Here is a 72089-nt window from a genome sequence, read left to right as displayed (position 1 = left end):
CCATCACTAGACACGAGATCGAATCAGTTATGCTGAAAAATTCCAGCACAAGCTCGTTAAGGGAGCGTTTTCTTGGTATAGTCTTTTACCCAAAAATTCTATTAACTCTTTTGCTGCTTTTGCAGATACGGTTGTAAAAGCTCATGCTGGGGCTCGAAGAGTCGAAACATACACGAAGGACATCTTTGCTATAAAGTAGAGGAATGATGAGATGCTCTGCAACTACGTGGAAAGATTCCAATGGGAGAGGATGTTATTGCCCGCCATACCAGAAGACTGGGCTGCTGCAGCGTTCCATCCTGTTTGAACATCAATGGTTCAGAGCCGTCGAGAAACTTAAAGGAAGAAATCTTGAGGGAGTTCCCGGCCAAGTCTTGGAATGAGGTGAATAAAAGTTACACAGCTAAGATGAGAATAGAGGACAACCTCAGAACTGGTCCCCGGGTTAAAATGAGAAATAAGCCGCATAAGAGGTCCGTGAATGTCCTTCCCGTCAGACAAAAGAACCCGAGGAACAGGTACGAACCGTACGCAACTCGTCCCCCTCAAAGGGGAGACGCAGGAACTCGAAAACAACGGTATGATCAAGGCCAACCTAGGAAAGTAAGGGAGATGCCGCTAAGAAAGCCATCAAGTGATTCGGGCCCCCCAAGTGTAGCGTCATATAATTTTAATGTGAAAGTTAGGGAACTAGTCATGGCTATGAAAAATATAAAGGAAGCAAGGTTTCCGGTAGCGACACGGTCTAACCCTAATAGACGCGGCGTGGAGTTATGGTGTGAGTTCCACAGCCTCCCAGGACACTCAATCGAAGATTGTAAGTACCTGCGTTATAAGGTAGCAGACTTATTGCGAAGGGAACACTTGAAGGAGTTCTGAGGCAATCGATCTAAATACGCTCGGGAGAAAGAGACTGGACTTCACACGAACAACGGATGCCCCCGGGCACGATTAATATGATTTTCGAGGGAATGATTGTCGAAGCGATAACCCAAGAGCCTCATGACAAGAGACCCTCCTCTTCCAGAAAAGAAAGGAGGAACCCTCCACAGGACCGCGTTACGTTCGACGCCGCGGAAAAGAGAAATGTAGGTGGTCAACACACACTGGTGATATCCGTTCAAATTTTTAATTTTAATATTAAGCGTGTGCTTGTCGATCCCGGTAGCGTTGTGAACGTGGTGCAACTCCAAGTTCTCAAATATATGCAGCTAATGGAGCAAGCAGTCCGGGTGGTCAAGATCCTGACCGGATTTAATTTGTCAAGTGAGACCACACAAGGGCAGATCGAGCTAGTTACACACATAGAGGGGCTCTCTTCAAAGGCTTTGTTTGATGTCTTAGAGGGAGACATTCCTTACAATCTAGTGATAGAGAGACCATGGTTGCATAGCATGAAGGCAGTCCCCTCCACCTTCCATTAAGTCATGAAATTTCCCACCCCTTAAGGGGTAGCTGACGTCTGGGGGGGGGGATCCAAAGCCTAGCTAAAAAAACGCCACCCTGACGACTAGTAAGGATGACCAAGGGGACGACGATTGTTAGCTGTTATATCCCGTAATTTTGTACATTGGATTACTCGTGAGCTAATGGACATAAAATTCAAGGACAAAATTATTTTGGGATATGAGACAAGGACTTTTAATCCCCGATTTTAATAAGTGCACGACTTGTTAATTAATTGCAGTTAGTGTGGAAATATTGGTGGAGATTAGGGATTAATTAACCATGATTAGATTATTCGTGGGGATTAAGGATTAATTAGGCTAATTAGTGTATTAAGTGGGCTCCACCAAGCATTATAACAAAAAAAAAATCCGATCTTGAAGACATTCTATAGTGGGCACGTGTTGGAGCATTATGCTGCCCATAAACAACACTTTGATGACTAAAATAATTCATTCATCACATTGTCATCTTCCACACTTCATTCCCAAATCTGAAAAATTTAGAGAGATGAGACAACATGTGAGGTCTTAGTGGATGACTCACACTTCCACACTTCATTCCCAAATCTGAAAATTTAGAGAGATGAGACAACATGTGAGGTCTTAGTGGATGACTCACACTTCCAATACTCATTAAATTCGAAATTTAGAGAGAGAGAGAGAGGGATTTCCTCTTCAACCACAAATCTGAAAATCTAGAGAGAGGCACTCATCTTCTCCACAAAGTGAACTAAAGAAAGAGGGAGAGAGCTACACGGCCATGGACATGGCAGTAGCTTCATGAAGCTCACGGCCAGCTCCTCTTCTCCCCCCCCCCCCCCCCTTCTACACAATTAAGTTGATGATTTCCAAGTCCAATTAGAGGAAGAAAACAAGGATTACAACAACCATGGCAACTCACGGCCATGGCAGATTTTTTTTGGAACAACTTAAGCTTCTAAAGTGTCCTAATTTAATTTGAGGTAAGATTTCATTTTTTTTGTTATAAGTTTGGAGTTAATGATGTTGTAATGGATCTATTAAGTTGGTTCTATGTAAAGTTGGAAGTAAGAAAATTGTTTGATTAAAGTTAGCATTAAAAGTGGGCAGATTTGGAGTTGTTTTAATTGGGTTGAGTTTGATTAGTGTTGTCATTATTATAGTATGATATTTGTTGATAATTTATTTATGTTGAAGGGCTGGAAATATGGTTATTGACATGTATAAGGGTTGTTGTCAATGGTAAAATTATACTTGTTTCTATGTGTTTGTGATTTTGTGGAATAAAGGTCGAAAATTGTATTTCGATGTTGTAGTGTTGATGGATTGTTTTGGGTTTGCTATTGAAACGAAATTGAAGTAATTTCTTGTGCATGGATGGTTGTTGTTATTAATGTTATGGATTATGTGTAAAAGGTGAAAGGAAAGTTTAAATCATGTTAGAACTTGTTGTGAAATTAGAGCAGTTCCTTGCATATAATAGTTGATGTTGTTGTTGTGTGCTGTTTTGATAAGGTTTTTGGTGGAAAATATCATGTGATTATATGTCTATTTGAGGTTGTCATTGTTATGGTTAAATTGTAGTTAGGGGCTGTTCTTGAGGAATTGGAGAACTAAGGATAGTTAAGATTTGTATTGTGACGTTATAATGGATGGGGCTGTTTTAGAACTTGTTGTAATGTTACGATAGTTTTCTTGCATATAGAGGTTGATGTTGTTATTGGTGTTGTTGACCTTGTGTGTGAGTTGTGGATGTGTGCAAGTAGTGGAAGTGTTGCCCACTTGTTTTATATAAAAATGAGTTATCGTTTGAGATAGAACGTATACTAGTAACCACAGATTTGACGGACATGCTGCTATTGTTATAGGTTAAAGTGCCAATCGAGACGAGTTTAAATTATTGAATTGGTACAGACGACAAGCGGTATGTAAAGCTGTCCCTTCTTTCTTTTGGCATGTCTTAGATCTAAGTGATGAATGATATGAATTTTGGGGTAATCCTATTCATAAGTTTCGAGTGTGATTTATGATTCTTATTCACTTCTTGATGTTAGAACTCTCCAGTGATTGAGCCTCCCCCTTCAGTCTTTTGTACGTTGGATAATAGTCGATATATATCAGCTTCTATTTGTAGGAACTCTATGATGACTCATGTCTTGACTTCTATAAAATGTTTCATACTATATTGACAAGCAACGTTTTGTGACTTCACTACATATTCATACTGTATATCATATGTATTGTTATTGTTCCACCTGATTAGCTGGATTATGATATTCTTAAGCTGGAAGCGGCTGCCCGAAGGGGCCATTATTATTAAGCCGGAAGCGGCTGCCCGAAGGGGCCATCATTAATATGCCGGAAGTGGCCGTCCGAAGGGACTATTGTGTTATTAGCCGGAAGCGGCCGTCCGAAGGGACTATTGTATTATTAGCCGGAAGCGGCTACGAATAGGATATTCTATATTTATATTGTGTATGCTAGAATTTGTGTAAGGGACCATATGGCATGGTTCAAAATGCTATTCCAGGTTACTCCCGGGTTGCTTTCTAAACTTGCTTACTGTTACGCTTTTCCTTGTTTTATGATTCAGTACTACCTTACATATTCCGTACTGACCCCCTTTCTTCGGGGGGCTGCGTTTCATGCCCGCAGGTACAGATATTCGACTTGGTGACCCTCCAGCTTAAGACTTTTGCTTAGCAGTTTGGAGAGCTCCATTGTTTCGGAGCCCAGATTAACTTAGTATATGTATGCAGGGGTACGGCGGGGCCCTGTCCCTTCATATTTCACTCTTGTACTCTTAGAGGTCTGTAGACATGTGTGGGTTGTTTATAAGTTTGGTTCAGCTGTGTCTATACGATATGCTATGGATATGCCCGTATGAAATGGTAGTCTTGTCGGCTTGCGTACTGTATTGGTATATGTAATGGCAGCGTTATCGGCTTGCGTATCATATGATGATTTGGTTAGTTGTGACTCCTCAGGGGACAGGTTCATGATATGTATCGTTATGAATCCTTAGTTGCGTATTAAGCCCCTACAGTTCCAGCTTCAGTTTGACTATATGTAACAGGTTTGTATACGAGTGTCCGGGTCGGGCACTAGTCACGACCCATGGGGTTGGGTCGTGACATTAGCTATTACAGAACACCGACTTCGGGGCCTAGCCTATGGCTGACATGACGAAGGAGTAGGACAGGTAAAAGACCCACCTAGTGAGGGTTCCCAGGAAAAAACATTGAGAGGGTTTGTTATGTCAGAAGAAGCAGATGTGGGAAAGTCACGCCAGAAGAATTCAAATTCACCGCATGCTGTCCAGACCTGCCAAAGGAACAGGTATACATAGGCTCGTGCCTAGAGCCTGAGTTCTGGGGGAAACTGCTTAAGTTTTTGACACATAACATGAATAGCTTCACTTGGTCGGGTTTAGATAGTGCAGGCATCCCTCTGGAGTCTGTAATCCATAAACTAAGCATGAATCTGGACTGTCAGTCGATTTAACAGAAAAGTCGTTTGATGTCGGCAGTGCGTAGTCAATTTGCTGAGGAAGAGGTAGCTTGCTCATTGAGCGAGGAGTGGTCAGAAAGGTGAAATACCCAGATTGGTTGGCTAATGTCGTGGTACTCCCTAAAATCCTGATGGTTTTCAAATGTATTTAGATTTGAAAGATTTAAATAAAGCGTGTTTGAGAAACTCACACCCTATACCCCGCCTAGATCAAGTGGTCGATTCGGTGGCTGGGCACGAGTTGCTCAGTATTCTAGACGTATTCTCAGGGTTTGACCAAATTCAGTTAGACCCGGCGGATCAGGAAAATACTTCGTTTATCACAGAGACGGGACCTACTGGTATAATGTCATTTCTTTTGGCTTAAAATATGCGGGGGTCACCTTTCACCGGTTGACCCGTCAAATGTTTCAACATTAGATAGGTCGGAGTTTTAAAATTTATTTGGATGACATAATTGTTAAATCCCTGGGAACAGAGGAACATATAAGACATTTTCAGGAAGCATTCGATATCCTTCGCGCCCATAACCTGAAGCTGAACCCAGAAAAATGTGTCTTCAGGGTGGGCTCGGGTACATTCTTGGGGTTCATCGTGTTTAACAGAGGTATCGAGGTCAACCGGATCACATTTGGGCCATTGAACAAATACCGCACGTCCTTGATAGCGCCAGAAATGTGCAACAGTTAACTGGGAGAGTGGCTTCGCTAGGAAGATTCATATCACGATCGTCTGACCGTTGCCAGAAGTTCTTAAGTGTGCTAAAAAAGAAAAGGATTTTGAATGGACCTCGGAATGTCAGCAGGCTTTGAGAGATTAGAAAAAATACCTATCAAACCCGCCCTTGCTAGCGAGACTGGAGGATGGAGAACCCCTGCTAATCTATTTGGCTATTTCAGAAATCGCAGTATGTGTTGTGCTCGTTCGGGAAGAGAAAGGTACGCAATCCCCTGTTTATTATATTTGTAAGGCTATAACCGAGGCCGAACTACGTTACCCGCACCTCGAAAATCTAGCCCTAGCTTTGGTTGCCGCGACCTGAAAAATGAGGTCGTACTTCCAATGTCATCCGATCTGTGTGGTAACTACTTTTCTTTTAAGGAGCATCTTGCACAAACCCGAGCTTTCGGGCAGGTTAGCAAGTTGGTCAATCAAAGTATGCACATATGATTTCACTTATCGACCCCGGATTGCTATCAAGTCACAAGCCTTAGTGGATTTTGCCACTAACTATAGTCTGGGCATGATGCCTTGTGCTCCAAAGGAAGCGATTCGGGAATCTGAGGCCGCTTCCGGGGAATGGGTCCTATATACGGATGGGGTCATAAAGAAAAAAGAGACAGGGTTAGGAATTGCCTTGACAGCTCCGTCAGGGGCCACGGTCAGGCAGGCCATTAAATGTTTACCTTTAACTAACAATGAGATCAAGTATGAGTCCGCGATTGCAGGATTGGAATTGGCTCAAGGGCTAGGGGCCGAAAATGGGGAATTAAAAAATAGTTCTCAGCTAATTAGAAACCAGATCCTCAACATTACGAGGCCAAAAATGAGGGACTGCGAGAATATTTGAACAGAGTTGTGATGTTGTTGTCTCGCTTTCGACAGTGGAAAGCCACTCAAATCCCTCGAGAGATACACGCAAAAACAGATGCCTTGGAAAACCTGGGGTCTTCAGCCGATACAGCGGAGGCAGGGTCAGATTCCATAGTTCACCTACTGCACCCCATTCCGGATCCGAGCTTGCACAAGGTAAACTCCACTAGCTTGACATGGGACTGGCGGAATGATATCGTGAATTACTTGCAGAATGGGACTCTCCCTGAAGATGGCAAGGCTGCACGAGCTATAAGAGTCAAGGTTCCATGATACTGCATGGATAAGGGGGAGTTATACCATAGGTCGTACCTCGGCTATTGGCCAAATATCTAGGGTCGACGGGAGCAGAATATGTGATGAGAGAAATACACGAGGGAAGCTGTGGAAATCATTCCGGGTCAAGTCACTTGTTCGGAAGATAGTAAGGGTTGGCTACTACTGGTCACGAATGGATGAAGATGCTAAAGCTTTCATTCAAAAATGTGACAGGTGTCAGCGACACTCTCCTATGATACACAGGCCTGTAGAATTGCTTCATTCAGTAACTGCCCCGTGGTTCTTCTTGAAGTGGGGGATAGATATCGTAAGGCCAATATCGGGGGCTATGGGAAATGTCAAATTCCTGCTAGTGATGACCAATTATTTTTCGAAATGGGTAGAGGCGAAGGCGTATAAAAAGATCCAAGAAAAGAAGGTGATAGATTTCATCTGGATCATATCATATGCAGGTTCGGGCGCCGAAGAAAACCACGTGCGATAATGGCCCTCAGTTCGTAGGGAGCAAAGATCACTAAGTTTCTAGAAGTGTTGACGATCAAGCGAATAACTTTCTCCCCATATCACCCGTACGCGAATGGGCAGCCAGAGTCCACCAACAAAACCTTGGTCTAAAACATCAAGAAGAAATTAGAAGATGCCAAAGGAAGGTGGCCAGTGAAATTGCTAGGGGTATTATTGGCATACAGGACCACAGATAAAACCAGCAGTGGGGAAACTCTGTTCTCCCTGGTGTATGAGGCAGAAGCCCTGATACCAGTAGAAATCAAAAAACCCAGCATCAAGTACACCCAAATCACGGAGGAGTCCAACAGGGAGGCAATGACAATTAATCTGGACCTATTAGAAGTGCGCAGGGAGATGGCGCGCATAAGAATGGTGGCACAGAAACAAAGGGTCGAAAGATATTTCAACAGAAAGAAGAACTTGAGACACTTCAAGGTCTGGGATTATGTCCTCCGGAAGGTCACGCTCGCAACCCAAGACGTCAATACAGGAAAATTAGGACCTAACAGGGAAGGCTTGTACCAGATTATAGGGATTGTAGGCAAGGGATCCTATCGTATCAAGGACGAGCACGGAAAACAATTGAAAAACAGGCGGAACGTTAGCCATATCAAGAGAATTTATCTCTAAAGAGGGCTTCAGGTATGTTCTCGAAATATTTATCTTGCATTAACTTACTTCTTCTCCTTGACAGGGGCTGTCCCTAGAAGAACATGTTGCGATCGAACCTGGATGCGTGTTGCACTCTTTTTCTTGACTAAGGTTTTTTCCCAAATGAGTTTTACTGGCAAGGTTTTTAAGGAGGTAACTGTCCAAAAGCGCATTGTACTTAGCTGATGACGGGATCCTTGGAAAGTTGGCCAGATACTGAAAACCTGATACTCAAATCCTCGGTGTCGTGCATTCAAGTACCGGGGGAGATGAGGGGACACAACCGGATGAATGATCTAGACATCCAAAATAGATTTTCCCGAAAACACACGCACAAGAGCAGGGACTTCCCCATCTTCGTTCTTTTTGAATGACTTACGGGAACTCTGTAAAAGCCCTAAATAGGCTCATATATTGATAGGATGACCAGCTCATCCCAGTTTAGGAATGGAATAAGGATCCCTACTTATTTCTCGGTTATTGTTATCAAAAGCTTCATAAAAAACGTTCGGGCAAAACCGAACTCGGAAGAATCACGGCCCTGCAAAACTGCTTCGAACACACAACGCGGCCTTACAGCCTCAGAGCGTGCAAGTTCCATGAACCTTTGTGCCATTAAATGAGGTCAAAATGTCCTCCTCATCAGCACCGAAATTAAAGAGCCCTCCTTTATTGCGACTCAGATGATTAATTCCCGATCGCAAAAAGTGTTTTCGAAATGACATTCTCGGATTGAGTTAAGAATGTTGACCTCAAACACTAAACGCGGAAAGAAAAAAGTGTACATCGATCAATATTTCCTAACTTAAACACTAACACCCTAATATGAACATAGTTCCGGTAAAGGGGCATAGCGGTCACGCCTTGACGGTTAAGTGTTAAAAATAAAAAGCCAACAAGTCATTCATGACCATGATTGTTGCAAAAAAACCGCATGTCAAAGCGAAAAAATGAAAATAAGGTTGATAAACAAAGCGGCCGGCCTTCATTCGTCAAAAAAGTTTTAAAAGGGAAATGGTGAATGAGCCCAAAACATAAACATTCAAAGAAGGCATGAGGGCCCCAACATCTGACAAAAACAAGACAAAACGAAACATAATCAAATTGATACACAGGACAGAAATATCCAACAAAGGAACTGAAGCCTACAAAACATGAACAAAATATTTAAATGGCTCGCAGGCCGTAATATCCAACAAAGGCACAAGGGCCTGAAAAACATGTCCATGGGTGAAGTGAGGGGAAGAATATCCTCGCCACCTGAATAACTGGTAGAAGCATCCGAGCATGAGAGCAGGTCATCCAACGCTATTTCTGCAGCCGCCACGTCCACCTCCGCATTCGTCAGGGTAGAGGAGATATCTGCAATACGACCCTCATTGATCTCGTAGAGAACATCAGCTCGGGTCTTCAAGACAGCAGCCCGGCGAAGTTGTAACCTGTTGAGACGACCTTGAAGGCGTGCCTGGGAAGCCTCTAACACCTGCACTCGATCCCGAGCGGCTGCTCCTTCTGCTTCGACCTATTTCACCCTGCCTTGAAGCTCCCGATGAGGGTGGTAAGGTCTAAAGGACATCGTCACGATAGGCCAAAGCCCTCCTAACTTTCCGCCTCTCTGTTGAGGTAGTGGTATGGCGAGTCGCGAGCCCCGACAGTTCCTTGTGCCTCTCCAGCTCTCCAGATGAGGAAAGGGGCATACCTTTGACCCACTCGAGGGTGGAAGCAGCACTAGCATGGCCCTGTTCGGAAAAAAGAAGGGTAACGAACATACTCTAATGAAACGCAAGAAAGAGCCTTGTGAAAAGTAACCAGAGACGCACCTGAAGGAATAACTCGGCTAGATGAGAGAGGGACGCTTCCAAGTCTGGGTGAAACCTATTAGTAGAGGGTGGCGGGGCTGAAGGAACATCACCCTGATTACCGGAAGTGCCCTCAACGCGTCCGTGAGCAACGCTGTTACACCTTGAAAATTTTCACGACAAGTGTGTCGTGAGTAAATTAACGTAAGATCGGAGATCTCATGGAACCCTCGTAAGGTTAATGAATATTCTTAACAAGTGTTAAGCAAGCATCTAAAGGTTCCGGGATCAAGCAAATCGAAGAAAATAAGTTTGTCGAAAATTTGGAAAAAATTTAATAGAATTTTGGTTCAACTTTGAAGGGGTATATATCCTAGTATATTAGGAGTTTTAAGGTGTTTCAAAAGCCTAAAATGAATCTCGTTGAGTCTAGTTTCCAACGCAATGAACCGCTCGTTGATACGACATCGGAGTAGAGAATTATGGACGTTACAATTTAGGCTGACGAAGCAGAAACACGCGCTACAGTAACCGACGTGCTACAGTAGCCGCGCTACTACAGTACTGCTACAGTGCCCGAACCGACTTTATCCACCTATAAAAGGGTCAAAACCCCATTTGTTTCACCCAAAATTAGATCTTAAATCTCAGCAACATATAGGGTCATTTTTTCCATAAAAAGTTGAGGGATTTGAGTGATTTTAACTAATCAAGGCTCAGGTGGTGCATAATTATGATTATAGTATCGTTTTGCGGTGGATTTGGCTTGGACTCAAGGTGAATATTGAGGATATTATTGTTTTAACAAGAATAAGGTATGGATCTTTCCTTATTAATGTTGTTTTTAGTTTAATTACACAGGTAGAGCGATTAGATGGTCGTGTAATGAAGTTGTTGGTTGAGAAATCGGATAAAACATCATGTGGGATGTCTTATGGAATATTTTTTATTGATGATGATGTTGTTGATGTTATTATTGTTGTTGGTATTGTGATTCTGGGCTAGGGATATAAACAGGAGAGATGCTGCCCGAATTTTGGCAGACTTTAAGGGATTTAGTTTGAAAGCTTAAGGCAAGCGTATGAAGATAAGCCTAATAATAGTATGAATGATTTTATATGTAGATTACGAGTTGACGAATGATCTTATATAGAGTGCAAGAAAAGAAGTAAGTCGGAAAGTCGAGAATTAAGTTTCTAGGTATGTTAAGGCTTTCCCTTTCTTTCATTTTGGCATGATCCTATGATATGAGCAAACAACGGGTAATCGAGCCTCCATATTACTCTACTCTTAGATGTACTAGGAGTATATCAGCTCTTGATGATCCTATACCCCTTGTTATGATGGTCCCTTCTGTTCATGGGTCCTGAGATTTTGTATGATAATAATGTTAGTTCATACTTATGCGTTGCTATCACGACCCGACTAGGGGCCATGACGGGCACCCGGGGCTAACCACCGAGCACCACTCATTCTATTACTCATCATACTCATCCTGTGTTCATTCATTATTCACATACTCAAAATCATAGGAAAAACATTTCCATTTTGAAACATATTTACCTTTATATACATAAGCCCTTCGGCTATCAAAATAATATATATACAATGAGGAAATCGTGAGACCATACTACCCACACATACGTATCTACGAGCCTCTACTGGAGTACTAGACATATGGACGGGACAGGACCCCGTCGTGCCCAAAATATATATATACAAAATCATAAGCAATGGCACCTCCGGAACAATGGAGTGCTCTCAAGTCTGCTGATCGCTCCTATGAATCTGGATCACCTCCCTGTCTACCTGTTGGCATGAACATAGCGTCCAAAGAAAGAGGACGTCAGTGCGAGCATTGTACTGAGTATGTAAGGCATAAACAATAATAATACATCAATGAAATAGGGAGATATCAAATGAAGAACAACCTGTAACTGACTGTCAATTTTGATAGAAATAAAACATGCTAACTCACTTCATAAACATCATCATATCATTTATGCATATCTATATAAGCTGCCCGACCATATAGGTATGGTGTGATCATCATTAGCTTGCGTCCAGGCCTCCTATGTCCGGGGTAACCATCTCATGCCGCCCACTAGTGGTGTCTGCCCATGCCATCTAGACATGGTGTATACGCTGCCCGCTTTAGCGGTGTCTGCCCGGCCATATAGGCGCGGTGTAATATAATCATCATGTATATCTCATAGGCTTATCATAATCTTGTCATACTCCTATCATAATACATGCATAGGAACTCAAAGACAACTATACTTTATCGGAGTGACACAAGGTCGTGAACCCCCGATTCCATTATGGAGCATTCATAAGCATTCTGCCTCACCTTGAAGGAATTAGCATATAAGGTGAGTGTATACAATAAGCATCATCATTATCATTTTCATAACGTATCTCTTATCTTTATCTCATATGGCTCTTCATGAATATAGACTCATAATTTTTGGAATTTAAGAGGGTCATGGAGAGTAAGGGAAAATCATGCCATGGGAGTCCTGCCTTAGAAATAAGGGACTAGCCTTACATACCTTTTCGTTTAGCTATTCTATCGCTTGATCGTTCTCCTTCAATGCTCACGTTTCTACCTTCAAGAGAGTTCGTATTAACATTAGCTAATCGATTATATGAACGTGCTTACTAAAGCTAGAGAAAATTGGGCAGCATTTTTTTTTGTTTATAAAACGTTCCTCATATCATATATCAACTCCCAAACGTCTATAATAACATTCACAACATTATAACCAACAATCTTCATTCATCTACATTACCCACATTTCACAATTTCACTTCAATTCATCCATAATCATGGTCGTAGTACACTAGTACATTTTCTCACATATAATGCTTGTCCCATGTTCTTAATGTCATTTATAACATAATCATAATCACAATATATCAAGAATCATGACTCATCCCAAGCTACTACTCAAAATCTCATTATTCTCATCTTTGTAACCCATTTTTTATCTCCTTTCATAATCTAAGTCTTTCAACCTCTCAATATCTTAAACAACATGGAATGATCATAAAACTTACCTTAGATAGTGTAGGAATGAGCTTTGAGTGGAAATACTTCACTTGAGCCAAAACCCTAATTCACTTCCCATGGAATTTCTTGACTTGGATGAACTCTAATGAGTTTCTTACACTTGATTCCCTTGGTTTGATGAAATTGATTACAAATCTCTCTTGAGTTCTTGTGGAAGAAGTGTGGAGATCTTTATAGAGAGTTCTTGAAGTGTGGAGAGAAAGAATGAAATGAATTAAATGAGATTGGGTCCTTATATCAAATTTTAAAATCTGTCCCGACACCATTCTACGGACCAACATACGGTCTGTATCTTTTATACTAGCCGTATGTCTGGCCGTACATTTGGTCCAGTGGAAGTACCATTCTGGGCAGAACATACGGCCTAACATACGACCAGTATGTTAGGCCGTATAATGCCCAGCTTTCCGAAGTTCGTTCTCGTTGACTCGTTTGATCTCCAATCCTTATGGAACCTTCTTAACACTTCTTTAACACCTCATTACCAATCTAAGGGACATTATAACTCATATCCAAGATATAATTAAGCCATCATTAACTTGGTATTCGTAAATATCTCCCGATACACAACGTATACCTTGCCTTTCTTGGCAAACTTTCTTCTCTTGCCTCGAACGTCTTTGAAATCTCAATTATAATCATCAAATAGCATTTCTCACTTATCGCAATATCGTATACTTCATGCCCTTCGTTAGTCTATTCACTGTGCATGAACAAAAAAAATTTTGAGGTGTAACATTGCATTCATTTATATATATGCACATTGACCCGTGACCAGAAGGCGTTATATACGCGTATATTATATGTATGTGGGGTGTGGGGTATAGGGAAAGGGCGAGGCATTATATACGCATTACCAACTAATCAGCTGGTACACAGTGATGATGATTATGATGCCCGCAAGGGCTGCCCGAAGGGACCTTGATGATATATGGATCGGGCCGTACGTTCCTCGACACTATTATATGATATATGAATCGGACCGTACGTTCCTTAGCACTATTATATGGGATATAGATCGGGCCGTACGTTTCTCGGCACTATGACCTATGCATATCATACGCCCTCAGAGGCATTTTCAGTAAGCAGAGATATACAGATATGTTTAGATAGTCAGACATATAAATGCATTCATACAGATGTATTCAGTCAGTCAGTTTAGCTTTTGATTTTCAGAGTTTTTTCATGACTCCTATGTGCATATTACTCTTCTGCCTTACATACTCAACACATTATCTGTACTGACTCCCCTATTGTTCGGGGGGCTGCGTTCATGCCCGCAGGTTCAGATAGCCAGGAAGACAGGTCACATCCTTAGGTTGCTTCTCCAGCTGGATAGCAGAGCACTCCTCTCTTGCTGGAGTTGTCATCTAGACCGGGTATATGTTTTGATGTATATAGGTAGGGCCCCGTCCATAGCATGCCCAGTATGTCAGTAGAGGCTCATAGACGCTTATATTCAGTCAGACAGTGTGGCCCGCTCAGCACATAATTGGTTACATAGTTTTATCGGGTAGCTTGTCGGCTTGTACCCCAGTTCAGTTTAGTGATGCATGTATATGTATCTTTTGATGGCTGTGACCCTCCAGTTTATGATATCTATCAGTCAGCAGATCATGTTGTGAGCGCCCTCAGGTGGCCCAGAATGAGCATGAGCAGGTATGTTATGTATGTTTTGTGGAATCTAGGAGGTCAGCTTCTGGATGTCCGTCATAGCCCTCCGGTTAGGCTGTGACAAACGCTCTCTGGGTAGGCTACCTCGGCAGCCATAGGCAGTTCCCTAATGCCTTTCTCATTCGTTGTTCCCACCTCACCTTAGTCCACATTGATTACCCCTGCATAGCTTCTTGCTAATCTTGGACAAGTTTACGACGAGTCCTCGCTTGGGAGCCTATCGGCCCTGAGGTAAAAGCGCCCGGATCACCTGAGGGCCTACGTTGCCGAGAACCAGAGGTTGCGGCCGCAGCCAGCGCAATGTTTTTTCGGGATTCTTCTCAAGAAGGGGCTCTCCGAGACGATGATCCCCGGGCAGTAAGGCCTGAAAGAGAAATATTTATCGTAATATGGGAAGAGTAAGCGAGGGCGGAAAAGAGGTGAAAGTTATTTTTAACATACCATGGTTCTTGCCCCTCCAGCAGTTGGCTGAGATGCTCCTCCAAGTCCTCTCAACCCCGGGATATGCGCATAAAATAGCCATCACCCATCCTAAGAGGTCGGGTGTGTAATCTTGTTCTACCAGGGGTAAAAGTAAAGTCGGGGCCGGTTATGAGATTGAATCCCCACTATGACCACAAGGACTATCCAGTTGGCTTCCATTCCCACCAACTCACGTCACGTCAATAGTCCTCGATCAGGTGTCTGTTACATCCCGAATTTTCGTAAGTTAAAGTCGCATCATGAGTTAGTCGATGCAAGTTCAACTTGAGGTTAAAAGGGATTGATCTTATTAATATAAATGGTTATAAGAGTCTATAAATAATATTAGTAAGTGACGGAAGGTTTGAAGGGTGAATGAATCAAAGAAGGATGAGTTTCGTCAACAAAAGTCGGCTAGTTGGGAATACGATAACTTGTACTTTTTGGTGAGATTAGGAGTGTTTCACACGATAAGCAAGTAATTATATGAAGTATTTGAATCGTATAATGGTTTCTTGTTAAGTTTGGAAGTCAAACGAGTTGCAATACGAAAGCCGACAAAGGGCGCCACAAGTTAAGTTTGTAAATTTCACTAAAATTTGGGTCAGATGTCTCGGAGCTTTTCTCTCAATCTACTTGGATTTCTAGGGTGATCCACCTATAAAATTGAAGGCCTACGATTCTAGTTTCCAGCGCATTTTACCGTTTGTCGATATGACGTTGGAGTAGAGAGATATTGCATTTCCGCCCAAGGGTGCAAACTACTGCAGGAACAGTGAGCATAGTCGGTGGCTTAATTTTTTCCCTTGTATATATATCACTTTTTCCACAATTTTATCCCCATTTATTCATCTTCAAAGACCAAGGAAACCCTAATATACTCTCCAAACAAATCCTCTAGGAATCCTAACCAATCCAAGTGCAAATCAATTAACTCTAACGCTAGGAACAACGTGGCAATCATAGAATCGTGATTTTTTTGCTATTTCGCTTCTCGGAAGAATTCTTCGACTTAAAGTAATTTTTGTTTTGGAGTCTTCTTCATCAATTAAGGTATTTTTCATCATCTTAATGATCCTCCTAAGCTATCAGAATTGTTTTACATAGAAATTGGAAGGAGAATTCCCAGAACAAGTCCTTATGAATTTTTATGAACTCTTATGGAGGAACTAGATTGTTTGGGCTGTTTCTTGTGGTTTAAATGTATTATTTGGAGCTATGAAGTTATGTATGGATTGATAAGGAAGAGTAGTAGTAAATTAGAAGAAAAATGGTAGTGTTAAATAAAGAAATTAAACTACAAATGACCCTACGAATTTATGCCTGCAAGTTGTTCGACGAAATGCCTCAATGAGTATTTCCATAAGCTATGAACTTGGAATTGATCCCAAATTGGTCGTGTGATGTAGATGATCGTTTGTAAAGCATCCGAGGACTCAGAAACCTATATAACTTCATTGTTAAGGTATGTAGGGCTTTTCTCTTCTTTTCTTGGCATGACTAGAATTCAAATGCGTTTTTTTTAAACGTTATCCCGTTGACTTGTGTCGATCATATCCAAGAATGAACGAGCTAATATCTACTTCCTATATGACTTGTATAGAAGAACTCTCCATGATTCCATATTCCGTTTGGTTATCATTTGAAAGGTCTTCCGTTAAACATGAATCGAGGGTGTTCCAAAATGATTAACCTTGCTTCTTCTCATGAATAGTTCACATTGAAATATTTTCTCACATTCCTTATCCTTCTTGTTTACCGAGAGAAGTACAATGTTCATCGGGGTACTTTTCCCATTAAAGTTGAGTTAATTCCACTCCCCAATGGTGAAGCTTGTTTCCTTGATTTAAATATGGCTTGTGTAGTAGTACTTTCTCTCATCTCGTATATTTCTTGTCGATTGGAAAAAGGTTGTTCACTATGTTATTCTTCATGTTGAGGTTGAGCTAATGGTATTTTATTCAGTTGAGCCGATCTTTATCATTTATATAATCGTTATTGAAGTATATGTCCTATTCTCCACGTGTTGTTTCTTGAATTGAAAAGATAAAGAACGTAGCGACAATAACGATAGTCCGAGTGTAACGACGATAGGTCACTCCGAATCTTCTTATGTATACATATATATATATATATATATATATAGGTATGTATTTTCATTACCGCTATAGTCGGCCGGGTACGACACCTATTGTGCACACCACTGCAGTGGGCAGTTTATGATGATACCTCGGACGCGGGATGATATGATAGATAGATCGGGCTGCACGTTCCACAGCACTAACAATTATGGATCGGGCTGCATGTTCCGCTGTGCTAAAACTTATATTATATATGTATGAAAAATGTTTTTTTTTTAAAAGCTAAGCATGCACGGTATCCGTCTTAAGAGGCAATCAGATGTACAGGTTACTTCTCCTATCCAATATTCCTTCCGTACTTTCATTATGTTGTTATTCATGCCTTACATACTCATTACATTATTCGTACTGACGTCCTTTTGTTTGGGGACGCTGTGATCATGCCCACAGGTACAGGTAGACGGATTGGTGTACCTTTCTCAGTAGGGTACCAGAGTCAGCAGGGATGTTCGCACTCCATTCTCCGGAGTTGCTGGTCAGAGTCATCAAATAGGATGCATGCATGTATATACATATATTTAGATAGGGTTGGGTACGGCAGGGCCCTGTCCCGGCCAGTTGTTGCATTTTAGTACTCTTAGAGGCTTACAGACTATCATTTAGTGTTGATGTATTTTGTTGGCCTGGTCGGCCTCAGTTATGCATATATATATGTGTTATTGGGCCTTGTCAGCTTATGATTTGTATTACAGAGTTTAGATATCACGATTGGTTCGCTCGGGCCTTCGGGTGCCGGGTGCCGGCCACACCCCCCAAGGTTGGGGTGTGACAGTGCCGTTGCAAGTGTGCACGTTGGGGTGGCAGAAAGGTCACATCACCCGTACTATGGTGTTTGAAAAGTTGAGGATTGGCTTATATAAACTTAGCTTAGGGTGAAAGGAAGGCATCTTCTTCCTCTTTCTCATAGTCTTGTAAACACTACTTTTTTCTCTCCAATAACGAGCAATATACACGGAATCATTACTTTCTTAATTTTTTAGCTACTTGAATCATATCCTGATATCTTTGTTGCTTACCAAACTCCATCCATGATCTAAACTACTCCGGACCGGGCCCATAAAAGAGTTCTTGGGGTTGGATACGTCCCTTTTATCTTCAAACCCTATAAAAATAAATCTCTAACTGATTTTTTTATTAATCCGTTTTCGCCGGAAAATAAGGATGAAAGTAGTTTTTAACATTGTTTGGTGGAACCCAACGTATGTAAAGCCGAGGTTGATCTTCACAACATCTTTTGACTCTTCCTTTTTTCATTTTTGTAAATCTAAATGTGACTAAAATAGAAGCTCTTAAGCCCATTCAGTTTGCGTCACAGGACAAAAATAAGTCATTTTATGAAAAGCCAATTGTTCCTCTCCGAAAAGCACCACTACCGTTGTAATTTATATGAAGGGTTATATCCATTCCATTCGTATAAATTTGTAATTTTTTAAATTATGATATTTAACTTAATAAGAACAGTATTCAGGTAATTTAATTTTTAAATTTTGTAGCTTTTTTTTTTTAAATATAATATAGATAATTTTTTCGATTTTTTTCTTGTAACATATATAACAAATCGTGCCATTTTTGTTTTCACATTTAATTAGTATGTTGAAAATCCATGTTGTTAGACTAAGCATAAAATGGATTAGCATAGTGTTGCTCCCAAACACACACAAGTATGTGTGATCGTACAAGTAAGAAAGTAATTTAAAAGTCAAAGTGTCAACCCACAGGGACTTGTGATTAAGTACTTACTAAATTAAATTATCCTAATTATTTAAACAAGAAATAAAATCCAAAGTTCTAACTATAAACTAACTAAAAATAAAAGAAAACAAATAATGAACTGTAATCAAGAAAGAACAGATTTTTATGTTATCAATGAGATGAAATCGATCTAGAACTATGGGCTATCGAACAATCACGTTGTATTCCTCAATTGATTTAACTAATTAATTTATCTAGTTTACTAACTAACAGGGTTAATAATATGAATAAGAATGTTTCGAGTCCTTAATCGTCTACTCGTATTACTTTCACACTTATATGTCTATGGTCATGAACCTTAATACAAATGCATTTACAGCTCTTATAAATTAACCGAGCAAGGCATCTAGGTATGTGTCTATCCTAGGTGCCCTGATGCCCAAAGTTGAGAACTTGCTCTATTTAATCCTATTGTAATTTTAAATTCCCACTTTCGAGTTCAATTCAAGATTAATCATATATGATATTCAATAGTTGGCAAACAATCAAATAATTAAACTCGGTATTAAATAAATAAACCAATATGATAAACTAATTAATTGAAATAAATATTCGAATAACAACAATCATGAAAGAACCATAACCCTAAACAAGAAGTTTAGCTCCACATAGACATGAAAAAGAACAATAAATCATTCAAAGAAAAATAAAAACCAACAATATCAAGAAGAAAGGGTAAAACCCAATAAACTCCGGCCTTCATGGTAACTCCGAACTCTCTCAAGGTCAAAAATTGTGTAAAAATCGTTCTTAGAATGTATTATAGAATATCAAAAACTCTGGACTTTTAAAAACTAAATTTAAGTTGCCCGGGGAAATACTCCCTTGCTCGCGCCACCCTTACTGCGCAAAAATAGTGCAACAAGGCAATTGAACTTCTCCGAACCATTTTTCTCAGGGCACGTTGGCTGCCCAAGTGAATAGTAATGCTTGGTACGTTTTCACTTTACTTTTCACGTGCAATTGTTGTTTCAATATGCTAACTTTTCGTTTCTTCAATTCATTGCATACTTTCATTCTCATCAATCATTGAGTCAAATGATGTCTCCCTAGTGTCTCTCACGTCTCTCATTCCATTTTAATCATTTTTCTTTTTGCTCTTTTCTCTTTTCTCTTTTCTCTTTTTCGTCTCCTTTTTAATCATAATTCTAATTCTCTCATCTTCACACTGTTTTATTCCTACACATTAAAAATATAATATTAAGCACAAATCAATACCTAATAATTTCTCAAATGAGAAAATTACACCATAGGTCAAACCTTTTAAAGTTAGGCACACAAATAGCACAACTTTTAAAGTGCTTCAAAAATAACACCATAATTAATGCATTAATTTTGTCCTTAAATATATATATATATATATATATATTATGTTTTCTCTCTCATCACTATAACTCTAAAATTCAATCGCGTCTAGCCTTCAAACTGACTTTCTCTTTCACCCTCAAATTCACTTTCTCTCTCTTCCTTCTCTCCCCCTCAAACCCACTACCTCTACATGCTTTAGCATAAAAATTGATGGTGATTTTACTGGAGTTTTTAATGGGTCAGGCGAGAAAATTTTGTAAATGATGATAATTTTAAGGAATTAATCCCTCCCCAACCCACCCTAAACCCTTTTCTCTGCTAAAATAAGTATTCCAGCACTCATAAGTTCTTCCATGCTTTCACTATTGACATTGAGAAAATGAGATTTTTGTGTGAAATGGAAGAAGGCAAGGGGAGTTTTAAAAGGATTGGAGTTTGCATGTTGGAATCTTAAGATGTTGCATTTGATTTCTCCTAATACTTCATTTTTCCCAATTGATTATTACGTACTTGTTTTTCTGTTCTTTTTGAACTCATGTACATATCTAAATGTATAATATTAATATACCAGTAATATTATGAGTATAATTACCAATTATGCCAGTAATATTATGAGTATAATAATATCTACCAATTATACCAATAATATTATGAATATAATGATAGTTATACTAGAATTATACTATATTGGGAAAAGGGTCAAATATACCCCTCTACTTTAGTTTAATGGTTAAATATACCCCCGTTAGTCAAAGTAGATAAATATACCCTTTCCGTTAGTCAAAGTTGATAAATATACCCTTTCCGTTAAGAAAGTAAACAAATATACCCCTCAGTTGACAAAATCCTCAATTCCACCATTAATTACCCGATTTAACTTTAAAAAAAAACCCATGTCCGACCCGCCCCGACCCTCAAATTAAATTATTTCCATCCAAATATACCCACCACAACTACAACCGACCCAACACAACAACCACCACCACTTCCACCACCACCGCCACCACTATTTAGCACTACCCCTTCCCCCTTAAACAGTTCTGACAACAATGGTAAGCTTCTCTACCACTATTTTTCCTTAATTCTCTTTTTTTATCCACCTTAGACCTTAGTTGTTGAAAAGTTAAAGAAAAAATGAAAAGAAGTCCTGATGTTTTTCCTAGAAACAGAGTACAAAATAAAAAAAAAAAAAAAAAAAGATTAAAGAAAAAACAAAAAAAGGTAAAAGAAAGAGAAAGGAGAATATTACTGAAGAATTTCATGCAATTCGATTTCGCCAGTTTGGGATTGATAGATTCATTCTTCTTTACTGTGACTGGTTTTCTATACATTCTTTTTAGATTTTAAAGGAGAATAACTCTATTTTGAATGTATTTTAATTCAACTCTCAAACAAAAGGAAAAAGGTTAGGTACAACTCTGGTTTACATTTCCCGGATTATTGTCGGAACTGTTTAGGGGGTAAGGGGGAAGGGGGAGTGCTAAACAGTGGTGGCGGTGATGGTGGAAGTGGTGGGTTGGTTGTAGCAGTGGTGGGTATATTTGGGTGGAAAGAATTTAATTTGCGGGTCGGGGCGGGTCGGGCATGGGTTTTTTAAAGTAATATCGGGTAATTAATGGTGAAATTGGAGATTTTGTCAACTGAGGGGTATATTTGCTTACTTTCTTAACGGAATTGGTATATTTATCTACTTTGACTAACGAAAGGGGTATATTTATCTACTTTGACTAACGGAAGGTATATTTAACCATTAAACTAAAGTAGAGGGGTATATTTGACCCTTTTCCCTACTATATATAATACCTGCAAATAACTTGCATAAAAGCCACATTTGTATGCTAATGTATTAATAAAAATACCATGTATATTCATGGTATAAATGTGTCATAGGAAAGATATGTATTTTGAAAAAAACTTATTGTGTAACCAGAAAAAATATTTGATGTCGAAACATCTTGTAACTAAAAAATTGTTTTGCTTTCAATATACCATGGATATTTAACTTTAATATGTATCTTATGTATTTTTACCTATTAAATATACCAAGAATGTTTAATATAGACATATATTTTATGTATTTTTACCTATTCAAATATACCATGAATATTTCTCTAAATAAAAATGCATAAATAAGCATAAAAGACATATGTATTATACCATATGTATAATTAAATATTCCTAATTAAATTTGCAATCGGAAAAGGGTCAAATATACCCCTGAACTATCAGAAAAGGGTTAAATATACCTCTCGTTATACTTTGGGTCCAAATAAACTCTTCCCGTTATACTTTGGGTTCAAGTATACCCTCTATTATACTTTGGTTCCAAATATACCCCTCCTCCATTGAAATTGTTCATGGTGGACATGAGATATGACGTGGCACTGACAACTCGGTGAGGTGGACACCACATGACATGTCACCTCATCACCCCAACCCATTTACCCCTCTCTTCCCCTTCTTCTTCCACCACTACCATCTCCTTACCTTCACAACCTTTGCCACCATTAGCATCACCACACCACCATCCCTTCGTATAAATTTGTTATATTTTAGATTATGATATTTAACTTGATAAGAAGAGTATTGAGGTAATCTAACTTTTATGTTTTGGGGTTCTCATTTCAATATAATATAGATACTAATTTGTAAGTGAACTATAATAAACCCAAAAATGTTACTGTACATAGATTAAGAACATCATAAACGGAAAATTAGATTCTTGTAAGATCGTCTTCGCCATTATATTAATACGGAAGCGTTTCAATAGTGTGAATGCTCTCATTGCTTCTCCTGTAATTGGCCGTCGAATAGACATCAAGTGTATGGCCCGGATATTGTTCATCAATTATATCTAGGTAGCTCATCTTTTAAGGCACAATAATCATGTTAGTCAAAATTTAGTACTCCTTTAACAATATGTTTCAGTACCTATCATATTTAACTTACTGAAAGTGATTTACATGTGATTTTCTTTGCATGTCTCTCACAATAATTCAGTTAATTTTTTCTACATATATTGTCTAATATAGAGCTGACAAAACGGGCTGACCCAATCCATCCGTGCTAGCCCACACAGTCTTGGGAGTTTGACGGGCTAGCCCACCATTTTGATGGGCCTTAAAACAGCAAGCCTAACCCATCACCACGTGGACTGCGAGCCTGGCCGGGCCAGCCCACCTTTAAAAATACTAACATAAATATTTACAAGACAATATTAAATGGTGCTACTACTTGCTAAGCAAGTCTCAAATCCACAAATAAAACGATTCTAATAATGCTTATTAAGTTTGGCTTCAAGTAAAGATTTGATTGTATGGCTTTGGCATGAAATCTCTACCATTCAACGCAAATATTTGTGGTAACTGAACAAGAAAACGGTCATGTAAGACCAAATCTCCTACGAAACTGAATAGCTTTTGACATTGTTAACACTTACATATTAATATCACTCGAACCAAATAGAGATATTAATAGCAAACTAAACAGTTAATGAGTAGCAATATAACTATCTAAATAGGAATATTAACCTAGCTTTGTTCCAATAGATCTCAATAAAACGCAAAAGAAATGACAATATTCCATCCATTTAAAGTAAAAATGAACTCCTCAAAGAAATTTCCATGGCACTTGTGATGTATCCAACACTAGCACATCATCTTCGTCAAGCATATCTGAATCTGCTTCCGACAAGGTTGTCTTAACATCTTCACTTTCTTTCTATTTTTTTATTTTTTAAATAGATTTTTTTTTATTATGCCCGCGGATCGGCCCAACCCACGCACACTCAAGCCCACGTGCTAATGGGCTTGCTTGTGCCGGGTTAAAAAGCCTCGTTCTTAAATGGGCTGCAAAAATTCTAACCCAACCCTATCAAACATAGGCTGGGTTGGGCCGGTCCACGAGCCTTAGCCCATATTGATGGCTTTTACCATGACCTAACACGAGATATTTACGTGGAAAACTCCTTGCACAAGAGATTAAAAATCACGACCTACCGGAATAGGATTTCCTCAAACTTCACTATAAACAACCAACTTCATATTACAACTTATTACAACCTAGAAATTAAACTTTTAATCCCTCCCCCTTACTACAACTCTATTGCAAGGCCTTCACAATAACTCTATTGAAAAGAACACACATTGACTAACTCTAACCAAGTGAACAACGCAGAAAGGTTGAAAATCTGTCCTACTATGAACTTCTTAAAAGCAGTGTTGGAATACAATGTTAAAGAACAAAAGACAACTCAACCACTTAAAGGACTTAAGACATCTAGAGTGATTAGAGAACTGGTCCTTCAGTTGTTGCAACTTTGTTCTTGATGAGCACTTTGACAGCACCGACGGCTACCACTTGTGAGTGAGTGATTTTTGTTTTTCAAAGTGCTAGGTTTTCACTTGTAACATGTTGTTTATACAGGAGAGCATGTGAGAAGATATGAAAGGGACATTTCATCTTGTTTTAGCAACTAGCATACAACTATTGTGCTGCTGTACTACTGCCAGTCGGTACAGTGTAGCTGCTCTACAGCTGTAGAGTTGACCCTGCAACGGCTAGAGGACCTGATCACATCTGTTCCCTCTAAAGGCATATCAGGTTCCTAGAATATGTTTGTCAAATCATCAAAATATAAAATAGCATAACTTATCAATTTCACCCTTTTTGATAATGACAGACCATAACTGATATTCCCTCTGAGAACCAGATCCCCACATGTTACCTTTGAGGACCAGATTCCTCACTTGTTCCCCCAGGGAATTAAACCTCTTGCAATATAGCGACAACAGCAACTGATAAGCAAATTACTCTCCTGAAAACTTCCCCCTTTTGGCATCATTGAAAAGAGTAAGGACATGAACAGCAAAAACAAAGTCAGCAACATTAACTCATAGCCACTGGGGCAACACTAGCATGAACAATCAATCAAAGGCAAGCAAGGATTGAGTAGCATTGCATAGAGTAAAGATAGTGCCCAAACTTTTTAATACATCATCAGTAGTATAAAATACAAGGTAGTAGCATCAAAAGTACAAAACATGATAGTCAAATCAACAATAGTGCAGAGTCATTTAAAACATAATCCAAAAAGAATAAAAAGGGCATGGAACCAGGAGTTCTAAGGAGTTAAGACATAACAAGGGAATGGATTGGAGGACTAAGGGAAGAAACATCTTAAAAGAGCAGCTTGAGTAGCTTGTCAACTCGCTCATTTGTTGCCATTTGGTCATTGAACAGCTACAAGGTCAGTTTGTCCACCTTTTTGTTCAATTCAGCTGCCTCAGCCTTCAGCTGAGCATTCTCTGCTTTCAGATCATCGAAGGTACCCGGTTTCTCTCTGCCCTTTGCCCCTTGCTGAAGCTCAGTCTTAAGGATAGCATTTTCAGCCCTTAATAGGTTGATTTCCTCAGCAGCCTTCTCTTGTGCATCAATTAAGCTGGAGATCGTCGAGTTGCTCCCAACTCCTCCCTTTTTGGGAACACATTCACATTCTTCCAAAGTACCCAAAGTAATCATTTGTTTTCTGGTTCCCATGGTTGCTTTTCCCACTTTGACATCAAAATACTCAAACACTTTTGTAAGAAAAAAGTCATATGGCATAGCTGCAATGGACTTTCTCTCAGCACGTAGAAGCAACACTTTGTTAACCAATTCAAACAACAGCTAGTATTCAGGCTTGAGTTGCTTCTTGAAAACTATTTCCCCGGATATGGTCCCTCTTTGTTTCACGATAATGTTCATGAACTCAGTTGAAGCTACTCTTCCGTTAACAGTTTTCAATCCATCAATAGGTACTTTAAGAATTTCACCAAGATTTTCTTCATCAAGTTCGAAGTCAGTGCCATTCACATACAGCACAAGAGTGTCATTATTGATAGATAAATTGGCATAAAACTCTGCAACTTCCGCTTCAAACACAATGGGAACTGGAGGTAGAAATAGATGGTTCCATTTCTAGAATTCAACTATCTCCATTAGATACTGCATCCCAAGTTTCTCTGCAATTTCTGGATCAAAACTCGTCCATTCAAAACCTTTTGCGACCTCACGATCTCTTTCCTCTCCTACTCTGAGATTCCAACTTTCTGAGTTTTTGCCGGGGAACCAGGTTCCTCACTTTCATTTGCCTTCCTCTTCCTGTGATGATATACTTTTTCTATCTTCTCTTGGGATTTCTTAGGACCAGGTTCCTTCTCGTCACCAACAACAGACTTACCCTTCCTCACTTTGTCTTCCTTAGCATTTTTCCTCTCAAGTGGATCTCTTCCACCTCAGTTTCTTCTTCATCACCAACTTCCACAACTGTTTTTTATGGCACTTCATCCTAATCAATCAACAATGTTCTCAACCATACGCTTATTCTTTTTTAGCGAAGTTTACTCTTTGTTAGTTTTTAAGGCAGAGTCTAACTTAGCTTTCACAGTTTGTCTAGTGATTGGTTTCGTTTTAACAGCAACATGCTTTTGCTTACTAACTCTCTCCTTCGGCGAGGACCCATATCTTCTTTTAAAAAATGAGATTTAAGGCTAGTCCATCGTCATCATCATGCTTTGAAAATGTAGCAGGACCAGATTCCTTTCCAGTAGATAACTCTCCTAAAGGCACGGGAATAGTGGACACACTCTGGGAACCTGGTGTCCCATGCCACACTAGGGCACTCTTAAGCACAGGAGAACTGAATTCCTCCTATATAGAGGCACCAGGTTCCTCTACAGTTTCACCTCCCTTCAATGCCTCTACAAACCCAGCAATAATCTCAACTTCACTTTCCAAAATATTCGATCTACCTTTTCCACTTCATTGAGAATCCCATCAAAAAGATGGTAAACAGAGGACTCAGAATGTCCTTTGTCTATCTATCAGTTTTGGCACTTTCTAGAGAAATGGGGTTAACTGGTATAGCAGTTGTTTCCTTAGGGACCACAATTTTTTCCTTAGACACCACCTTTTCTCCAACACATTCTTGTTCCTCTGCAACAGCACCAGAGGAACTTTCTATCTCATGTTTTTTACTGTGACTTCGACATCTCCGTCCTTTTCTTCTAGTTCTTCAGTATTCTCCAAGAGTTTTGACACAGAAACAGTTTTACCACTCTCATTTGAAAACGGGTTCTCTTCATGAAAAAAGGTTGGAGACAAAGGCACAAATTTCTTCGGGGTTTGAATCTTCCTAGTTCTTAGAGGAACCAAAGAGAAGGGTTTTGAGGGTAGGACTGAGGGATTATGGTCGGATAGAATAGGAGATTTTGGGGGTAAGTTCTGAGGGTTTGGTTCAGATGAGTTTGGGGATTTTGGAAGGGACATGGTGGAGTTTCTTTCTTGGGTGTTTGAGGTGATGGATTCGGATTGAGACATAGTCGATTTTTCAGAAGAGACTTGAAGAGGAAAAGTTTGAAGTGATGAGTTAAGTCGGATGAACAGAACTTTCTTTAGTTCAAGTGAAGAGAGAGACTGTAGTGTTGAATTGAAGTGAAGTTTTGATTAAGAGACTTTAAAATGAGTAGAGAAGAAGGAACTGTTCTGATTGGGGGTTAGATGCAACGACAGGGTTTACACCTGGTCCTCATTTAGCGGACCAGTTCAGAGAAATAATTGCATTTATTTTGGGCAGGAATAGGTTTTAATGACGTGGCACTACTGATAAGTTCAAAAACAAATAAGTACAGATGAAGGCTACTAACATGAGTCACGGAACCAGGTTCCTTGACACTTTTTCTAAAATAGGGGCAATAGCTTTAAAAAATGTAGTGTCACTCATCATTGTATTGCCTTGAAATTGCCATGTGTGCATACCTGTAATAGTATAAAGTTGAGTTAGATGTCGCCAAAACATGTCTTCCGCATGCATTTATCCTCTACATATAGTCAGCCATTCAGGGATCTTGCAGGGAAATAGTTAGTTGATTTTAATCAACCTCATCTCCAAACGATTTCTTCCAAGATGATTCCTGATTAGTGCTTTGGTGAATATATATGCTACCTGGTCCTCTGTTTTGCACAACTTCATACAGATAAAAACCCTTCTCAACATTATCCCTTATGAAATGGTGCCTAACATCAATATGTTTTTTCTATCCACAGATATCCAGGATAATCAGCATCTCTAACTAGGTCAGAATTTGTCTTCTGAAGGATGGAAAAAGGACCAGGTCCAGAGTCCCTTTGATATACCTCAGAGTTCGTCTTGCAGCCTTCAAGAGAGATTCGTTTGGACTTGATTGTAGTTTTGCACGCAAACTAACACTTAAACATAATGTCAGGTCTACTTGTAGTCAAATATAGTCAAGTTCCAATGATACCCCTGTACAAGCTTCATTTACATAAGAACCAGGCTCATTCATGCCTAGTCGAGTAACAGTGGCTATGGAGTATCAAAGGTTTTAGCATTTTCCATCTCAAAAACTCTTCAGCAGTTTCTTAATATATATACTTTTGTTGACAAATCATGGTACCTCTTGAGGTTTGCTTGACTTGTAGCTCAAGAAGTGATTTAACTCACCCATCATGCTCATTTTCAAATTCTCTTCTTCTTGATTTTAACCTTACACCAACAGCCTTGCCTTGTTTTGTTGTGTTTCCAAATTTATCAAGCTAGTTGCGAAACACCCACCTGGCTCCTATCACTGTTCTGTCTGAAGGTCTAGGGACCAGGTGATACACTTTATTCCTTTCAAATTTGATGAAGCTCTTCTTGCATAGCAGTTATTCAGTCATCATCTTTCAACGCTTCCAGTTTAATGCTAGAACCTCATGATTCAAGGGACAAGGTTCCTCTATGTTAGATCGGTCGTTATCTTCATTAGAGGCTTGACTATCTCCAGCCTCAAGGGTACCTGATACAGTATCAGCTACCTGATGCTCAGCTTCATTTGGAGTAATGCAAGAACCAGGTTTTTGTGAGCCTTCTGGAGATTCTGAAGCATCTTCTACATTGCTCTGCTTGTCTTGACTCATCAAACCAGTCTTTCCATTTGACAATTCAATGGTTTCATCATGACCTTTAGAAAATTCCTAATCTATAGCTTCATCATCATGTGTGCCTTTTACACCCACTTCATTTTTCCCAACACAGATTTGAGAACCACTTAACTAGCTTTACTTCAAACCATTCACATAGTACACATTATCAATTGCATGGGATAGTGTCGTTCTAATTACTCTTTTTTGCCATTTCTAAGGGACACATTCCCTCCTTGGAGGACCTTGACTGAGAGAAAATTATTCATTCTTCCAGTTATATGCTTCGAGCAGCCAATACCCATGTACCATTTTTTATTGATTCCTATCACTCAAGCCGGAAAACTAAATCACTAATTATATTTAGGAACCCAAACTAGCTTAGATCCCTTAGAGTGATAAAAAGGGTGAATTAAGCTTCTTTTAGTCTATGCAGGCAAGCCAGGTTTTCTTTTTCAGGGACCAGGTCCCTCAACTCTCAGTTTCTTCTCAATAAAATTCTTATTTTTCGGAAGAGCTTGAAATTTGGCTTTGCATGCATTTTTATAATGGTCGGTTTGACCACAATGAGTGCATAGCCAATTATCACATGTAGCAACATACTTGTTGTGGGGATTATAGGGAGTTTTGGCCTTTTGAAAGCCAATACCTTGCTTGCCTCCTGCATTATTCGTGTACATAAACGCAATCATATCGGAGGACCAGGTCCACTAAACTGACTTATCAAGCTTATTTTCTACCATTTTCAAATTCTCTTGAAGCTGTTTATTCTTTTCTAGATCAATAGTGAGACTCATTTTGATTTCTTTAAGCTCACTTTCAAGCTCAAGCTGAATCTTTCTAGCTTCCTCTTTCCCTCTAGAGGGTGTATCCATCCATTTTTTCATTTGGTTCTTTATCAAGGAATTTTCTCTAGCTACTTCATCAACCTTTTCCTTTAAATGTACGATTCAAACTACCATGTCATCCCTTTCTTGTTCTAATTAACCAATTTCTTCAGTTAGGACCCCCTTTTCATTAATGAGGCCATGATGTGCATCGATTAAAACATTTGCTAATGACATTAATTTTTTCTGAGAGTAAATTTTTAAATTTTTCTGAACATCAAGAAAATTTACATCATCATGTTCATTGTCGTCATCAGTATCAGATTTTGCCATGAGTGCGAAGATTGAATCATATTCTGAAGATCCATAGTCAACAGCCATCATGGATGCATCACCTAGATCATCCCCATCTTCAGATTCACTAGAGGTGACCCCCCAGGCATCTAGAGCTTGCTGCACAGCTTGCTACACCAGATTGTCAGTTGCATCTCTCTTCTTTTGTAACTTTTATCAGGAACCTGATTCCTCTTTACTGTTTTCTCAGTGTTATTTTAGTCCTGTTTGTGAAGAGGAAATTATTTGATGATATGCCCAGTCTTCCTACACTTGTAACAACAATCATTTCATTTAGGATTTCTACTAAAGCTTTCTTTCTTTGGGAATCCACCGTTTCTCCGGACCATCTTTTGGAATCTTCGAGTGAGGTAAGCCATATCAGATTCATCACCACTTGAGTCACTTTTAGCAGCAACTTTGAGAACCAGGCTTTTCTCCCTCTTAGGCTCTCTCCTTTATAGATCTTGTTGTATCTTTAGCTCGTAGATTTTGTCCCATGGCTCAGAGTCCTCAGCCATGATGTAATCGTGCATCCTTGTCTTCCACCACCCATAATACTTTCCATTGAATCTCGGTGGTCTCGGGCTAGACTGTCCTTCCTCTAGGTTTTGTGGAGCAGCCATGAGAAATATCATTTCTAGGTGTTAACCTTTTAGAAAGAACCTGCTCTGATATCAATTGATAGAATATATGAGTCCACCAAATAGTATAGAGAACTAGGTTTATCTGTTCCCTTGAGTACGATAAAAAGTAAATAACACAAGATATTACATGAAAAACTCCTTACTCAAGAGATTAAAAACCACAACCTACCGGAGTAGGATTTCCTCAAACTTCACTATAAACGAGCAACTTCATATTACAACCTATTGCAACCTAGGAATTAAACTCTTAATCCCTCCCCCTTGCAACAACTCTATTGCAAGGCCTTCACAATAATCTATTGTAAATAACACACCTTCACTAACTCTAGCAAAGTGAACAATATAGAAAGGTTGAAAATCTGTCTTACTATGAACTTCTTACAAGTAGTGTAGGAATACAATGTTAAAGAACAAAAGACAAAGACTCAACAACTTAAAGGACTTAAGACATCTACAGTGATTAGAGAACTCCTTCAGTTGTTGCAGTTTTGCTCTTGATGAGCACTTTGACAGCAGCGACGGCTAGCACTTGTGAGTGAGTGATTTTGTTTTTCAAAGTGTTAGGTTTTCACTTGTAACATGTTGTTAATATACAAGAGCATGTGAGTTGATATGAAAGGGACATTTCATCTTGTTTTGTCCACTAGCATACTGCAGCTGTGCTGCTTACAGTTGTAGAATTGACCCTGCAACGGCTAGAGGACCTGATCACATCTAGTCCTTTCAAAGGCCTATCTGGTTCCTCGAATATGTTTGTTAAATCATCAAAATATAAAATAGTATGACTTTATCAACAGGGTTTTCTACAATGCTATTGAATTATGTGGAACACATGTATAGCTACAATGTACTCTAGCTCAGCCTCTATATATATGCTAGAAACTAGTTAGAGCAGCATATACTTTTTTAATCTCCGTCCCAAAAGTACTTCAGTTTTCTCGAGATTCAAATTACACGAATTTTATTCTTTCACCGTATTGATACGAGAATAATTGTAACTTATCGTATTTTTCATATAATTTTCGAATATCTAAGTTTTAATTTCAAAATATTAAATTAATCTGATCAAGTTTAGCTCTAAAAATTAGTCTCGACTCTGAAGAAAAGTAACCATTATTTTGGGATTGAAGGAGTAGTTGTTATACCCCTTTTTAACCGGAGTTAAAGTAGAGTACAACATATTGGAGATTCCTATATTGCTTTGTTTTAAGGAGTCGCCACCTAATTAATTTAACGGTGAATTAGGACACCTAGAGGTTAACTAAGGCAAAGTTAAAAACTAAACCTCCGTCAATAGCCTGCTTAACCAATGTGATTCTAGGTAAGGGTTCTATATTATCCTAAAGGGAAGGGGTTAGGCATCCTTTAGAATCCGTTAACTACGGTTATCCGGCCAAACTTAGGTTAATTAATTAATGCTAAATAAGGTGCTTTGAATTTTAAGAAAAAGGGCTAGAAAAGGTTGTTAAGGTTTTAAAGAAAATATAAGAATGTTGCTTAAAATGAGATTTAGAGGAAAACATAATAATTTGCATAAAAGAGGACTTTAAATGATTTTAACGTAAGAAACTGAATCCTAGGGAATTAACTATTGGTTTCTCCTTTAATTTAACTACCCGTTACTACTAACATCATCCCCACTAATCCGCTAGGATTCATCTAATATTAAGAAGACGAAACAAGGCAAAGCGTTAGTCATTCAATACCAAAGCAAAATGCTCAACAGAGCATAAAAATAGAGGAGGAGAGGAATTAAATGGATCGGCCCATTTCAGGCCAATTGCTGTGCACTGTTGCTGCGGTTATGGGCCTCGGCCCGGAATCATTTTACACAGCTGATGGGGCTGACTCGATAGAATGTTTCATTGGGCTTTGGCCCAACATCGAATGCGGAAGAAGATGAGTTCCTCGGACCCGCACGCGGTGGTCATGCATAAAACGAAAGGAAAAGATTAGTATGTAATCGATAAATATGGCTAACGATAGACACAGAACATGCTACAGAGATCTACTTCCTGACAGATTAATACTTCAAACAAATAACAGATTAAATAGTTCAAGCTGCCCTGAACTATACTATGATACTTGAATCATATACATAATGGGATAGGGGGACAAGATGAGGACAACCTAGTATTCTATGTCAATGAATGCTCCAAGAAAACACATGGTCTCCCAAAACCTCTCTAAGAACAAGAGTCTTCCAAGAGGGCATGCATGCACAAGATTTAGGCAAAACACCACAAATTAAAGGTTGTGCAAGGTCTTAGGTCAATGTTACAGATATAGGCAGGATCACATTAGGGAGCACATCAACACACAGTAGTATATTGAAGAGTGATTCAAGCAAGCAAAGTGGGACATGAGGCTAAAAGTAGTTTTGCATATCCGAAGAAATTCCAAGATTATCACATGATGGTCATGGAGGGTAATAAGTGGCACTACAGGGGGCAGGGTAGGATAGATTGACTTAGGATACATGGAAGTTCACAGAATGTAGGCATAGCATCTCAGACACCATGATGGCTCAGTAGGCTAATGAAGTCAAGGCATTGCATGGAGGGTACAAAAACAGATAGGAAGGCATCTAATACATATATGCAGTGAAACAACAAGAAAGACATATATGTTAACCAATTACACTCTGATCATGATGCAAGTGAGGTTATACCATATGCAGATGAGTAGATGCTCATTGAGAGTAAGTTCAGATGAAGCAAGGTGCAGACAAAGATACAAACATGAAACATTTAAAGCTCAGATCATTTAAACCAGAGACACTATATGTTTATAAACTAATTAAAGTTGAATTCAGATCCCAATTGATCCTATTTAGACTTGTTAACATCGTTTAAATCCTATTTTTTAACATGCTAAAGAAATATGAACCAAAATAAACTCAGGCCAACACCAAAACCTATCAGAATCAGCTTATAGCCTAGCATAGAGACATTAATGATATCTTATTAGTATAGTTCATACTGACACATAACCAAACTACTAAACTGGAAAATGGAAAAATAAAACAAGATCAAGCAAAACCTAAGTAAACTAAAGATTTAGCCCACTTATATTCTGAAACTAGCATAAACTCATACTTGGCAGCAATAAGATTAGGAGAAGCTAAATGCTGAAATAACGAGAGAACTACTGATACCGTATTCTTTGCATAGTAGGGGTTGATTCATCAAGCAAAACAAGAGAGGAATGCAATTAACCAAGACTTTTAAACTAATCAACATATGGAAACATAAGCTAAAACAGGCATAACGCTGATTAAACTAATCATTCGACATGCTTAAATCAAAGACCTAAACTGATATTTAAATTGCTCTTTAAACATGACTAAAATTAACAATTGGGACAACACAACCAAACAAGGCTAGCACTTAACACATATCTGCCTAACTTATACCAACGATTGTCATAGCTAATCAACTTAACACATATAAACAAAATACAAATAAAAGGCTAAAATATGCTAAAAGAGGGAAGCTTACTGACCTTCTTCGGGTGCAGCAAAGTGAGGCTTCGAGTCCCCGATCTACCTCGAAACACCACGAAATCCGAACTTGCGCGCGGTCGGATTCAAACAAATAACAAGGGGCAAAACAGAAAAGAATTTAGTGCTTGAGTCGATATTTAGAAAATTAAAACTAATATTTAAAGAGGGAAATTCGTGCGATTAGGGACTGATATTTTCAGGAGTATTCAAAGCTGAGGAACTTCTTTTCAGGGAGGTTTTTTCGCGATTCCAAAAGCCCCCCTTTTCAGATTAGGAAGCCAATATTTCTAGGGGATTAACTCGAGTTTTGCTTGTATTGTGGTGAAATGAAAGAGATACGCGTGGGGAACAGAGGGAATGGGGATGGCAGTGAGCGTGGGGGGACAAGGTGAAGTGGGTGTGAGGAGGAGCGGGAGAGAGAGGGTAGAGAGAGAAGAAGGAGGAGCGTATGAGAGAGAAAGGGGAGGAGGAAGCGAGAGAACAGGGATGGGGGTGGCGGCTGAGAGGAAAAGAAAGGAACCCTAGTGGTTCCTTTTTGTTCAAATGGAATTGGGTCGGGTCAAATGATTTAATGGACTGGGTCAATTTTAAATGTGGGCTGGGGTGAATTAAAATGGGTAGTGGGCTATGAAAATTGTTTTGGGTTAATCCGAAAATATTGGGGGTGAATTGGGCTCGTATTTGGACTAATAATTTGGCTGATGAAAGAACCAATTTGGGTTTCTAATTTCAAATAAAATATTCATTTTTAATTAAATATATACTAAGTGTGCTAAAATATAAAATATGTAATTATTAGTGCTCAGGTAATAAAATTATACGACGTTGTAATAGCTGTACAATAATGTTTTGAAAACAAATAAACGCTATCATTTAATTGTGCGAAGATGAATGCGATGCATGTGCGTAAAACAGTAAAAACAAATGCTGAAATGATAATTATGATAATACTAGTAATAATAAAAAATAGTAATAAAATAATAATAATAATAATAATAATAATAATAGTAAGGACGGCAGTAAAAGATAATGACAGGATAATGAAATGCCGGTATTAATAAAAACTAATTATAGTAAAAAAAAAAAAGGAAATAATTATTTTTTAAAGTTGCCAAAATATTAGAAGTGAAAATAGGTATTTTGGAGGAAATGTGGGACAAAATTGGGTGTCAACAGTAGTAATTACATATATTTTAATCCTCGCTTGAGATGGTTATACACATGTCTCTCAATTGTTTTAGAGTTTGCAAAAGTTGAATTTAGTTTTCATGTTTATTTATTGTCAATTTTCCAACACTGTCAACAGGTCAATTCATACTTCTGCTATGTTTCCAACCCTGCTAACACTTTTTTTAAGAAACTGGGTTATTTTGAGAAGGTTGAATTCGAAGAAAGAAAATATGTTCTAGAATTTAATAAAGTTTATGAAATTCATTCATGAGTTCGTGATTGAATATTAGTTTTATGGTAATGCCCTATAGTGTTATATTAGAGACAGATATATTCAATTTCTACTAAGGAGATATTTAAACAATGTTCAGAAAAGTTCATAGAGTTTCTTGAGATATATTTTGGAAGAATTTTTTTTTTTTTTTTTGCAAAACAAAGATATGTCTAGATAGTTATAGATAGTTTTGAATTTGGTGTTTTGTTCCGAAAATCTGTCTTAAATATTAGGGTTACTTAATCAACTGAGATTTTTGAGAAGAAAAAAAAATCAATTTTCGCTTTGCATGCGAAAGAGAGAAAGGGTGATTGATAGCTTTCAAGTACAAATGGAAAAGAGAAAAGAGAATCGTTCCCTATAATTACTAATCTCTATTTTTTTGTAATTTGTTTGACTGGATATAAGAATTAATATGATTAATTTAACTTAGTATAATATATTAGTGATGATTACTAAACTAGAAAATATCAAAAACTTTAGTAGTTCCAAAATAGAAAGAGTGTAATATAAATTGAGACGGAAATATGTTTTCGGCAAGAGGATGTTAAGGGTTAGAACAAGATCGACACTTTGATTCTCGATGAAGTAATTGAAGTGAAATCTTCCTTTTTTTTATTTTTAGTAAAAGAATTATCATTTAAAGAATTTGGAACTTAAAGCTTTAATATTGAAGGGTTGAGATTTAAGAACATACAATAACAACATTTGTAATTAGTAGAGTAAGAACTGTGCAAGAAGTTATATGAATGGTTAAAACTAATTTGGAGTTTTATTAAGCTGAGTATACCCAGTCCTGGGTTGGCTCAAAAGTTTGAAACCTATGTGCAGTCCAATTGTGTATATATATTTTTTGAGTTCAAGCCAGTGAGTTCACGTGGACCCATTTCTTCTATATGGGATCTATATATGTCTAATTTTTATTTTTATAATTGAGAAAATCCTAAACCACACATCACAATGCGCTCTTACCACTAGACCGAAGAATGGAATAGTTTTATTTTGCATTTATGACTTGTTTGATAAGTGGGAAAATTTGTGAGAAGTAGACACAAGATTCTAGGCACCTCCATATTTACTTCTTGTTCTTGTTTTCTTATAGTTGTGCTTCATTTGCTGTATAACAATTACCTTCACGATGTATACAAGTTTCATGAACAAGAAGGATAAAGTTCAGTCTTTATTGTTTATAGATACCAAATTAGAAAAAGTTGTAGAGTCTAATATGGGGAGCTGGTTGCCAAAGCCATCAGACAACCCATGTATAGTTGAATGGACTGCTAATTTCACGGTGCCAAACGATTTTGGATGTCCTGCAGCTATAATCATCACCAATTTCCATGATAAGGAAGTGCACTTAGTGAAAATTGTAATTCATGGTTTTAATGAAGGTCCAATAACCTTTCCTGCAAATACATGGATTCATTCTAGGAATGATGATCCTAATAGTAGAATTATCTTCAAAAATCAGGTTTTAACGGCAGTTCCCTACTACCTAATTCCAGTTAGCTTAACATATAATATATGCTACTCAATCAAGATGTTTCCCTTTGTGATAGACATGTTTACCATCCCAGACACCCCCTGAAATTAGGGATCTTCGTCATGAAGACTCGCTGAAGATTCGTAGTAATGGCAAAGGCGAGAGGAAACAACATGAATGAGTCTATGAGTATGCACTTTATAATGATTTGGGCAATCCTAACGAAAGCAATGATCTAGCTCGACCTGTATTGGTGGTGAGGAGAGACCTTATCCTAGGCGTTGCTGAACTGGGAGATCTCTAATTCTATGCTTATTTCGCCTCATGGGAATTTAGCGATGACTTAAGCTGATAAGAAAACATAACAAGCCTCCAAGTTATGTATGCTAACTTTTGTAAACTGTGGATGCGAGCAAATCCATGTGTAAATAGTATAGCTAAGCCACCTAATCAAGGTTACGTTCCTCAAGATGAAGCCTTTGAGGAAGTTAAGCAGGATGCACTTTCTACCGGAAGGTGGAATGGCCTTGTTCGCAATTTAATACTATCTATTATTTGTTATATCCCGTATTTTCGCATATTCGGGAAATTCGAAACAATTTTGACTTGTAAGAAATAAGGCCATAATTTGATTTTTAATTAATATATGGGTGTTGTTTATGAAATGTTGATGTGGAGACATGTAGGAAGGTCAAGGGAAAAATGAGAAATTTTAGAAATTAGTTTCGGGAAGTTCAAAATAAGACCTATAATTAATTGGGCTCAAAGAAATGAAAAAAAAAAATCAAACAAGAGGGCCCAATTCATATGGGTGGCCGGTTATGGAGGAGAAAAATGGGCCAAGCCCAAGTGCCATAAAATTCAAGACTAATAAGTAGCAAAAAAAAAACGACCACTATTCTTCATTCATCATTTGGAAGATTCAAGAACAAAAAAAAAAAAAAAAAAAAAAAAAAGAGAGAGATAGAGAGAGAGCACCACAAGAAGGCCATTTGGCCATACAAAAAAAAAGAAAAGAAAATTTTTAGCCCATCAACTTTGATCCAAAAATCTTAACTTTCTAGAATCCCTACTAAGTTGAAAGACCCTCTTCAGCGGGATAGAAATTTTGAGGCAAGAAAGTACTTTTTTTATCAAGTGGAAAAATTGAAAAAGGTAAGAATTCTACCCTTTTCTTATGGAAAATTTATATTGTTATAGTGAGTAGAATTTAATGAAAAATATGGAGATGTTGTGTGTGGTATGTGAGCCGTGTGTGTGTGTGTGTGTGTGTGTGTTGTGGACGTGTGGTGCCTTTTGTCAAGGAAGATGAATCGAATTTGTTTAGAATGTTAATTATGTTGTTGTGGCCTTGTGATGTAAATGGAAGATTAATGGTTCTAGTTAGCATGAAAAATTTGTTGTTAAGTTGTTGTCGGAAAGTATGTGATTTTATTATAGTTTATGTAATTATGGGAATGGAATTGTTAAAGTGCAAATTGTGGTTGTTGTTGATGAAATTGGAAGATGAAAAATTGTGTTATGAATGTTGTGTCGAAGGTTGGAGGTTTCGGGTGAATTATAGATTTTGGTGGGATTGTTGTATATTTTGCAAGAGTGGTATGAAATGCTTTTGAATTGCACGTGAATGATCTTAAATTGGTAGTGAATATGTAAGTGTCGATAGCGGCTTGAAAATTCGTAATTGAATTGAATGTTGATGGATTATGTTGAAAGGAAGGTTACTAATGTTAAAATGTGTTTTGTATTGATTAGTGGTATTGTTGGTATGGTTGTTGATGAACTTGGCCAAGTTAAATTCTCGGGGATGTTGAATTTACAGGGGATATGCTGTCGAAATTTCTGTAGACAAGTACTAATTAGAATTAAACTTCTAAGTACTTGTAGCTATGTTTTGGGTAATTGATAATATTATTGTAGATATTGGAGAGCCCGAGACTTGAGTCGGGATTTGTTTGGCGAGTGATCGAGATTTGGTAGTGAGCGATCGAGGTATATAAAGCCTACCTTTTCTTTCTTTTTGGCATGACCTTTATGAAATAAACGAATGACATATATGTATGCTCTAAAGAAAATTCTACTCCTAGAGCCACTAGGATGGCCTATATCTTTGATTTCCATAAACTACCCTATATGGTATGATGCATACCTGTGATGTTCAAATATCTAGTCGATACGTTCCAGATTTGGTTCGAAAAATATTTGATATGGCCTAAGTTTGGATATGTATATTTCGGATATGTGCATATCATTCTAAGGCTCCGTTTGAAGTACCCTATAATGTTATTTGAAAGCTCCTCAATATGAATGATACTAAATTTTCAGAAAATGACCTATGAAGTGTTTTCCGAAAGTTTTGTAATTTGAAAGTTCGCAACTTTTGTATATTAATTCTGATGGACTCGATGCTTACCTTGAGCCTTCTAATATCAGTATGTATATGTATTTATTCGTCGAATCTTGGAATTTATTTAAATATGTATATGCATATGGTTTCCGCACTACTCCGCTCGTGCCTACTACTATGATATCGTTCGCCGGATCCCGGGCCGGTTTTGTGATCGTGCGCACTATGTGATATTCGGCAGTATGATGTGTTACGGTTCCCGAGACCTCGTCATAGGGTCGGGTTCCGCTTATATACGGCGTTATGATGTGATGTGTTCTGATGATGTGATATGTTGATGATATGATATGTTCGGGGATCGTACGGAGATTTGAAACCTTCTGGAGTATGATGTGTTGTGGCGCCAGCGTCGGAGTGGCGACCACGTTCTTGAGCCCTATGCATGATTTTTATTTGTATTATATATATTTTCAGTACAGGTTTTGACATACTAATTCTGTATCCATTTTCTGTACACCTCACTTCAGTTATGATTCGGATTTCTGTATTTCACGCTTTACATACTCAGTACATATTTCGTACTGACCCCCTTTCTTCGGGGGCTGCGTTTCATGCCCGCAGGTACAAACGTTCGTTTTGGTGATCCTCCGGTATAGGATACATATTCTGCCACTTGGAGTACTCCTTTTGATCCGGAGCTCATATTTTTGGTACATATCTTCTGTTATACATGTTCTGTATATATATATATGGCTATTTGGGTATGGCGGGGCCCTGTCCCGTCATATGTGTATGTTATGATTTGTAGAGGCCTGTAGTCATATATGTGGGTCATGGGTCATGTTTGTTCGGTTGTGATTATGATCTGCGTCTTAATGCGGTCCCGTTTGCTATTATGGCCAAAACGGCCCATCTGTTTGTATATGTGTGTATATCTGGGCGATGTCCATTCCGCCAACCTACAGGATTTGATATGATGACTCTGTACGGGCGACCGCTTAAGACGATATTTGCTTCCAGTATCTGCTTAAATTAATGTATGTTAAGTTTGACTAAGTCCTTGATATGTCGATCTGGTACGTAAGTTTGTTTGGGTATCCAAATAGGGCACCAGTCGCGGCCCACGGGGCCGGGTCGTGACAGAAGTGGTATCAGAGCGGTTTGTCCTCGGAATGTCTACAGGTCGTGTCTAGTAGAGTCTTGTTTATCGATGTGTTGTGCACCACATCTATAGACAGGAGGCTACAGGACATTTAGGGTGTTACCTTTTTTTGAATCTTAGATCGTGCGATAGAGCTGTGCTATTAGGATGATCTTTTCTGACCGATTGTTATGTTTACAGTCATGCCTCCGAAGAAGGCGACGGCTGCCCAGAAGGGCAAAGCAGTGGCAGGAGAGACCAGTCAGGTACAAAGGGTTACTCCGGCTCGTACTCAGATTATGCCCGATATTGCACCTCGGTCAGAGGGTTCTGCTACACCACCAGAGGAGCCTGGAGCGGCTCCACCAGTGGCTCCAGAGGCTCCAGCGCCCGAGCCTCCAGCTCCTCGGCCGGGGGCAGAGGACAGGGCGATGAGAGAGGCTGTGCAGTTATTGACGACATTGGTAGCAAGACAGGCTCGCAGACGCGGGCTAGGAGGTGATGATATGGACAGACGTGACAATCTGAGGGTTCGGGATTTCTTGACTTGTGGTCCCCCAGAGTTTACGGGTCAAAGCCCGAAGAGGACCCCCAGGATTTCATCCGACAGATGCAGCGCACGTTGAGCCTGGTCAGGGCTTCTGAGACCGAGTCTGTTGAGTTAGCTTCACACAGATTGCGAGATGTTGCGATTAATTGGTACGAGTCTTGGGAGCTGTCCAGAGGCGAGGATGCTCCACCGGTCGTATGGCACGAGTTTGTAGCCGCCTTTCTCAGCCACTTTTTGCCCCCAGAGTTGCGGCGGGCGAGGGTTGATAGATTTCTGCAGCTGCGGCAGAGAGGCAAGAGTGTCTGAGAGTACAGCTTGAAGTTTGATTCTCTGGCTAGATATGCTCCTACCATAGTAGCTGAGATGGCTGACCGGATGCACCGGTATGTGATACGGTTGGATCGCTATTTGATTGACAGTTGTATGGCGATGGCATCATAGACGGGTATGGACATTGCCCGGTTATAGGCTTATGCGCAAGGGATGGAGGACCGACATAGAGAGGATCAGTCGAGCAGAGATCATGATAGGAGACCGCCCAAGCGGGCTAGGTCAGCTGGGTATTCTGGAGAGTCTCGAGGCGGTCAGCCTCAGCAGCAGCAGTCTAGTATATATCCTCCTTCGTCAGGCCGGGGTACACAGTCTACAGGTAGACGATTTGGCAGTGCCGGGTATTCTGGAGCGGGCCAGAGTAACAGAGCCTCGAGTTCGCAGACGAGCAGGGGCCCCAGTCAGTCTAGACCACCCGTTCCCCGGTGTTCTTATTGTGGGAGGTCGCATCCAGGAGAGTGCTACCGAGCTACAGGTGCATGTTTTTCTTGTGGCCGCCAGGGCCATATTATGAGAGATTGTCTGTTGGTGGGTGGTTCTGGTGGTGCAGCTCAGCCGACGAGATCAGCCGCTGGTTCGTCTTCCACTCCTTCAGTTATGCGCCCTGCGGGGCGAGGTATGCCAGATCTGATGTTCTATTAATTCTCTTGCTTGAATCATGTTTTTCCAAGTTTGAGACCCTTGTTTCCAATGAATAGATACAGGATTTTCTTTTCTACAATACTTGTTAGTCATGAAAGCACTCCACAAAGAAGGCTTAGTCCTGAAATTCCACCACAACTTACAAAACAAGGCAATAGAAACATCATGTAATGATCTGAAACCCATCCCTTCTTCCATTATAGGTAGACACAAAAGGTTCCAAGATGCCCAATGTATGCTTTTACCCCCTACTATGTTGCTCCAGAAAAACTGGGCAAACATTTTATGCATTTGTCTGATAACACCTATAGGAGGGTTAACTGTAGATAATAGATGAATTGGCAAACTCTGCAAGACATGTTTAATCAAAATAGCCCTTCCTCCAAAGGACAAAAGTTTCCCTTTCCAACTTTGTAACCTATTCATAATCTTCATAAGAATCTGAGTGAAAAAATCCTTTCTTCTCCTACTATAATAAATAGGACATCCTAGATAGATGAAAGGGAAATCCTTCCTTACAATACCTGTGACAATTTCAACAGTAATGATCACATCCCCAAGTACATTTTTATGCATGTATACAACACTTTTGTCCCTGTTCATCTTCTGTCCTGATGTGTTCTCCTATTTTTTCAATACTTCCATGATAAGATGCAAAGAGAACACATCTGCTGATGAAAATATTATCATATCATCAGCATATGATAAATGATTCACCTTAGGACTCCACTTAGGCATTCCATAGCCTCTAAATTGAGGGATTAAGCTTAAGGCATTAAGATTCCTTGATAGAACTTCTGCAGTCAGAATAAACAAAGTAGGAGATAGAGGGTCTCCTTGCTTAACTCCCCTAGAAGACTGAAAGAAACCACATTGTTTTCCATTAACCAATATTGAATACCAGTTGCTACTGATGAGTCTGAAAATCATGTCTATCACCAACTCTGAAAAAACAATCTTTCTTAGAACCTTCATTAGAAAAATCCATGAAACCCGATCATAAGCCTTTGCCATATCCAGTTTCATGACAACATTAGCAGATTTAGTTCTAAGCCTGATGTCTGATACAATCTCTTGAGTATGGAGAACATTCTCCACTATGCTTCTCCCTTTTACAAAACCAGCCTGATTAAGAGAAACTATATCAGTCAAACTCCCTATCAATCTTTCATGAATTAGCCTTGAAAAAATTTTGTTACTAAAGTTACTCAAACTAATTGGTCTCATATCCGAAAAATTATTGACCAAATCTTTTTTAGGTAATAAGACCAAGTTAGTATGAGTAATGAATCTAGGTAACTCAGCTCCACAAAAGAATGCTATGACCATGTTGCAGATGTCTTCCCTGATAATCTCCCAGCAATACTGATAAAAAATCCCAGTGAAACCATCTGGTCCTGAAGCACTTTCCCCATTAAGGCTAAAAACCACACTTTTAACTTCCTCTTCTGTTGGGATTTCTCCCAAACAAGTATTCTGATCTCCAGAAATCATCTAAGGAACATGATCTAATATTTCAAAATCTGTTGGATCTGCATCCTTTGTGAATTGTGCTGAGAAAAATCTAATTGCCTCCTGAGAAATCTCCTCTTGATTTTCCAGCCAATTTCCCTGTTGATTCTGGATTCTTTTTAACTGTAACCTCTTCCTCTTACCTTTAACATATGTATGAAAAAAGGTAGTATTTCTATCTCCATCCTTAAACCAATTCATCCCTGCCTTCTGCTTCCAAAATTCTTCTTCTAAATGAAGATATTTGTTAAGATCAGCCTGAACCTTATGAAGCATTTCCCTATTAGTAGGGGTAGGTTGTACTTCAAACTGAATCTTATGCACTTTAATCACCTCTTCTAAAGTCTCAATCTCCTGGAAAATGTTCCCAAAGGTAACCTTGCTCCAATTTGCCAATGCATTTTTCACCTTCTTTAACTTGTGATGAAACAAATTGAATGGGTTTGCCATGAAGTCAGCCTGCCAATGTTGTCTTACAATGTCAACAAAGGTTTCATGTTTTGCCCAGAAGTTAAGAAATTTGAAAGATCTTTTAAAACTTTCAATTACTCCAGTATAAGTGATTAGTAAAGGGGCATGATCTGATCCTGATCTGATCAGATGAGTCACTTCCAGTCCAGCATACTTATTTTTGCAGAGCTTGTTTACCCAATCATCTATCCAACCTTTAAAAATACAGTCATTTCCACTTTGCCCATTCCACCAAGTATATTTGCCTCCTTTAAAGCCCAAGTCAACTACAGAACAGTTATGAATACAAGTATTGAAATCCTGTACTTCATTCACAGTTACTGGTAATCCACCATACTTTTCCTCTTCAGAGGTGATGACATTGAAGTCACCACCAATCAACCATGGCCTTTGATTTGTGATAGCCTGATTTTCCAAAGCCTCCCATAAATCCATTCTCTCTTATTGATTGCATTTTGCATACACTATTGAAATGAACATCTCCTCTACCTGTCCATGCACCTTTAAGTTTAGTGTTAGTAGTTGGGGATGATCAGCCACAGTTGTTACTTCAAACATATCATCAACAAAGGCCCAAATCTTATTTGTACAATTCACAAAGGTATGTTGCAATCCAATTCTTCTTCTGTACTCCTTTATTCTCTAAGCCTCTTGAAAAGGCTCTAGTAAACCAATAAATCCAAATTGATATTTTTGATGCAACTTGATAAGCCTTGTATAAGATTCCATTGTATTCACAGACCTGATATTCCAAATTATAGCATTCATAATGGAAACTTAAGTTTCTGCCCAGTTCTTCTAGTTTGAACACCACCAGTTGATAGCAAATTATGCTTTTTCTTCCCTCTCCCCATTGCTTTATCAATCTGCGTAGAAGAAAGGTCTCCAGCTCTGGCCACTGCTTGTATGTTTTGCTCAATTAAGTATTCATCTAAATCCTGCTCCCCTATCAATCCTGAATTTAGTTGATCATGCTGAGTGTTTATGACCTGTAATGTTGTGCCTATTTCCTTGACATCCCTTGCATTATTTGAACTGTGACTTGTCATGTTTGGACTAGCCAATTTTGGAGTGGTATTCCCATTTAGTATACTGGTTTCTGTTGCTTGTATAGGGGTATTATCTATCTGCACTTTATTCCCTATGCTTTTTGCTGAATATTGACTCTTTGTTGATGAATGTATTGGGCTGACTTGTACTTTATTCCTATCTGAAAACTGATTCTCCATTGTCTCCTCACTGTTTGAAATATTATTCTCTACTGTGTTCTTTTGTTTGGGTGTACTACTGACTTCTTCTGCTTCCTCCAATATCTGAGTCTTTGTGTTGCTTCCATTTGGTGAATGTGCTAACTGATCATGCTTATGTGATTTTATACCTTGCTCAACACAGCCTTCAGTTTGTTGGATCTCTAACTGTTCTTCACTATTTTTTGTGACAGGTTCCTCATCTTGCACTCCTTCCTCTTCATTTGTCAACAATTCAAAAGCATTTTGAGTTTGTATCATATCATTAGCTTCTTGTGAGTCTTCCTGTTCCTTTATTTCCCCAAGATGACACCACTGGAATCCTTAATGTATTTGTTCTTTCTCTTCTGCATCCATTCTTGCTTTGCTTGATTGTATCTTGCTTTCTCCCCATAATTATTTATGTTTTTCTCTGGGAAATTCTCCACTGCATTATCTTCCTTTTTGTTGTCTTGTCTCCATGACTCCCTGTATTGATTTTCTAATTCTGGATGTAAAACCCTGCACTCTATCTCAGAGTGACCTTGTAATTTACAATGCTTGCAAAATTTAGGAAGAAAATCATATTTAATTGGAACCCATTTTTCCATAATCTTCCCTGTATCTTCATCCCTTTCTGCAATGTGTATCCTATGAGGATGTGCTTTCATTAGATCAATTTCCACTTTTACTTTTGCACAACTTGGCCTCGTCTTATTAGTAGTAACAAGATCAACTACTAATGGTTTTCCAACTGCAGATGCTAAGGAGAAAACCGCCTCTCGAGAAAAGAAATTTGGTGGCAGTTCCGGGAAACTTATCCAAGCCAGAGCAACAGAAGTTTCTTCATTTGGTTTGAACCATGGGTTCCAAATCATCATTCTCATTTGACAATATCTATTATTCATTGAAATGTAATAAACAAGGGTAGAAAGTATTTTGATGTAATCTTCCAATACTAAAAATCTCATCAAAATGTGTCTATCCTCAATAAGGCCAATTTCACACTTACCTTTAATTCCACACTGTTCAGGAATAGCAGTTCTAAGGGCCCTTATGTTAATGATGTCATATGAAAATTTCCCCAATACTGCATATTGCAAATTTTCTTTCATAATGAGATGTTTTATTTCTCTTGAATTACATTCCACATAAGGTTCTCCATCAATGTATGTAACTGGTTTTATAGGAATTGTTGGTATGGGTGTAGTTGCTCCTAGGTTTGGTTTTAATAAATTGGCATATGAAGTAGGTAGATTTGCAGGGTTTACATTGTCGGTAGATGTTGTACTAGGGTTTGAATTGGTAGGCAAATTGGAAGGACTTGGATTATTTGGATCTATGGTAGGTGGAGCAACCCCAAGTGGAGGTTGTCCACCGGCCATGGTGGGTGGCGGCGTATGAGATTTAGGTTAATAGGTCAAAGTTGATGAGAGAGAAGGGAGCGTTTCGCCTTTGGGTATCCGTGTATGACACGCCCTAGTGTTGATAAGTTCTTGTGTTCTCTATTCTCTGGTTACTATCAATTTGGTATCAGAGCAGATCGATCCAACATGGTCAATACCAGATCCTCTAATTCTCAAGAAGACACTCTCAATGTTGAATCTCTTGCCCAGCAATTATCTGCCATAGTATCAAAGTTAAAGACGATTGATTCGCTGAAGTTACTACATTAAAAGCCCAGACTGGCCATACCCAACAAGAGGAAACCAGTCACCAAACCCGTAATGGAGGAAAATCCTTTTGGCAAGAAGAGGAAGAAGACATTGAGAGTCTAGCGTGGCTCAAAAATCCTTCCCGGAGGCCACACACAAAGATGGAATTCCCCAGATTTGAAGGAGGTGATCCCAGGGGATGGATTTTGAAAGCAGAAAAATATTTTTGCTACTATCAAACTTCAGAGGAACACAAAGTTGACATTGCAGCGATGTATCTGGAAGGCGATACTCTTAATCTCTTCTCTTGGATAAATCGTGAGCGAACTTTGCATTATTGGGAAGAGCTTGTTAAAGCACAGAGTTCCAAAACTCGGACGAACGCCTTTGTAGCATTCAGCAAATAGGTTTTATACAGGAGTATTATCAAGAATTTACAAAACGTTCTAGGGTCACAAACTGGCCAGATCACTATCACCTACGTAGTGTAGTCTCGGTCTCACATTCAACATAGCGTTCGGACTCATGTGCCTTCCAGAACCAGGGGTATTCGAGCCTGCTGCGTACGATTAGCCAGCCTTGTAGCGGCAAAAGGATTAGACGTCCCCCCATGATAAGGTTCCCTACGGTCCAAACCCGGTGCCGCTTTAGGTTAGGGAGCTGGACGATAATAGCTCCTCTGCAATCCTTACGATAATAATTATGCCAATTCTGCCTAAAAATCTCTTCAGGTGATCAAGGGGGCTCCCTTTTTCAGTAGATAAGATTAGGATTCAAGGTATTATCTCAATGCTCCTTTTCTCTAACTTGCTCTTTCAAATTCAATTTTGGCTTGCAGTAATGTAATCGGGGTATTTCTGAATGGGCTAAAAGAGGAACTTAAATCTAATGTTAGGATTCACAAGCCCAGAACAGTTTACAGGGCTATGAGTTTGGCCACTTGAATTTAAGTTAGGTCCAGTTCGCAGCAATAGAGGGCCTAATTGGACACCAACCAGCAGACCCACTATACAGAACCCATTGCCCTCTGTTAAAAACATTTAGAACAACGCTGCTTCTTTTTCTCCACATCAAAAAATTCACGTAGCAATTTTTCTTCCAATCCAACCGGCTCCCAACCTCTTCAAATGCGAACATGGGATACCGAGAGAAGAAATCTTATGGCGCATGGACTTTGTTATCGTTGCCATGAGAAATTTGAACCTGGTCATAAATGTAAATCTCCGAAACTATCTCTCATGGAACTTACAGGAGGAGATCAATTGGAAGATGTTGATGAGGTCAATGCAATAGTCGTCGGTGACCCTCAAGAAACTGGCATTGCTGAAATTTCTTTCTTTCCGCCTTGAGGACAAGGAGACTTTTCGTGGGGGGGGGGGGGGGGGGAGGGGTTGGCACTGATACATACCTACCCTAGGAGAAAATATCGACAAAAGGATAAAGAGTTGAAGAGTTTTGGACAAACACAACTTCTATAGCAGTTGTCTAGCAACTGTTCCCTTGATTTTCTCCAGCAGTTGGTTTAGCAGTTATCATTCCTAGTTTATCTTATCCTGTTATGTTTTCTATAAATATGTAATTAGGATTAGTTATTTGGGCATGCAATTTCAGATTTAAAACTACTATATTCTGGAATCTTGTCCTCTCCATACCGACATCTTTATTGGTGTAATTGTGTTTAAGATTCTTGCACGATCTATTACTAATAAATCGCAGTTTCTTATTCTAGTTCTTGTGTTCTCTATTCTCTGGTTACTATCACATGGCTACGAGACCATGAATTTGCACGTGCGACTTTGGCAGGGGTTAACCCTGCTAGCATCGAACTACTTAAGGTATCCATAAAAACTAAATGAAAAGGATTGTAGTCTTCTATTGCACGGTTCTTCTCTTCTCATTTGCTAAAAGATTCTCTAAATAATGCCAATTTTTCCACATAGGAACTTCCAATTCTCAGTAAACTGGATCCACAAGTTTACGGCCCTCCTGAATCAGCAATTACAAAGGCCCTAACAGAACCAAAGCTAAATGGAATGGAAGTTGAAGTGGTAATAATATCTTGATGAAGTTTTTGATTCACCAATATTTGTTTCGGGCTACAAAGTGAAGTTTAACGTGAAAATCGTGTACTTAGGTTTAAATTTCATCAAATAACAACTCCTCATTTATATTGCATACAAGGTTTTCTGTTATTTCTTGTTGTGCTGCTTCAGAATTTGTAGGACTGACCCCTTTTTTTTCAAATTAGAAGTCTTCTTACAAAATAATTTGTAAACTAACATCTAGTTGTGCTTTAAAGAAGGCACAGTAGCAAAAATTTGACAGAGAACAAAAAATTAAGTTGTTGATGAACTGACAAATATTTTTTCATTCAAAGTCAGATATTTATAGGAGAATTACATATTTTCATCTGGTGTCCCACATAAGGACTTGTTGCACACTGTTTTTGAGTAAATTTCAAGTCATGCTAACTTATTCCACAAAAGTTGAGCTAACTTATTCTAACAATTCAGTTAACTATTTGTTGGGACTAAAATCATAACTTTCTCACACTACTCCTTGGCATTTTCATGAGAAACTCTGATCATTTGCTTGAGGTTCTCAAATCGTTCCTTAGGTAATGCCTTTGTAAGCATAACTGCAAGTCAATCTTCGGATGATTAACAAACTACAATAATTTCACTGGATTGTTGAACTCTCAAATGAAATGAAATTTGATTTTACTATGTTGCACCTGTTGGAAATCAGGCATACACAGCGGAAGCAAAAAGCCAGGATCGAACTTGCATGTAATATAGATAACACATAATCAAAGATATTGATCAAACATAAAATTGATACTTATCTCTTGAAGCGTGACAGCGACCAAGAATCGAATCTTCACCCACGAACACACACCATCCACGAGATCGTCAGCCTTCAATTCCGCAGTCTTCTGCTGTGTAACCCGAATAATACCAGAATCTGCGAAATTCGTGTGGGCGAATTTCTATGGAAAAAGTTAAAGAAACTTCTAAAACCCTTAGCCTCCTTATGGAATAAGAATCCTATTTTATAACTACAGGTTTAGGGTTTTTTCCCTTTTCAAAACCTGTTAGGTCTTTATTTTCCACCAAGAAATAATATTCCATTTAATTCTTTATTATTCGGGCACAGCAGGGACCACAGAATTTAATTAACGAGGCTTCCTATTATGGAATTAATTCAAACAATCTGAATTAATTCTACCATAATAAATTACGAATTATTCCACTAAAAAATCGCAACTGCACTCCTCAATTCAATTTCGAAATCTTTCATTAAATCTTATTTAACTCCCCATGTTAAGATTACAGATACCAATCAATTAAATTAAATTACTGACAATTTAATTCATTGACTAATTGAATCCTTTATATTTCTGCTTAACTTACATCATGTGACGGATACAAAATCCACCTGCAGGGTTTTCACATGAGACTTATAAGCATCCATAAAGGGGTATCATCAATCTCAAAGTCGAGACATGGATTCTATCAACTAATTATTATTTCACAAATGTAATTTGACATCATCCAATTTACCAGGAATACATAGACCCGCAATTGAGTCGTACCTTTTAATAAATCAAAATAATGAACAAATCACAGTGATCATAATAATTATATCAAGATTAAGAGTATAAGTACATTTAATGAACTAGAGAATTTGTTTTATATATTCAGTACAAAAACATTTATCTCTACTTGATCCGTTCAATACATACAAAATGTACTAGCACAAGAAGACGAAACTATACCGTTCCCATAATGAAGATACATTATATTAATCTTGGGCTACAATCATACCGATGGCTTTGTCCAATTTCCATCTTAGATTGTGAACATAAATTTTATACTTATAAGAATCGACGATTTAATCTTTCGTGTATAAGCTAAACTCTATACACTAAATCATCTACTATATAAGTAAAGGACACACATACTGGTACATGATCTATTTAATTCTTTATTAAACAATGAATAAATAATTGTTCTATAATAAATACTATATTCAAACACATGGTTAATAGTATATATCCCAACAATCTCCCACTTAGACTTTTAACCATGACAATTGTTAGAATATACCATGTCTAAACGCATGGTTAATGGTATATACCCCAACAATCTCCCACTTAGACTTTTAACCATGCATTTACAACTTTCACATGTATTCCTTTTGCACGACTACCAAAAGTCTTAGCGACTAAGCTCTTTGCTAAAATTAACTTACCAAGTTGTTTTCTGATGCAATTCCGTCTAGTAGTGTTTCGTCGTAAATGACCGGTTCTGTACTAAGATCTTCAGGGATCCTGTCATGAAACTCTCCAAAAAAAATGTATTTCTTTTCAGGAATCCTATCATGAAATTCTCCCAAGAGTATACACCGAACCGATCTTGGTTATTATTCTCCCACTACGACTAAGTACTACTACTATTATAGTCACACTATCATATTCCTGAGTCTTAATATTATCTTCATTGCCTTTCGGTATTAAAATATTAACGACTTCATATAGCGTTATTTGATCAACATCACTCCCACTACTTAAAAGTAGTGAATTTCTTTACGCCTATTAACGTTTCTCCCACTACTTAAATGCAATGGAACGTCAACCCTGACTTGTCGGTTAGATGTTCTTGAACTTCTGAATTTTTTAGATGACTCATTTGCTATTTCTTTGCTCAATTCCTATAAAACTAGCTTACTTCTAGCAACTTGGTTTATTAAATAGTCCTTTTCGAAAAATCTAGCAATTGTAATAACAATTACCTTATTTTCTTTTAGGACAGTAAATAAATCTTTTTTCGTTCCCTTTGGATATCTAATAAACATGCGTACATCCGTTCTTGATTTCCACTTATCTGTTTTCCCTTTGAACATGTGTGCTAGACAACCTCATATCCGAACATGTTGCAGATTTGGCTTACTTCCAATCCACTGTTCTATGGGTATCAAAGGGACTAACTTAGAGGGAATTAAATTAAGAATGTAACTCGCAGTTTCTACGACATATCCCAAAACGAAAAAGCAAATATAAATAAGTCAATTAATCTTACCACCTTCAAAAGAGTCATATTTCTTTTCTCTTCCACACCAATCTATTGTAGAATACTTGATGTAGACAATTGAAAATGCAATCCCTTTATCTAATAAGTAATTAATGAACTATGCAAAGAGTTACTCGCCACTACGATCAAATCGCAGTGACTTAATATATTTCCCCTAATGCTTTTTATTTTCGCCTTAAATACCTTGAAATTTTCAAAGCATTCGGACTTACAGAGCATCAAATAAATATATTCATATCATGAGTAATCCTCTATGAATGTCACAGAATACTCAAAATCACCTCTTGCCTTGAAGTTCATTATACCACACAAATCAGAATGGATTGTCTTAACTTATCATTAACTTTATTTCCTTTTAAGAGAAAAGGTCTCTTAGTCATTTTTCCTTCTAAATAGGACTCACAAGTTGGCAGTGTCTCTACTTTCAATGAACCTCAAAAGTTCAAATTGACCAACTTCGAAATTCTATTCAGATTAAAATGACCTAGCCACAAGTGTCACAGATAAGTTCATTCAATTCACGAAAAAAAAAATCTCTGATGGGACAGATTAACACTATTCAGTTCAGAAGAGTTATTAATTTAAAGGGTCACGCATCAATATACCACAAGAGATAAAATGTTTATCAAACTCAATAACACAAGAGTTACAAGAAAAATAAACTAACTATCCATCTCTTGTTTGGTTAGAAACTGAAAATAAATTCTTTCTAACAGAAGTTACATATAATGCATCCTTTAAATTAATGTCTTATTTCTATCAGAAGAAATTCCTGACTAGTAGTAAGTGGGCTGGATAAAATCTATTGAGAATTTGAGATATAATCATTAAATAGATCATTAGTTATGCTGAATGAATAATAAAATTCAAACCACACATCACACATATAACCATGCTTACCGAACAGTTAGATTCGATAGGGAAACTTAACAATTCATGCAAAATATATGAGTCATGCCAGATATATCACCCCATAAAGAAACAGAACCAACTTAGATGGAGAGTAAACTGCTAATTTATATTAGGTAAATATCCCATTTAATTATCCCTAGTTCCATTGAACCAACTTGTACCTCAGTTGGAGAGTCAAGACAAGCTATCAATTAACTAAGGACTGAAGCACAGTAATTTACCATAATGAATCTATCCGATGGGGAAGAAGACCTACGTCAACATATAAACTCATTATATCACTGTTATATACAATGGAGACCATAGAGAATGAACTCTACCACCACTGTTTGAAGATATAAAAATTTTATTTAACAAAAAAATTCCAGAAACCAGAAAAACGATAAAAAAAAAAAAAAAAAAAAACCCCATCTAAACGACCCCAGATGGCCAAAAAGGGCCCAGTTCACGAGCAAAGCTGGTGAGTATTACTCAGTGGGCCGTTTCCAGAGAACCTACCAAATTTCGAGTTAATCGGAGTTCGTCAAAAATCAGAATTCCGAAACCATGACCAATTCGGATAAAAAAAATTATTTTTTTTTAAACCAAAATAGAATTTAAAAAAAAACATATACATTTGTTCAGTAGATCTTATCACATATCATCATTAGCATACTAATATACATGAATCAAGAACAACGAACAAAATTTTAAAATATGTTTACATAATCTCAGTGTTGCTTTCTGAAAATTAGCATGTTTATGTAATCATTGAACATAAAATTCAAAACACACCACATAGATATCCATGCATCTTGAACAACAAATTTCAATATGAAAGAACAATTCATGTAACATATATATATGTGATGCCAGATGTTCACTCTATAAATTTAAAACCAGAGCTAACTCAGACGCAGAGTATGCTGCTAATTTAAGCCAAGTGAATATCGTGATCATTAACTCTAGTTCCATTGACCCAACATGTAACTCAGATGGAGAGTTAATACAAGTTATCAATAACTAGTGATTATACCTAGTGACAACTCATAATAAATCCATCCGATGGGGAGGAAGACCTAAAGTCAACACATAAATTTATTATTTCACTAGTATTTATACATGAAAAACATAAGGAAGAATCTCTATCACCATTAGATCATAACCGAGTTATTTTTCCTTAAAATAATTTTCAAGAAATAGAAAAAATGCCTAAAATACCATCTAAACAATTCCAAATCATAACAGAATATTGTTTAATGGGTCATTTCCGATGAATCTATTAAATTTCAGGTTAATTGGAGTCCGCCAAATAATTCATCTCCAAAGTTATAACCAAAATCAGATTCAAAACAATTTAAGCATCTTTAAGAATTAAACAATATGACCTACATTCTTATCATATATCAATTCATATTAAATCATCATGTGTATTCATGTTCTAGATTTAACATAATAAAACTGACATAAAGAGTAGTTTTTCATACTTAAAACACGTTTTAATCCGAAAGAACAGCTAAAACCCATCTAAACAGCCTCAAAGATTATTTCTTACTAGACGTTTCCAATGAACACACCAAATTTCAGGTCAATAAGAGTTCGATAAATTCTTAATCTCCACAACTAACCAAACTCTTCAAAATAACATCGAAAATATTCTAATGACTCAAATAAATAATCTAGTTTCGTAGATCCTATTTATTAGTCATTGTTCTCAATTCATGTGTTGATATTTTTTTTAAAAAAATTCAAGTCCACTAGGCTTTTGGCCTAGGGCTAATTTTATAAATTTTATCAAAAAATCCAGAAGTTTGTACAACCGTAGCCAAAAAGGCTAATGAAAAATACAAAATTTAAACTAATGATCAAATTAAGACTTATAACTTGTCTTAATTTGATATTACAAAATGTTAAAAAATTACTAATAGAATGAAATTTGAAATAATTGCTCCATAAAGAACTTCTGTTTCTATATCTCACATGCTCTATATTTGGCCCTCTATATGCACCAAGGCAGTACATTTTCTAACTAATGACCAGTTCTCAGTAGGATGAGCATCCCGGGGTGTTAATACCACCAACTAAGAAACAACCACTAAATATAACCTGTATGCCCATGTGTACTCAAGAGGTCTGTTGTGTTCCATGTGCTCAATCATTAAGAGCAGTAATTCCATTTCATGTCATTTGTCAAAAGTGCCTCCAACCAGTTGCAATTTATGCTGGTAAACCTTCTCAACATCCTGATTGCACTGTGTTTCGCTGCTTGTTGGTATTCCTTCGGTGTTGTTGTTCTGTGGTACCTGTTGAATTAAAAATCCTCCATTTATGTTAGTTTGTGTACCTGCAACCATTAGCAAACAGTTAGTGTAAACCAAATCCTTCACATTCTCCTCCCAAAGGATTTGAGTGTGAGGACCTCCTTTTCTCCCACCTTCCCTCTATATTCAGTCTCCTTAACATGATCTAATTCTTAGATAGGGCAGCTGTAATTTGTCACTGTTCACAATTCTTTTACAGTGGCTCTCCATGTCATGAAAGGAATTGAATTGTATGTCCCCTGTGTCCAAAGCTAAATTAGCCAAGTGATCTGCTAATTTGTTTCCTTCCCTATAAATATGCTCTATCACCACCACTTTTTCCTCACTTATTCTCCAAATTTCTTCCACCATAGTAATGATTTGCCAAGGAATTTCCCATGTCCTTTGAATAGAGTTCTTCAGCAAAAGTGAATTTGTCTCTATTCTTATTTGATCCCATTGATTGTCTTTTAAATACCTAAGAGCCTGTAAAATGGCCAGGGCCTCTGCCTCGGTATTGGTGCTTTGAAGATCCTCTATTTCTCTGGCCTGTGCTTGTATCACATCTCCCCTTTCATCCCTTACACAAAAGGCCCATGAACTCCTACCCGGGTTTCCTCTTGAGGCTCCATCAGTATTGACTTTTATCCATCCAATATCTGGAGTTCTCCAAGTCACTGGTGTTACTCTTATCTTTGGAGAGTATCTCTGTAATGCTTCAACAATCACACTCTAATTATATGGTGCATACCTAAAATTTCCTTCTCACCTTCATGAATTGAATCAAAGTATGCATCACCTGGTAAATGAGTTTTGTGATTGACACCTTCCCTTCATGTCTCATAGTGTTTCTCCTCTTCCAGAGTTCCCAAATAATAATAGCAGGGACAGCTTGGTTGATGCATTTGACATGTCGTCTACTAGGCATATCCCACCATCTGTTAATTATTTGGGTGACTTGCAAATTCTCAATATTTATTCCCACTGGTCCACAAAAATACTTCCAGATGGCTTGAGCTGTTGGTGAGTGTAAAAAGACATGGGAGGTATCTTCCACTTCTGGATGTTGACAACAATAGCATCTGGAAGGAAATTGGTGTCCCCATTTCTTTAGCTTATCATCCAGTGGTAGTTTGAACTTCCAAAATCTCCAAATAAAAAAAGATATCTTTATTGGTAGTCCTTTAATCCACATCTGCTTATACAAATTACTGGGGTTTTTTCTTTGTCTGAGCAATTGAAATGCAGACCCAACTGTGAATTTCCCCCTCGAATCTAATTTCCAGAAAGCCTTATCTGCTTGGCCATTTTCATTTGGTGGATTAATGTGCTGCACAATATGATCTGCTAGATCCTCAGGAAGGATTCTTCTTAGCAACTGTTCATCCCATTGCCCCATTTCTGCAGTTTCTTTTACAAGAATGATTGTGGGATCACACTCAAAATCTGGTGGAGTAATATGGTATAGGGCTCCCAGTCCTGTCCAATTATCAAACCAAAAATAAGAATTACCTTGTTGAAGCTTCCACCATATCTCATGTTCCATCTCATCTTGGTATTTAATCATCTTCTTCCACACATAAGTACCTGATCCGCTCGGGGCTATCACAGCATGAAACTTCTTTAAGTACTTATTACTCATGAAAGTTCTCCATAAGGATTGTTTGGTTCTCATGTTCCAACACAGTTTAGCAAAGAGGGCTTTAGATATATCTTGTAGGCTTCTGAACCCCATGCCACCTTCTTCTTGTGGGTGACATAAGGTTGTCCAAGTTGCCCAATGTTTACTTGAATTTCCCACAGAGTTGCTCCAAAAGAACTTAGCAAACAATCTATGAATCTGAGCAAGTATAGCACTAGGAGGGTCACAAGCGGATAGTAGGTGTATAGGCATGCTCTGTAAAACATGTTTAATCAGTGTTGTCCTTCCTCCAATAGATAACAGCTTACCAGTCCATGAGCTCAGTCTATTCTGAATCTTTTCTATTATCTCCTTGTAGTAAATGTTCCTTCTTCTCCCATAGTAAATTGGTACACCCAAATATGTGAATGGAAAATCCTTTTTAGGAATCTGAGTGACAGAAAATACCAGCTCCTTAATGTTATGAGATGTCAAATGATGCATATAAACAGCACTTTTCTGCTTGTTAATCTTCTGACCACTCACCTTCCCATAATTACTCAAAGTCTTCATCACTAATCTCATAGACTGTTCATTAGCAGAGGTGAAAATGATAGTATCATCTGCATATGCCAAATGATTGACATATGGACTCCATTTTGGCATCCCATATTCCTTGTATTCAGCCTCAGTATGCAGTGCATTGAGAGCCCTAGACAAACATTCTGCAGCCAAAATGAATAAAGTAGGGGACAGTGGATCTCCTTGCTTTACTCCTCTAGATGATTTGAAAAATCCATGAGGTTGCCCATTAATCAGAATGGAATACCAATTATTTGAGATAACTCTAAACACCAGATCAATAGTAAATTCACCGAACCCCATTCTCCTCAGGACTTTAGTTAGAAATAACCATGATACCCTGTCATAAGCCTTTTCCATGTCAAGCTTAATGACAACATTTGCAGGATTTTCTCTAATCCTAATATCATGTACAATTTCCTGAGCCAACAGAATGTTTTCTACAATACTCCTGCCTTTAACAAATCCTGATTGCTGAGGTGAAATGATCTCAGGCAGCAGATATATTAGTCTATCATGAATGATTCTTGAGATAACTTTGCTAGTGATGTTACTCAAGCTGATTGGCCTCATATCAGAAAATGTATTAATTTCTTTCTTCTTTGGTATCAAAACCAAATTGGTACATGTTACATACCTTGGGAGTTCATGCCCACAGAATAATGATCTCACCATGGTCACCAAGTCATTTGCAATAATTTCCCAACAAGCTTGGAAAAATCTTCCTGTGAAACCATCAGGACCCCCTGCACTGTCTCCATTTAAACCAAAAACTGCTCTTTTCACCTCTGCTTCATCTGGCATTTCATAGAGTTGTTGATTTTGTTCTTCTGTAACCATTTTAGGAATCTTATCAAGCATAGAGAAATCTGTAGGGATATTTTCCTCTTTGAATTGGTCTGAGAAAAATCTGATTGCTTCCTGCGCAATCTCCTCTTCAGTGTCCAGCCAAGTACCTATATGATCTTGAATTCTCTGTAATTTTAGCTTTCTTCTCTTTCCATTGACATGAGCATGAAAGAATTTTGTGTTTCTATCTCCATCCTGAAACCACTGCATCCCTGCTTTTTGTTTCCAAAATTTTTCTTCAATAGCATAAAACCTGATCAGATCAGTTTGTACCCTTTGTAGCCTTTCCCTGTTAAGCCCTGTAGGATTCTGTTCAAATTCCTACTCATGCACCTGCACCACTTCCTCCAGAGTTGCAATTTGCTTGAAGATATCACCATAAGTGTCCCTACTCCACTTAGAGAGAGCTCTTCCCACCTTTTTTAACTTATTATGAAAGTTAAAGAAGGGGTCTGAGCCATAAGATTCCACCCAATTTTCTTTGATTACATCTAGAAAAGATTCATGCTCCACCCAAAAATTAAGAAACCTGAAAGATTTCCTAATTGGTCTACTATCTGCTCTCATATTTACCAGCAAGGGGGAGTGGTCAGAGCCTTGTTTAATGAGATGCTCTACCTCCAAATTAGGAAAACAATTCTGCAGAGCCTGATTTCCCAAACATCTGTCCAGTCTTTTAAATATACAAGCCTCATCAGATCTCCCATTCCACCATGTGAACATACTTCCAGTAAAACCAAGATCCATCAGTTGGCAAATGTCTATACATTGTCTAAAATCCTCTGTTTCAGCAAACTGTACAGGAAGACCCCCAAATTTCTCAATGTCATCTGTAATGACATTAAAATCCCCACCCACAAGCCATGGGATGGTGATGTGTGAAGACATGTCATATAGATCCTCCCATAGAGCTATTCTCCCACTTCTATCGGTAATCGCATAAACAACTGTAAGCACCAACTCTTGCCCATCACCCAAATGAGTGAATCTACAGGATAACAGTTGTTCTGTATCTCTCATTATTTCTACTTGAATTTCTGCATCCACAAAAATCCAAATCTTCCCATTCACATTATGCCATGATGTCCCCATATTTAACCACAATTTGTACATGTCAATATGTCTAACATGCTGGAAAGGCTCTAGTAACGCAACATAATTAAAATGTTTCTGTTTATGCAATAGTACTACCCTCTCAAAGGCCTGTTGAGTGTTTACAGACCTTATATTCCATATTAATGAGCTATTCATTGAGAAACCCCTTTAGAACATGCCATCCTTGTTTGTACTCCTCCCACTGTCTTGGGAGGAACACTTTTATCTCTTGCCTTGTGACCCTTTTTAGTTTTTGTCAAGTGTTTAGGGGAAATATCTCCTTTATTGTGTCCATCCATTAAATCAGAACTAATAGTTTCCCCTGCTTCCTCCTCTCCAATATCTATGTTATTCTGATTCACTTCTTCTTGTGTTGTGTTTTCATGATCTTTGGCTACCAGTTGATACTTATGATTTCCTGAAATTGCCTGCTTTTCTATGTCTGTATCTTTGTTGTTTTGATCTCTCTGATCCCTTTCTTGTGTTGCCTTTTCATTATTTTGTTCCTTATTAGCAGATGATGCTGTATCTCCTTCACCCATATTGTTTGCATCAGGAGGCTCTTCCAGTAAGTCCTTCATTTGATCCAATTGTTGTCTAGCTGATTCCACTTGCTGATATGAGCTTGAATTAACACTGTCATGTACTTCTATGGGTTGAAGTACATCTTGGCCTTCAGTAATCTGTTTGTTATCATCTTCTTTTTTGTTATCATTTTCCACGATATCTGTAATTGTTCTTTCTGAATCTTGTATGGCTATCTCCTCTAACTGATTACCCCCTACCCCTTTCTCCTTCTTATTATTTTGCTCTTGTCTGCTATCTATCTTTCCCTGCTCCTTCATAGCTTTGTTATTTTCTGTTTGTTTCCCAAAGGCAGCATCCACCCATGGCCTAGTTGTCTCTTTAACAGGATTGCTACTATGTGTGCTTTCTTCTTGTGTTTCATTTTTATTTTCTTGTTCCTCCTCCAAGTCCACCAAAGTGTTAAATTTGTTGCATGTAGCAGTGACTGTTGTCTCTTTCTGTTGGCTATGATTTGCATTTCCCTTCTCAGCATTGAAGTTTCTGTTGTCTTTGATGGGATTCCAATTTCCCGAATTTCCTAACACTCTTCCACCTGCCAACACTCTAGCAGAATAATTGTACAAATTATTGTATCCTCTATAATTGTATTTTCCATAATTCGTTTTCCCTTCATATCTTTGTTGGTTTCCATCCTCTTGCTTTTGTTTGCCTTTGTCATTAGCCTGCTTTTTATTATGTTGTTCCTCTGCTTGTAATCTCTTGGCCTTTTTTGCTTCAGTTTCTTTATCCTCTTGGAGATCTTTATTGCTTTCCTTACTATTGTGCATTTCATCAGAGCTTTTATGAGGTTTTGTCTTGCCATTCTCCTTTGGTATTTCCTCCCTTTCATTGTCATACTGAACAAGCTCTGGATTTATAATTCTACAATCATACTCATCATGTCCCTGTAATTTACATTCCTTGCAATACTTAGGAAGGTAATCATAATGAATCTGAACATTAACAGTCCTTATTGCTCCTGTTTTTTCATTTTCGATATCCATCCTCACTATTTTGGGTAAATCCGCTAACAAATCTACTAAAACCTTGACCCTAGCACAACTAGGTCTAGTCTTGTTGATCGTAGCCATATCCAATTGTATAGGAATACCTACTGCAGATGCAATTGAAAAAAGAGTTTCCTTCACAAAGTATGTAGGCAATAACTTTGGAAAGGAAATCCATGCCATTGTCTTTGATGTTTCTTCATCAACCTTGAAATTTGAATCATAGATCATTGTTCTCATTTGGTACGAGTATCCCTCTCTATCTTGAATGTAGTATACAGGCTTTGATGTGAAATTCACAAAGTCTTCAAAAAGACTTAGAGCCCGTTTGGATTGGCTTATAAGTTGGCTTATAAGCTGTTTTCAGCTTTTTTGAGTGTTTGGCTGGCCAGCTTAAAGTCATTTTATGCTTAAAATAAGCTCAAAAAAATAATTGGACCCATTTGACTTAGTTTATCTAAAGCAGCTTATAAGCTGAAAACAGCTTATAAGCCAAAAAAAAATAAGTTAGACTACCCCAACTTATTTTTTTCAGCTTATAAGCTGCAAACAGCTTTAAGCTGTAAGCCAATCCAAACGGGCTCTTAATCTGATAAGCACATGGCGGTTTCTTAGAAAACCTGTTCTACACTCACCTTTTATTCCACATTGTGTAGGGATTATGAAACGAAGTTGTTCAATATCTGGCTGGCCATATGAAAACTTTCCTATCACAGCATACTGAAGATTTTCAATGATATTCATCTGATCAACTTCTACTTCAGTGTATTTAATGTATGGCACCCCATGTAGAAAAGTTATTGGTTTCATTGGAATTTGGGGCAGTGATTGGATCTGACTATGTAATGTATCATTCAAGGTTTTTGGTTTGAACAGATCTGAATATTGTAATGGATTAGGATTGGTTTTTGGAACAGTCGTAGTAGTTAGTGAGGGTTGGCCAGCCTCCATTGTGGACTGGCCACCGGCCATCACTTATTCCACAATTGAATTTAATTTGTTAATTCGGGAGATCTATATGGGACGGAAAAGTGATACAAAATACCAATCTTTAAAGGTAAAATTGATTCAGATCTTGAGCAAATCTAAAAATAAAATTGATTGCACAAGCGAAGTAGCTAAAGAATTGTACAACTAAACAGAGAAAAAGTCAGATCTGACAAATTTGAAAATAATCTAAAAGAAAGAAGGCAGGTGTATCTTCAGATCTTCAGTCTGCTTTTCTGGACAGTTTGAATTTTTAGTAATTGTGATTTTTTTTTTCTTTTTTCTTTTAAATTTTAACAAAGCAGAAGAATAACTAATGGAGCTAATATGGCAGAATGGTCAAGTAATTATGCAAAGCCAAAATCATAGATGTATGAAAACAGCTCAACAATCATGGAGTATTAAACCACAATAAATACAGCAATATCAGACACAAAGGATTGAAGAAACAATGGCAAGTTCAATAGATCAAACCTGATAGCTTCGATCTTTCTTTACCCGTAAATTAATCCTCTGCTGCACTTAATTAAACAAGTACGAATTACAGCGGCACCTTCACCGTCATTTCAGATCTTCGATTTGTGATGAACACCAACAAATTTCAGATGTATCTTGGATTGGAAAGCTTTGGAGCTAAGGAGAGAGATCGTCACTGTATTTTCCTCTGAATCCCAACCTAGAAGAACAGCTGATAAAATTGTTGTGGTTGAGAGACAAAGGACAGAGATTGAAACAGCGACTTATTGATTGAATAGTGGCGTTCAGAGAAGGGACTCTCAGTTGAAATATACTGATTTGTAAAACTCGCCGGAGGGGCCTCTACTACTGGGTAAAACAGAAACCAGATCTGTTTTACTTTTGCTTCTCTTTCTCTTGTTAAATCAAAAAAACGTGAAACGCTGATGTCATGTGTTGATATGATTTTACATGTATAAAGCTTTAAGAATTTTCAATGATTCCAAATAAATAAATCGCTTTAGTGATAACTATTTATTAATCACAAAATTCTTAATTTATACAATTAAATGCTCATGTAATTACTATAAACTAGACCAATACTTGACAGCACAGAGACGCATATGTCTGGCGTCTAAACAAATATTCACACGTCATCTATCAATTAATCTTAGTGAAAACTTTATGCTGTCAAATAAAATTAGTTTAACACAAAAGAATTATGCCTAAATCAGTTTGAAAAACAAAAGATACCATTTTCTTTGTTACAGGAAAAACTTGGCAGCAACCAAAATTGGTTACTTCACTTTCAATCCCTAAAAAAAATGGCGCAGCCGCCGCTTGAAATCTTGCAACAACTCCATATTTTTATTTTTTTATTTTTATTAAAGGATAGTCACATAGATGGTTGCTTCAACCAGACTACCAGAGACAAAAACAAGTCTTTTCAGCCGCCGTAAATTCGAAACCAACAAGGACCGTGATTTACTAAACAGTGGATGACACCGTAATTTAAAACACAAACACCATTATGAGGAATTTTATATGTAGTCTTGCAATTCGGAAAAAATTGCAATCATACACGGTGATAACTATACACCACTGTTATCAACCTCGTCAAATAAAATTGATTTCGACAAAAAAACGAACTTAGGTTAAAAATGCATATTCATGTATATAATCGAACATACATACAAATATACATCGAGTTATCTATTTAGATGCAAGTAGGCTCTTGATGCCAATTGTTGGAATACAGGCACACGCAGCGGAAGCAAATAGCCAGGATCGAACTTGCATGTAATATAGATAACACATAATCAAAGATATTGATCAAACATAAAATTGATACTTATCTCTTGAAGCGTGACCGCGACCAAGAATCGAATCTTCACCCACGAACACACACCATCCACGAGATCATCAGCCTTCAGTTCCGCAGTCTTCTGCTGTGTAACCCGAATAATACCAGAATCTGCGAAATTCGTGTGGGCGAATTTCTATGGAAAAAGTTAAAGAAACTTCTAAAACCCTTAGCCTCCTTATGGAATAAGAACCCTGTTTTATAACTACAGGTTTAGGGTTTTTTCCCTTTTCAAAACCTGTTAGGTCTTTATTTTCCACCAAGAAATAATATTCCATTTAATTCTTTATTATTCGGGCACAGCAGGGACCACAGAATTTAATTAACGAGGCTTCCTATTATGGAATTAATTCAAACAATCTGAATTAATTCTACCATAATAAATTACGAATTATTCCACTAAAAAATCGCAACTGCACTCCTCAATTCAATTTCGAAATCTTTCATTAAATCTTATTTAACTCCCCATGTTAAGATTACAGATATCAATCAATTAAATTAAATTACTGACAATTTAATTCATTGACTAATTGAATCATTTATATTTCTGCTTAACTTACATCATGTGACGGATACAAAATCCACCTGCAGGGTTTTCACATGAGACTTATAAGCATCCATAAAGGGGTATCATCAATCTCAAAGTCGAGACATGGATTCTATCAACTAATTATTATTTCACAAATGTAATTTGACATCATCCAATTTACCAGGAATACATAGACCCGCAATTGAGTTGTACCTTTTAATAAATCAAAATAATGAACAAATCACAGTGATCATAATAATTATATCAAGATTAAGAGTATAAGTACATTTAATGAACTAGAGAATTTGTTTTATATATTCAGTACAAAAACACTTATCTCTACTTGATCCGTTCAATACATACAAAATGTACTAGCACAAGAAGACGAAACTATACCGTTCCCATAATGAAGATACATTATATTAATCTTGGGCTACAATCATACCGATGGCTTTGTCCAATTTCCATCTTAGATTGTGAACATAAATTTTATACTTATAAGAATCGACGATTTAATCTTTCGTGTATAAGCTAAACTCTATACACTAAATCATCTACTATATAAGTAAAGGACACACATACTGGTACATGATCTATTTAATTCTTTATTAAACAATGAATAAATAATTGTTCTATAATAAATACTATATTCAAACACATGGTTAATAGTATATATCCCAACAGAACACTGGATTCTATGAGGTTAACACTGCAAAAAACTATCATAATTGGTTATTCGGGCTCATAACCAAGAAATAATTATATTTTCTTAATCAATGGACTAGTTCAAAGGAAGCAGCAGTATATTCAACTCTCACAGTGGATTGTGGTGTTATCCGCTTATTTTTCTTAGCTCTACATGATATTATCATATTACAATACCATTAGTTTCTCATACTCATCAGCTCTCTTTGCATCAGGATAATATTTCAACTTTTCACATGTAGATATTGGTGAACTCAAACGCTTCTAATTCTTCCATGTGAAAATTTTCAAAAATATCTACAGCATAAGCTTTGGCCTCATCCCATTCCATTTTAGAAACTTGAATATTCATCTTTTATTTAAGCATAAAAGATAGTGCAATTGTTAGCTTTGGATTCAAGAGAATGTCCCTTCTCCAACATTTGTGCTACACTTCAAATATTTTGACTGTTTATATCTGCAGATGTCTTTATTTCAATTGTGCCTTTGCTTTCCATCTAAAAATGTCTATCTCTAGTTTCAATGTGAAATTGAAGCTTTAATCTTTGCATCCACTCCTCATATGTGTTGGTATTCACGCTATGAAAACATGAAAACAAAGATTTCCTCTTCCTGAACCTTCAAACTTGACTCCACAGTCCGCCAACCCTTGGATTGATATTCAACCACGACTCCCTTGTAGTAATTTTTTGAGCATTCGTTATAAGTATTTTTTCTTCAAATTGGTTATGCAGGTTAGAAGAAAAGCTTATGCCTCCAGAACAGTCTCTTCTACAGACCAAAAGGAATTCTAATGCCAGTCCTTATTGAACTCTCACTTCCTCTAACACCTACTTCACGAAGGACCAAGCGCATATTTACTCCTGGTCGTGATGCTACAACCATTTGGCTTTGGAAGCTAGCTAAAGCGCATGCATGTTTGCTCCAACGAAGCAACCATTTTAAATATGGTTAATCATTGGTAAGAGTTTATTCAACTCACACTGTAACACATTGATAGTTTCTTTTCAACTCACACTCACACTGCAAATTGTTTAGACCCCCTTCCCTGTCAAAGTTTTTATATTTTTTTATAAAGTGACCACAATCAATATGTTACCATTATTACATATTTAAGGATGGGATGTGTATCAAATGTTACAGGATGAGAATCCACGCATGTTCGGAACCATATATTATTGGTACCCGCAGGCAGTTAAGTTCTATGCACCCAATTTACAAGCTGCTTCACCCTCAAATGCGCTACACATTGCAAGTCAATGCTTTTACTAGAAAAAACTTTTTAACTGCAAATGGACTTGTTCAGGCTCTCGATAGCGCAAGAAAGTATGGGATGGAGCTAAGTACAGTAGCCTACAAGAACCTATGGCGGTTTGATATGGAAGCATTGCCTGCTGATTTGGTTAGAAGGTAAAAGCCTCACTTAGACTTTCATGACCTGTAAGTTGATACTTGAAGAATACATCGATAGTCCCTTAAATTTGTCAGCAAATTTCATCTAGACACTCAAACTACTGTCACATGCTTGTTGTACATAAGTGCTTGCTTCTGATAATTAAGCAACATAATGAACAGGGGCATGGCAGTGGAAGATCCAACAGAGTCATGTGGAGTGAAACTCGTGATTGAAGACTACCCGTTTGCAGCAGATGGACTTCTCGTATATTCTGCCATAAAAGAACTTGTCGAATCCTATGTTCAACACTACTATTCCGAGCCAGATTCTGTCGTGTCAAATGTCGAGCTCCAAGGTTGGTGGAATGAGATCAAGAACAAGGGACACCCTGAAAAGAGAACTCAGCCTTGGTGGCCAAACCTTGCTACTAAAGAGGACTTATGTAGCATACTTACCACAATGATTTGGGTTGATTTTGGTCATCATGCAGCTATAAATTTTGGACAGTATCCGTTAGGGGGCTATGTGTTGCACCGTCCCCTACTAATGAGGAAACTCATACCGGAAGAACATGATCCTGAGTACAAGCAGTTTCTTCTTGACCCTGAGAAATTTTTTCTGTCATCTTTGCCTACTCAACTTCAGGCAACCAAGTTGTTAGTCGTTCAACATGCAGCATCGTCACATTCTCCAGACGAAGAATACTTGCTTCAGCTGCAACAGTTTCTTAAACAATGATCAAGAAGTAATAAAAATGTATGAACGATTCTTTGCAAGATTAGTGGAGATTGAGCAGACTATAAAAGAAAGAAATGAGGATGCAAGTCTTAAAAACAGATGTGGTGCTGGTATTGCTCCCTATGAATTGTTTGTACCTTCATCATCAGGTCCTGGTGTAACTGGTAGGGGTGTGCCTAACAGCATCACGAACTGAACAAGTTCACTTTTTTCTCAAAAAAAAAAAAAAAAAAAAAAAAAATTGGACAATTTCTCGATTTGTGCGCATCATTCTTGTGCATGGTTCATGCCAATCTTATTTATATCGTTCTAATTTTATTGTATGTCCCTGAAGGGACAAGTTCATTTGCTTCTTTAATTTATGCTTTCCTTTTGATCATTAAGGGACATGTAATTTTTCCTTAGCAACCTTTGTGTTATTGGTTGATGTGTTATTTCTGAAAGTCTGACTGAGGTTGTACCAATAATCTAAATCTCATGGTAGAATAAAGAAATAACGAAAAATCAATGACAAAACTGTTAGTATATATGGTTGGTGGAACGTGATATATGAATCTTCTATGTCCATTTTATTCTTTTTGGCAAAAGTCTGCATATCTATTTCATTAAATGAAAAGAATAAAGAAAAAAAATACTCTAAACAACTAGAAGCTTGTTAGAGTAGGCATTTTTTTTTGGAGGGGGGGGGGGGGGGGGGGGACAAAAAGATCAAAAAAAGAAATGATGCACAAGACAGTTTTTTATATTTTTAATTACTGTTTAGATAATCCCTATGACGTGATCCTTTTATAATAAGTGTATGAACAAAACCATCTTTGAGGAAAATTCTAAGAATCGTGTGTTTGAACAAACATTTTTTTAATTTAATCATGATTATTTATTATATTTTTATCTTATTAAATTACTAATAATTTTGATAAATTAATATAATTTGATATAAACAGTTTATGTAAATAATTTTACCTTATAGTGCTATAGTGGTGTTTCCATATGAAAGAACAAAGATTGTTTGCTGGCAAATCTTTTTGCAATAAAAAAAAGGGAAAAGGGTCAAAATTATTCCTGAACTTTGAAAAATGGTTTATTCATACCCTTCGTTATACTTTAGGACCAATTATACCCTTACAATTATACTATGGGGTCAATTATACCCTTATGTCTAACTGCTGCCACGTGGCATCATCCCAGCCCTTCAAAATTATTTTACCCTTAAATAATTTTTTACTCACTAAAATAACTCAACCCGACCCAAAAAAAATTTCCACCAAATTTTGGGTCGAATTGAGTTATTTTAGTGGGTAAAAAATATCACACTTTTCATGTAGGAGACTCAAAATCAACTCACAATTTCATGTCGTCTCCTGAAAGCTGAACTTTGATTTGACTTTGCCAATTTTCCTTTTTCTATTCCTTTTTTTTTTTTTTTTGTTCTTTTTGGTTTGTCCCTCAAAGTACCCCGGCTTTGCAGGCTTGGGGAACCTAGGACGAAATAGAAAATGAAAAATTTTAAAATGTGCCTCACACAATTGATAATAGTTGTGCGAGGCTATATTTTGTGAGACAAAAAAATGAACTTAAAATTGTGGACCCAAAAGTGTAATATGTGGATCCACATTTTTATATCCCAAAAAGGGATTTTTTTGCACGGATTGCCCTTCCTTTGGGGTGGTCTTTAGATTTTACCCCTCATATTTGTAGCCTTTTAAGTTTTGTCCTTCACGTAGAAACCCTGAGTTTTTGGGTTCGAACCCTCACTCAGGCATAAAAATAAAAATAATTTCTCAAGGCAAGACTTGAGAAAGTTATGCCGGAGCCGGCATATGCGCACTTAAGGCATGACTAAAGTTATGCCGGATCCGGCAGAACTTTTTGCATTGTTTAGTTGTGCCTTATGGGGCAGAATTTTAGTTAAACCATAATTAAAAGTATGCTGCATAAGGCGGAATTTTTCCTTAATGCAAAATCTATGCCTTATGCCTTAAGGAAAAGTTCCACCTTATGACTTTTCCTTAAGGCATAGTGACTTTTCCTTAAGACATAGTTTAGTTATGCCTTATAGGACAGACTCTTAGTTAAGGCATAGCTAAATGTATGCCCCACAAGGCGGAACTTTTCCTTAAGGCATAACTAAAAGTTTGCATTGTAAAGTAAAAAAAAAAAAAATTAAAGCTTAAGGCAAAGTCTGCCTCCTCCGACAGACTTTAGTTATGCCTTAAGGGTGCATATGCCGGCTCCGACATAACTTTCTTCAAGCCTTGCCTTGCGAAATTATTTTTATTTTTATTTTTATGTCAGAGCGGGGTTCGAACCCAGAACCTCAGGGTTTCTACGTGAAGAGCAAAAATTAAAGACCAGCAATTTGAGGGGCAACAATTAAAGACCATCCCAAAAGAAGGGCAATCCGCGCAACAACAAAAAAATGACGGCAATTTGCAGGATTGCCCTTCTTTTGGGGTGGTCTTTAATTATTGCCCCTCAAATTGTTGGTTTTTATTTTAATGTCAGATGTGTTAGGCATATAGTAAAACTTCTCCGCATCAAATAAATTGAGAAAGATTAAATGCTCTTATCAAAAAGTTTTTCATTACCAGATCTCGAACTTCAAAATTATCAATTTTACAAGAGGTTTGTCTCTCCATGTATAGGTTATAATTTTCTTAGATCGAGGCAACTAAATCGAGAGATCGAAAAAGCAAGTACCTCCTTTGTTTTAACTTATGTGGTAAAGTTTGAACAAATATGAAATTTAATTTAAAGAATGTGTATTTTAAACATGTTATTATATTAAAAATTATTAAGGATAAAATTTATGTTAAATTATTTTTTAAAATTCTAAAATTCTTTTTGAATGATTTAAAAGTGAAATATTGCCACATAACTTAAAATAAAGGAGTAAAAAGAAAAAATAGTCAAATCAACAGCTTAATATGCGGGCAGCCACCCACAGAATAATCATTAGTTTGCATTAATTTTGTAAGCAGTGATGACAAGATAAAACAAAGACAAAATTGTCAACTTTGATTATTTGTCTTGGCATATGGAGTTATGGACTGGCATTTTTTGTATCCTATTTAATTCAAGTAAATCAAGAACATTGCGCTGTATAATGGCTGCTTGTAGCATTTTATTTATTTATTTTTTGTGTTTTTTTAAGCATCTTGATTCTGACTTGGGATAATTGGCCTGATCTGTAATGGGAATGTGGTCAGTCTTGAGAGAGAAAAATAATTGTGACACATTAAAGAAACTGAGTGGAAACAAACTTTCATTTAACTGTCACATTGCATCTATTGATATAAAATTAGAAATATGGAGTAATGAAGGATGTTTGCAGGTATGATCCCTCAATGTGATCTCCATATGCATTCAGACTCCTACAAATACATTACCCTTTATTAATTCGAATTTTCTTTTGAGAAAATTACACTGTATGTTAATTGGGGCAACAATACTATCAAAATTGACTCATTTTTTTAAATCTTACAAAAAAAGACCCAAACTTTTCTCTCTCTCTCTCTCTGCCTTCTTATATGTTTATATATGTTGGTATAAGTGTTTGTATATGTCTGTAGATGTCTGTATATGTTTGTATAGTTTGGACAGTTTTTCGTAATGTAAGTTTAGGGCTATTTTTTTTGTAATGTAAGTGACCAACTTGTATATTTCTGAAATTTTTGTTTTCTTTCTCCACAAATGAAGTTTCTTTTTTCCTCTTAGCTACTGGAGTGTATAAATATTTAAAAAGGATGTGAAAACATTTCATATAATTGCTAACATTCCACGTACTTGTTATCTCCTACATAAATTTATGTGTTATTATTTTCTGAATATTAATTCACTGCATAATAAACTTTTCATTATTATTCATTGCATAAATAAGCACTAAATTATAATTCTCGTGTAACTAGTATGTGAACTAAATGATGCCTAAGGTCATGAGAACAATAATTCTCTTAATTGAGGCGACTAAACCGGGAGATTGAAATATCAAACCTACCAAGATTAGAAATTGTTAAATTAACAACTTCTTCAAATTGACTAGTAATATAGAACATCACCCAGTGCAACCCACAGAATAACCTTAGCTGTATACTGTGATCAGCAGTGGTTCCAAGATAATAACACAAACTTCAACATTATCCACATTAAGAATTTGTTTTTTTGTCATTAAACTAATGTCCAGTGGGATTCGAAATATAAAATTATATAGGTTTAATATTCAAAATTTTCAACACTAAATTAATTTTTACTTTAATATTATGGATTCAAGTATATAACATTTTGTTAAATTTAAGTAGATTTCCATGCATATATATATCATGTTACACGTCAAAAATATCAGATTCAGATGAATTTGCAGCCAAGGAGCCCCATCCGTGCTAATTCCTGCCTAGCAAGGTGCGAAACGTGGTTTACATATAATTATCATTTTAAAAACTATTTTAACTCAAGCAAATCAAGAACATTACCATGTAATGACTACTAGCAATTTTTTCTGTCATAGGGAAATGGTCAACTTCATGATGTATATTCAAATTTCAAAATTTGAGTGGAAACAGACCTTCATTTAATTAACAAACATTGCATCTTATGATAGAAAATTAGAAAATATGGAGTTCGGTAAAATGAAGGATTTTTGCAGCTATGATCTTTCACTTTA

The 72089-nt window shown here is 37.6% G+C and overlaps 1 non-coding gene and 1 pseudogene across 1 annotated transcript; one reads left to right on the top strand and one right to left on the bottom strand.

Annotated features, from left to right (window-relative positions):
* The first annotated feature begins 37031 nt into the window (after positions 1-37031).
* Positions 37032-67625, top strand: LOC132639676 (lipoxygenase 6, chloroplastic-like; annotated as a pseudogene).
* Positions 67626-67664: 39 nt separating this feature from the next.
* LOC132642950 (U6 spliceosomal RNA) lies at positions 67665-67767 on the bottom strand. The gene has a single exon (XR_009583420.1). It is a non-coding gene; the product is annotated as a U6 spliceosomal RNA (small nuclear RNA).
* Between the last annotated feature and the right edge of the window lie 4322 nt (positions 67768-72089).

Source organism: Lycium barbarum, chromosome 5 (assembly GCF_019175385.1).
Source record: "Lycium barbarum isolate Lr01 chromosome 5, ASM1917538v2, whole genome shotgun sequence".
In the NCBI taxonomy this organism is placed as follows: domain Eukaryota; kingdom Viridiplantae; phylum Streptophyta; class Magnoliopsida; order Solanales; family Solanaceae; genus Lycium; species Lycium barbarum.
This window is presented reverse-complemented; position numbering and strand designations above follow the sequence as displayed.